This window comes from Emys orbicularis, chromosome 4 (assembly GCF_028017835.1).
Source record: "Emys orbicularis isolate rEmyOrb1 chromosome 4, rEmyOrb1.hap1, whole genome shotgun sequence".
In the NCBI taxonomy this organism is placed as follows: Eukaryota; Metazoa; Chordata; order Testudines; family Emydidae; genus Emys; species Emys orbicularis.
The window spans coordinates 97,784,006-97,839,198 of NC_088686.1; the positions used below are offsets into that span (position 1 = coordinate 97,784,006).

Genomic DNA, 55,193 nt, shown 5'->3' on the forward strand with positions numbered 1-55,193 from the left:
AGTCCCAAACCACCCAAAGGTTCAAAGGTTAGATTGCAAACAATTGAGTCAGACTGATAAACTTAGTGATGATCTCTGAAGACAACAGGGATTTTGCCATTCAAATGGCTATAATCACAATTGGGCTCTTTACCTGCATTCTGACTACTTACCCAACTCTTCTCTGACTTGATTATTCTTTAAACTAAATATTGTACCATTATATTTATGATCTTTTCTAAACTGACTTTCAGCCATGCACAAAAATGCATGTGCAATTGTGCGGCTAATTTGCATTGACGGTTGCTGAAATTCCATCTGCAAATCAGGTATTTGTGCATGCAAGTAGCCATGTGGGCATTAGGTAAACAACTCCGGTTTGCATGTGAAAATATCTGATTTGCAAGGACCACCTTGTTACAGTATTTGCATGTGTATCAGTTCTGTGTATAATTCTAGGCTTTTGACTTGGCAGATCTGGCCCTTGAAATGCTTTTAAATTAGTTAAGTAATGCTAAGAACCTCTCTCATTACTTGTTGAGCTGATGTGATCAACTATTCATGTGTTCAAATATTTTGGAATAAAGAAGGGCAAGTGGTTGAAGTTTCAACAGTGAAAACCCTACATCTTACACATCCCTGATGTACCTTGTAATCCACATTCCCAACATGGAGTGGCTGTTATGGGACTCAGTTAGTAAAGAATTAAAGTAGGGTAATGTAATTAATGCAAATCAACTTGGGTTTATGGAAAATAGTTCCTGTCAAAGTACCTCAATTTTTTATGAGATTACAAGTTTGGTTGATAAAGGTAATAGTGTCGATGTAATATACTTCTCTAAGGCGTTTGACTAGGTATCGCATGACATTTTGATTAAAAAGCTGGAATGATATAAAATTAACATGGCACACATTAAATGGATTAAAATCTGGCTAACTGATAGGACTCAAAATATAATCGCAAATGGGGACTCATCACTGAGCGGGTGTTTTCAATGAGGTCCCACAGGATCGATTCTTTGTCCTGTGCTATTTAACATTTTTATCAATGACCTGGACGAAAACATAAAATCATCACTGATGAAATTTGCAGATAACATGAAGATTGGGGGAGTGGTAAATAACAAAGAGGAGAGTTCACTGGTTCAGTGCAATCTGGATCAGTGGGTAAACTAGGTGCAAGTAAACAATATGCATTTTAATACAGCTATCTGTAAAAAGTATGCATCTAGGAAAAAAGAACATAGGCCATACTTACAGGATGGGGGACTCTATCCTGAGAAGCAGTGACTCTGAAAAAGATTTGGGGGTCATGGTGGATAATCAGCTGAACATGAATTCCCAGTGTGACACTGTGGACAAAAGAGCAAATGCGATCCTGGGATACATAAACAGAGGAATCTCATGCACAAGTAGAGAGGTTATTTTACCTTTATATTTGGCACTGGTGTGACTGCTGCTGAAATAGTGTCCAGTTCTGTGCCCACAATTCAAGAAGGATGTTGATAAATTGGAGAGGGTTTAGAGAAGAACCATAAGAATAATTAAAAGATTAGAAAATATGCTTTATAGTGATGAGCTAAATAGATTGATAAACTAAAAGCTCAAAGAGAAGGTTAAGGGGTGACTTGATTACAGGCTACAAGTATCTACAGGGGAATAAATATTTAATAACGGGCTCTTCGGTCTAGAAGAGAAAGGTGTAATGTGATCCAATGGCTGGAAGTTGATGTTTGACACATTCAGACTGGAAATAATGCATAATTTTTTAATGGTGAGCGTAAGTAGCCAGTGGAACAATTTACCAATGACATCAATGGATTCTCCTTCACTGACAATTTTAAAATCACGATTGGATGTTTTTTCTAAAAGATATGATCTAAGAGTTATTTTGGGGAAGTTCCATGGCCTGTGTTGTACAGGAGGTCAGACAAGATGATCACAATGGTCCCTTCTGGCCTTGGAATCTATGAGCCATAATGGAGTCCTAACCCCCCAAGCAGTTAGACTCTACAAAAGTTCATGCAGCCATTTTCAGTGCATAACAATTTTTATTATACGGTCAGATATTACATATAAAAATATTGAGCCAAATCCTACAGTCCTTTCTCAGTCCTTCCAGTCAACATGTCCATTTCTGACTGAGTCACTACTAAAGAGGGCAGCCTAACAGAAACTAATAGATGAATAAGACTGGTTTCAAGCCCTCTATCAACAATTCATAAAGTGTAGTTTCAAAGCCAGACACAATGGACCTGATTCTCCTTTCACTTAAACTGATGAGAATCATTGCAATCAGTGGAGTTAAACTGCTGTAAATGAGTTAAAGGCAAATCAGACCCAGTAAAATGTACCAAAAAACAAAACAAAACAAAACAAAACTCTGCTAAATTTACAGGATGTTGATATTATTAAAAAGATGCAAGGGATTAAAATGAATATGTGCCCATGAAACGCATCCCTTATCTTACAGATCCACTGAGTTTTCTAAATACAAAATGAGGAGCTTAATGTCCAAAAGCCACATTCAAAAGAATTTTAATCTTTACTTGGAAAACTGTAAGCCACCCAGAAGCCACAGAAGTAAGGTCGCTAGAGGTCATGGCGAATTTCATTGTGAAGGCAGAACTGCTGGTGCAGATGATGCGAGGTACCAGATCTTCACTGAATTTAGATGTTGTCTTGAAAGTTTGAGTAGTTTGGAAATCCTTGTGCCTTGCCTGCATATGGTAGCAATGCATTCATATTAGTGAACAGAACAGAGAGCAAAGCTGTTGCATCAGCTCTATACTGATTATATTTTATATAAACAAGCCCTCAGCAAGAATTTCTGTAGTTAAATATGTTAGCAAGACTGGCAATTAATGTTAAATGATCTTAACTAGCAGAAATGTTGCAAAGTTTAAAAATTGCTGCTAAAGGGGCAGAGAAGTAGATTATTCTGCATTCTAACTCAGCTTCCTTGCTGTAGTGGCTATCACTACAAGTTTAGACACCTGCAGCCAGATCCTCAGCTGGTACAAATCATCACTCCTAGGCTGAAGTCAACAAACCTGCTCCAATTTATACCAGCTGACCATCTGGCCCATAAAGGCGGCCACAGTATGTTTTAAAGAGATATCGTCCCACTCAATTCATGTTACTGAATAAAAAGCAAAACCACCAGTACTGTAACAATTTTGTCTTCTGTATCTGAAAAACAGATTTCAAATTGAAAAAGCTGGAGCCTGATTCTATTCCCATTGAAGTTGATGGTAAAATTCTCATTGACCTCTGCAAGAGCTCCTGAAAACTAGACTTTTTTTTTTTAGTCAATACAGGTTCTTACATGACCCTCATCACTGTCATATTTGAGCACCTTCCAATAGTTCACTGAGTGACGTGACTCACAAGTGTCACGTTCATTTCATTCCCTCCTCTCCTATCTTCCTTCTAATACCTGCAGATTTCTGAAATTATGTTAACCTGTAATGTGTGACTGCTCCAAAAATACACATGTAACAATGGGTAACAACTGAAATTAGATTCAGACGACCATCAATGAGTTTGGAATTTGGCCTTTACTGTATGGAAACGTGTTCAGACAGATTAACACACTATAGGTCAAATTCTGCCAACAGTTACACTGCTGGAACCCTACCAAGAGAGGAGAAATCTGCTTTCCTTGCCAGACTTATATGCCAAGTTTGTATTTGTTATTTGGGGATGCACTACAACAAGGCCTGTTAGAACTGGTTCTTTTGAGCTGTATAGCATGAAATTGAGTAGATCTAGAAAAATGACAACTGGAAAAACTTTTAAAAGATTCCCTGGTGAAAACTTCCAAGGGTTCTCAACTAACCAGTCAAGACTACACGTTTATACACTGGAATAAATGGAGATGCCACTGAAATTGTTTTGTCATCTAGTGTCATTACATTTCAAAAAATTGGAAAAGCAAAGCAGATTAAGGAAACACACTACTGACTTGAAGAAATAGAATCAAAGGTAGGAATAATAATATATGACGGGGTAGCCAAACTTACTGATCCTCCAAGCTGCATAAAATAATCTTCAGAAGTTCGAGAGCTAGGCTCAGGGCGCGCCTGTCGGGGCTCGGGGCTTCAGCCCTGCAGGGCGTGCTTGCCTGGACTAAACGTAGGGTGACCAGATGTCCCGATTTTATAGGGACAGTCCCGATTTTTGGGTCTTTTTCTTATATAGGCTCCTATTACCCCTCTCCCCCTGTCCTGATTTTTCACATTTGCGGTCTGGTCACCCTAACTAAAGGGGAGGGTCTTGGACATCAGAGCTTCAGCAGGAGTGGGGCTGAAGCCCCGAGCCCTGGCAGGCATGGCCCGCAGGGCAGAGGCCCCGAGAGCCCCCCTCCCACTGAGCAGATGCTCAGAGCTCTCTCCCCCAACCCCAAGTCTGGTAGGTGGAGAATAGGGGTTGGGGTGTGGAGGGCTCCGTGAGCCGCACTTTAACTGTAAAAGAGCCACATGTTGCTCACGAGCTGTGGTTTGGCCACCCCGATATATGATGAAGAATCAAGGCTGAGATTTTCAAAAGTGACTACTGATTTTGGGTGCCTTCATTCCCGGGTGCCCAACTTGAGACATGTTAAAGGGGCCTGCCATTCAGAAAGTGCTAAGGACCTGCCCTCTGAAAAGGACTAGGCCCTTTTAATGTGCCTCAGGCTGGGCACCTAAAGCAAACTCAGTGGCCTTCCCTTCCCCCCACATACCAGTATTGTTAATATAGTGATTGATCCAGTCAATGAAAACAGCAACGTTTGTATATACTCCTGGGTAGTTTTTTCTTCCACAACCGAAGCCCCAGCTTATTAGTCCACTCAGAGTGTAAAATCCTGAATCTTCTGAAGGACAAACTAACGGTCCACCTGAGTCACCCTACATGGTAAGAGAAAATAGTTTATGTTACAAATTAACATTGCCTTTTCAATGTGCTGCCATGACAAACCTTGACTCATATGTTTGATTCATACTTAACTCATTTCTTTTCATCCTTCTTTTTTATCAAAGGCTCAAGATGTGCCATTTTTGGGGGGTGTGGGTGGGTATGTAATATGAATAGCTGATGGCACTGTTGGAATGACAAATTGTTTCACAATGTACCATATAAGTAATTTTTGTTCACAGTGAAACAGTCCCTTCCACTCACATCTCAGCACTCCCTATTTCAGAATCAAAGATCTTTCCAGTTCCCTGATAAGTACAATAGTGGTACTTTGTGTTAACTTACTGTGCACGAGTCCTTTCCCTCCTCCAGAGGGAATCCAGCACAGAGCATCTGCTGAGTCACCTTGCCAGGATAGTTTACATAGTAGTTCTGACATGTCTCAGAGACTAGGATTGGGACTTCCAGCTGCTGAAGTTTATTGGATTTTTCTCTGTCTTGAAATGAAAAGTATCTTAAAATCAGCAAAAACACAGACCCGTGATAAACACTGATATATACCTACCTCCTTCCATTGACACGAGAGCTGAAAAATACCCCTGGGATCACCACGCCCTTCCTCCTGACAACGCAGGATTGCTCTCTACTAGACATTTTCTCATGCTTTGTCCTATCTTTAAAAGTTTCAAGTGACGATGTTTCCAGTACTCCCCTTCTGCAGACTGTACCACATTTTAATATATCTGATTCTTACCATGCCCCATGCACACCTCACCATCTATGTAATCAAGAACAGATCCCAATTAACACATTACTTTTCTAGGAGCCAAATAAAGATATGATTCGCTTTCTCATGTGCCCTCTAGTGTTTTTTAAAATATATCTGCAGTATGCACAGCCCCATGAAGTGAAAAGACTTGCATACCTTCATTATGAGTACCCCACCCTGTGGTGGTGCACACCCTAGAAGGCTGAACCACCTCATCCTTCTCAGGCAGGCACACTGGACGCACGTAGTGATTAAACTCCAGGGGCTCAGTCAATTGCAATAATGCAATATCGGAATCCATAGTGATCTCGTTAAAATCTTGATGAATAATGTACTGCTTCACTGATCTTCTCTAGAAAAGGAAAGACACAGCAATTCATTGAATGAGCTGGGAGCCTGGTGCTTTAAAGCATTCCAGTTTTATGAATGTGCCTGGAGCTCTGGTGATGGTGTATGAAGAACCACCAAGATTATTAATGATTAAGGCTGCATGTCTGTCACAGAGGTCATGGAAAACATGGATTCTGTGACTTTCCATGACCTCCGTGACTTCTGCAGTGGCTGGTGCTGGCTCAGGGCCAGCAGCAGCAGTTTGGGTGTGGGAGGGGGCTCAGGGCTGGGGCAGGGGCTTGGGGTGAGGGGTGGCGCTTACCTGGGGGGGGGGGGGGCTCTCTGGCTCCCACTGGCATGGCCCTGCGGCTCCTAGGCAGCGTGGCCAGGGGGGCACTGCCCCTGCAGCTCCCATTGGCTGAAGTTTCCAGCCGATGGGAGCTGCGGAGCCGGCGCTTGTGGCAGGAGCAGCGCACGGAGCCCCCCTGGTCACCCTTCTCCCTGGGTAGAGAGCCTGTCAGCCCCGCTGCCCGGCCCCCTCTCCCAGCACCAATGGGGGTCCCAGACCACCACCACCCAGCACCCCAGCCTGCCCCCCCGAGCACCCACAGTCCCCTGGCCCAAGTTTTAGTTAGGGGGTATATAGTAAAAGTCATGGACAGGTCACGGACCGTGAATTTTTGTTTACTGCCCATGACCTGTCCATGACTTTTACTAAAAATACCCGTGACTAAAATGTAGCCTTATTACTGATTAACCGCTTGAAAGCAGCTGTCTTGTCATGATAGGTAAGGGACACACATGTAGGACATTCAGGAACTAAAGTCAGCCGAATGGGATGCGGAAGGGCTGCACATAGACTGAACTGCCACTGTTCTGTGACAACGGACAGCATCCGTATTGGCAACGATCACCAGGTCTTACAGAATGTAGAGCTAAGATACTGGAGCAGTTGTGGCTGAGCCATTCCTCCACCATGCGCTTCCCCCTTTGCACCCTGCACACTTGTGAGTTGGGAGCAGTGCTCAGAGTTTGGGGCTCACTACTGCTCACTTCCAAGTTCTGTGCTGGCACCTAAACTTCCTCATGCGCATGTGTAGCCTCCATTTATATTTGCACAGCAGCTCAACAATCTGCTGCATCCTCCATGCTACCAGTTAGTGAGAAATATTTAATGTACAAACCAGGTTTAATTAATAATACCTGACTGTGCTCTTGCTCTGTCATATCATGGAGTCCAGCAACCACCATCCATAAATCTCTGTACTGTTCCCTAAAAAAGAAGAAGAAAGCAGGAACATTCTCAGGGCTGTTCTCACCATGAAGTTTATCTAACAATCTCTGGCATGATTAATCCTTAAAAATCTAAGATTTAAGTTCAGGGGCCCAATCCTATCCCATAAATCAACGGGAATAACTTCAATAGCAGTACGACCAAGTCCTGTAACTTGGCATTGTGATTAGGCGCCGCAATAGAATAATTTGGGCCGGGAGGAAAGAGCTCGCGGGGTCTGATTCTTATGCAAAGCATCTAGAGAAACAGTAGGACATAGACATGCTAGGGACAAAACCAACACTTAACACTATTTTTTAGTTTCACGTCAGTTTTTCATTAAAAAAAATTAAAAATGATTAACAGAATCACAGATCAAAAAACACAACAGAAAAACTCTGTCATACCCTTTACAGTTGTTTCTCTTTTTGTTGAGACAACAAAAACACTGAAGGATTGACTAAATCAATTAATGCAGAACTACTAGAGGCCATATAAAGACTCTGATGGGATGAGATCATGCAAAGTAGAATTTTCCTCTGACCACAGGTCTCATAGGGTTGTTTTCTTTTCTTTTGTTTTTTTTAAATACAGCAAATCAGGACACGTGGGGTAAAATTTCCAAAGCCACCTAAGTCCCATTTTCAGAAGTGACTTAGGCAGTTCAGAGCTTAAGTTCCATTTAAAAAAATCAGTGGGGTTTAGGACCCTAAATGCCTGAGTCGCTTCTGAAAATGGGACTTAAGACTTCTGAAAATTTGACCTCTGATCTTTAAAGACAATCTCAAAATTATTTGAAAATGGACCAGAATTTCTAGGGTCAACCCTGGGAGAAGAAGCTCTGGCAGAAAGAGAGCCCCCGCTGTGGAAAGAAAACCTGATGGTAAGAACAGGAGGATCTTTGTATGTGCTTTTCATTAAATTAGAAAATGAAAACAGTCGTATAATATTCATTACAAATGATCTAGAAAATACTCGAGAGTTACAGTACTTTTTGGAAAATATATTTTTAGAGGGAGCTGCTGCTGCCAAGGTCCATGATTAACTCCTTCCATAAAAGTGTCCTCCCCAACACCGGTAACAAGGAGTAGGATCTGTGGGTTTATGAGCTTCTTAATAATGACAAGCCTATCACAACCCTCTGGGCAGATAGACCAGGCCTCCTGTTGATCTCCCAGGGTCTAAACAGATTCTCAGGGATCTTCTGGATTTGTGGATGGGCCCTGGCAGTTCATGCTATGGAGGGGCACAGGACAATCAGGGAGGAATTCCCCAGGGCTGGCAGATAGATTTGGGTACTATAAATCTTGTCAGTATCCCCTTTAGTGTCAAATTAATTGTTTGAGAAGATATTAGCTGCCCATGCTTTACACCAATCTAATAGAACAAAATCCAAACACATACATCACATTGTACATGACATCTTGTGATAAAGAACTCCCCCCAGAAATCTTATAGTATCTTCTTCCCCCGTGTACCTACTTATAATTAAAGCAGTGAGCAGCTGTGACAACCCACTCTTTGGTAAGGGCTGCTCCTCCACAGATGTGCTCGGCTGAAATCTGTATGCTGACCTGCCAAGGCCATGAGTAGGGGACAGCTTCCTCACCACCCATTATCCTACTGAAGAGAAACCTGGGCTGATTTGAAGGCACTCCACAGATGTCATCTGTTATATGGAACAGAAAGGGTTTATATACTCAAGGAGAGTTCAGTTTTCAGTTGGGGAAAGAGTTTACATTTGCTTGACTGCATTTACTGTGAGGGTAGCCTACCTCAACAACCTTTTTCCTAACCCTAAACCTCCCCCACTGCAATGCATCAAAATGTGTAGGGACACCACTGCCAAGAGAAGATGCTCGTTGCAGAAACAGAGCCTATTCATAAGAGTAAGATCATCGACAGTACAATGAATTAGCCTTAGGTCTGTAGTAAATTGAGGACTCATCCCAGTCTATAAGCCTTTAGGGGTGAAAAGACAATTTCTAAAAGTACAGGCATGTTTCTCCAGTGCCTGGTGTTATCATTTACACTAGTACAAAGTGGGTTTTTGCAAAATGTTACCAAATCAAAATAGTGGCATTTTAAACCCACATTTTACTGGTGTAAGTGAGTGCACAAGGTGCAGGCACCAGAGAATCGGGCTCTACTACTCTAAAGCCAACTCTATTTCTTTACACCTTTATTTCTTTAGTTCTTCTTAACTGGAGCATCTTAACAAGGTACAATCCTAAGCCATTCTTCTCCCCTCCTCCCCGCCCGGATTGTACCACATTCCCACTGAAGAAGGCGTATCACAGGCTGACTTACCTGGAATTTCTGTGGTGGTATTTAGACCCTCAGGAAGTGCTGCTTCATTGTTCAAATCTGATATATTTAAATCTAGCAAGTGAAAATAGCATATTAGTGTATCTCAAATGAAGTTACTCCTGGTTTTGTCACAGAGACACACTAGTAATTTCTTGTGATTTTAGAAACCTATCTACAGAGGGACAACATCTGATGATGGAAATCTTCAGTTACATTTTACCGGGAGACTTACCCAGAGCAAAACCAGGTGAAATACCAAGCTTCACTGCAGAGCCCCCATGCTGCCCCCAAGGCAAAGCAGGCTGTCACATATACACTATGCTTCAATTCTTTTACCTGCTACATGAATGAAGGAGAATGTGGCTCGGAATCCCCCAAAGGTCTCGGTTTCATCTGAATGAAAGATGATCAGCATCATGCTAGAAGTGCTCAAAACAGGCGCTGGGACAGCAAACCCACAAGACCTAGCTAAAGACAGACCCAAGATTTACAAATGATTAAATATAACGCTTTTATCATATATTTTACTGGCAACAGAAGAAAAAGGGAAGGAGGAAAGAAGAAGCACACTTTTTCCAAAACACAGATATGATTGGAAAGAAACCTAGTTTTGTATATGTTAGAATGATCTCTCATGGAACTCAGCAACAATATTTAGATCCAAATTCCAAACTTCCCAAAAATCCAAGGAGTTTGAATCCAGGACTTTGGTTCATAAATATAGAAGCCATTTGCAAAATTCAATTTTGGGTTTAGGTTTTCAGATCCCTCCCAGGTCTCAGGATAATTAGATCTTGGTCCATGTCTAACCTCAGCTATCAAGATGAGGATTTGTGGAGCATTTGTTCATAGATTTATATCTGCCAGCTCTGTTGTGGGTATTTTGTGTCCTTTTCATCATGTTTCACAACTGTGGGAGGAATACATTGGGGATTTGGCTTTCCTTGCATCCAAGCATCCCACTGTCATTAACTGACCAAGTTATTACAAAAAATTAATACAATTTAGTTTACAAATAGTACCACACCGTTAGACATTCAATGTCCCTTTTCCCTCACACCTTCTCATCTCAAAAAAACTACTGTTACCTTCCAAAGACACAAAGCTGCCCCCAATAGTACAACAACATTCTCCAGCTGCTTTCAGATTCCTCCAAACAAAGCCAATTTTGGTCAGTAAAGAGCAATCAAAGCCTACAGGTGAATTCAGCCTTGCTATGCTGCCACAAAGGGGCTGAAAGTAACCATAGGACTCCCCTGGGAAATATCCCCAGTGCAGGAATCCCACTCCACCCAATCCCATGCATGAGACGGGCTGGAGTGGCAAGGCATTGGCCATGGCAGTCCTGTACTCCTGCACAAGCCTATGGGAGCCATTGCAGGAGGTGCAAGTTAAGGTAATCCTGAGGGCTTCCTTAGACCACCAAGAACCCAACTGGTCCCCAGCAGTCCCTGAATAAAGGGAGGCACAAGCTACCTCCCGTGTCTTTGCTTCAACACTAGCACCAGCACAGGGATGAATTGGGCCGATTATGTATTCCAAGCCCTAGACAAACCAAAGAACAAGTCCTTGGGCCCAATTCTCCTCTAACTTATTGGTACACTGCCATAAACCAGGAGCAATTCCAGTGAAGTTAATGAGAGTTACACCAATGTTCAACAGGGATAGTGAAGAAGAACAAGCCCCTGAAAAGCAAACTGAACTCAGGTCACCTCAGGTGTTTTGTATAATCAATGTCTCAAACACCAGTGCTGCAAAACAAGTATCTGGCAGTATTTCCTAAGCACTGCATTTAGGATACAATTTAAATATCTACATCATTAAAATCTTGGATATGTTTCTCTATCTAAGAGAATGGATAGTAGATAATATTCCTCTGAAAAGGATCAGTGGCGAAAAATGTCAGTGTGTACTGTACTGAGAATAGTATTTGGTTCAGCATCTAGTGGCAGTAGAGGGGAATTGCTCTTTTTTGATTTGTTACTTGGCTTTACAGGCTGTCAAGTTTTTACTTGCTAAATTATAGTGTTTGGAGATACAAAATGAGAACAACAGAAGCTAGGTCTGAATTAATGACCTGGATGAAAATCAAAAAACAAACCTATTTCTTCCTCTTTTGTTACATCCTCATACGCTGTTACAGAGTCATAGGAGCAGTCTTCATTTTCCTCTATTTCAAAATACTCATATGTAAGCTTAAAAAGAAAAAGGAAAGAATTAGATTATAGAGCTAGTAGTAAGAGATAGGAAGACCTATTACTGATCTTTAATACCCTCTAAGGTCCTCTTGCTCCTCTAAGGGCAGGATACAGTCCCCTGATAGAAGATCTATGTGATATTAAACTGATGCTCTGTTTTGTCTTCAACAAAAGGCTAATAGGAGGAAAATCATTATGTTCATAGCTAATAAGAGAAATATACTTTTAATTTACGTTAGTAATGAACCAAAACACCCAATTCAAACATCCCCAAAACTCTGGAGAAATCTGAGTTTAGACAGATCCACAATTTGCAACTAGTGCAAGCAGGCCAAGCCAAAAGCCCAAGTCTAAATGATTCCAAACTTTGTTACAGTTCTAACAGATCTGAAATATCATGAGAATACAGCTGCTTTTGGGGTAGCATGTAACAGCCATGCACTGGACCCAGCAGCACTACACAAGAATTGAAGGTGCAACTAAAGTAAGCTTTCGTTGCCAGCACTTAGTGTATGACTTATTTCTTTCCAAAAGAAATTATCTGCACAGAATGAAAGGTGTAAGACCTTCCTGCATTGTACCTTGATTACATGGTTCTCTGGAGCATGAATAATCCAGTGACAGTCTGCCAGATTGTTGTAGGGCTCAGGATAGTTCATACTTTGTATCACTCCTCCTTCAAAGAGGACAGCTAAGGACCCGCAGCCAGAATCTAGAAACACATAGGGAAAAAAATCAAAGGGAATCAAGTGTTTTCCTATTAATTGTCCATCCATTAACTTCAAATCCTGACCAGCTCCCAAGCAGCGCTCTCACAGGTGAACTGTGAAAAGGGAGGGAGAATGATTTGGCCCATTACTGTGATCCATGCACAGAGGGGAGCCTCTCCCCTCAGATCATCCCCCTCCCACATGGAAAAGAGAGCCAGCCCACTGCAGTAACGTACTTCTCCCAACCCTTCAGAGAGCACTCTGCAGGTACTGGGATCCATGCAGAGCCACAGCAGAATGAGTGTGACAAGAAAAGGCCAGGGAGCTGCACTTCACCTCCCCCTATGCCCCTCAGAGATCAGGATGGAAAGGTAACATGGCCAATGGATGTGCTTCCTCCAGATGGCAATCTCCTTTAAGAGGAGTGCTGGGGGCAGTTGCCACACAGTTGCAGAAGCCTTTAAAAAGGAATCACTCTGCCAAGGAATGAAGCAAACAGAGTCACAGAGGCCTCTCTCTGCTTGATCAATGGATCTTCCAGATTTGGAGGCTGGCCCTGCGACCTGTTCCATGGGGAAAACAAACTACCCAAAAACATTTCCTCCTACTTTGCAGTCTCCCTTGGACTCCCTCCTAGGAAGGACTCAGGATCCTTTATAGCATCTTTTGCCTGAGGATCTCTGTCACTTTACAAACAAACATTAATTAAATAAGCCTTAGAACACCCCTGTGCTGTAGGGAACTGGATGTGATCCCATTTGGTTGGTGGGGAGGAAATTACAGAGGGGCCTCTCACTGAGACAATCTCTCTCCTGAGTCCTCATAGCAATAGGGTTTTTCAGGACAGTCCCCTGGTAGTCCCATTTGCAGTTAGTTCCCTTGTCCTCTCCATCCCATCATCTGCTTAGAAAGAGAACTCACACACCATCATCCTTTATGCTAGTGCTTTTTCAGCCTCAAACCAAGCCTCAGTCTGAACTTAATCAAGATCCATCCCCACTTCCTCAGGCCATGTGCCTGACAATGCAACTATATAGGCCTCAGAACAGCTAACTTCAAGAATGCATTGGATTTTATACAATGAATTGACAGGGAGGATATAATACAGCACTAACACTTACCAGGAAGAGCATCTGGTGAAAGAGCTCTGTACACCATTGAAAATCCAGTTCCAGATGCCTTGTTATCAGACACAAATTTCAGCTTTATACCATTGGAGCCGACCAAAATGGGTAGTGGAGAGTTAACCCCACAGAATCTCCCTGCAAATTACATATTTATTATTAGAGAACGATCATCTTTAAAAAAACATAGTAAAGTTAGTTGAGAAAATGTATACACATCAAAATAATAAAACCTCAGCTACAGTATTTGGTCATAAAAGAAATCAAAAGTACAGATATAACTAGAATTCTTACACCCCCTCAGTTTGGGCTTTTCAAAAGTCCAAAAGCTTTTACAGCTGTAAAAGCTAGAAAAAGCCCAAAAGCTAGAAACTAACATCCTCTGTGCTGGCCCATTACACTGGTCTACAATTTTTGAGAAGTCGTCTGCTTCAGAGATAAAATGTGCTATTTATTATGTATTTTGATGTGCTGAATTCAAATATGACAATTAAAACAAGTGATTGGCTAGTGTTTCTAAGATATTTAAGTTTTTACATTTTATGTCTATGTATATTGTGTAGATAGTAGAGTTTTAATCATAAATTGTAAACCTAGGTCTTTTCATGTGTTTATGGTTGCTTTACATAATAATATTTCACCTGTCCTGTTTATGTAACACTTTAAAAATCAGCAAAAGGGTTATATAAATAAAATGTATTATGAAACAAAAGGCAAAAAACTATTATGAACATAGTTTAGTCCTATTCAGTGTCTACTCGGCGCTTCTTGGCTTGTCTCTTGTATTCATTAAATGGAGCATCTCTTGTCACTGTCCAGCAATAGTCTGCAAGCATTGATGGGCTCCATTTGCCCTGATAGCGTTTCTCCATTGTTGCAATGTCCTGATGAAATCGCTCCCCGTGCTCGTTGCTCACTGCTCCGCAGTTCGGTGGAAAAAATCTAGATGAGAGTGCAAAAAATGTATCTTTAGTGACATGTTGCAACCAAGGCTTTTGTATGCCTTGAGGAGGTTTTCCACCAAAACCTGTAGTTGTCTGCCTTGTTGTTTCCGAGAAAATTTATTGCCACTAACTGGAAGGCTTTCCATGCCGTCTTTTCCTTGCCACGCAGTGCATGGTCAAATGCATCATCTCGAAGAAGTTCACGAATCTGAGGACCAACAAAGACACCTTCCTTTATCTTAGCTTCACTTAACCTTGGAAATTTTCCACGGAGGTACTTGAAAGCTGCTTGTGTTTTGTCAATGGCCTTGACAAAGTTCTTCATCAGACCCAGCTTGATGTGTAAGGGTGGTAACAAAATCTTCCTTGATTCAACAAGTGGTGGATGCTGAACACTTTTCCTCCCAGGCTCCAATGACTGTCGGAGTGGCCAATCTTTCTTGATGTAGTGGGAATCTCTTGCACGACTATCCCATTCGCAGAGAAAACAGCAGTACTTTGTGTATCCAGTCTGCAGACCAAGCAAGAGAGCAACAACCTTCAAATCGCCACAAAGCTGCCACTGATGTTGGTCATAGTTTATGCACCTCAAAAGTTGTTTCATGTTGTCATAGGTTTCCTTCATATCGACTGCATGACCAACTGGAATTGATGGCAAAACATTGCCATTATGCAGTAAAACAGCTTTAAGACTCGTCTTCGATAAATCAATGAACAGTCTCCACTCATCTGGATCGTGAACCATGTTGAGGGCTGCCATCACACCATCGATGTTGTTGCAGGCTACAAGATCACCTTCCATGAAGAAGAATGGGACAAGATCCTTTTGATGGTCACGGAACATGGAAACCCTAACATCACCTGCCAGGAGATTCCACTGCTGTAGTCTGGAGCCCAACAGCTCTGCCTTACTCTTGGGTAGTTCCAAATCCCTGACAAGGTCATTCAGTTCACCTTGTGTTATGAGGTCTGGTTCAGAGGAGGAGGATGGGAGAAAATGTGGGTCCTGTGACATTGATGGTTAAGGACCAGAAGTTTCATCCTCTTCCTCCTCTGACTCAAGTGAGAATGATTCTGGTGCATCAGGAACCGGCAGTCCTTCTCCGTGGGGTACTGGGCGTATAGCTGATGGAATGTTTGGATAATGCACAGTCCACTTTTTCTTCTTTGACACACCTTTCCCAACTGGAAGCACCATGCAGAAGTAACAATTGCTGGTATGATCTGTTGGCTCTCTCCAAATCATTGGCACTGCAAAAGGCATAGATTTCCTTTTCCTGTTCAACCACTGGCGAAGATTTGTTGCATAAGTGTTGCAGCATATGTGTGGGGCCCACCTCTTGTCCTGATCTCCAATTTTGCAGCCAAAATAAAGGTGATAGGCTTTCTTAACCATAGTGGTTATACTGCGCTTTTGTGATGCAAAAGTCACTTCACCACAAACCTAGCAGAAGTTATCTGCACTGTTCACACAAGTATGAGGCATCTCTGCTCACTTTGGCTAAACAGAAATGTGTCCCTTTGCAAAATCAAACACTGACAAATAAGAGAGCACGACACTGTATGATTTCTAGAGCTGATATAGGGCAATTTGTTCAGCAGAGTGATGTAAGCTTCGTTATGATTGCATCATCCATGACTTCTAGGAATAACATGATGCAATTCATATCATGTATGACGCAATACCAGCTTCAGATTGCATCATTAATTGTTTTGCCTAAAAAGCAAGTACTGTCCAAACCCAGTCATAGATTTATTCATAGATCCAGTCAAAGATGTATTTTAGTCATTTCTGGTTTAAATTGAGATCCCTTCCCTTTATAACTCACTTATCCTCCACCATTCCCAAGTCAAGGGTCGTATATACTGACCCAATAGCATATCTTGAAAACTAGAGCCAATCAACAATTTTAAGCATCATTTTCGTTCTCAGTGACCCAGAATTAGTAAAGTTTGACTACATTTATTTCAGAAGCATTTTGGCTGTAGAGCAGTGTTATCATTTCACTGAACCTCCAGTTCCTCCTGCAAACACTTTCCCCCAATAAATTGTAATAACTGGGTAATACCACTCACTCCTGCATGAGTTGTCAGCAGGCTTTCAAGCAAGGACCTTTCTTTCTTTTTTTCTCTCTTTTTTTTTTTTTTTAAAAGGCTAACAGGCTTTATTTTCTGGAATTTATAAAATGGCTCCAGGCAGCTCCCGCTTTAATATTTACAATGCAAAAAATATCAGTAAATGCACAAGGTGCTGTACAGCATGGCCACTGCCCTGGCGGAGGGCTAGGAACACTCCAGTAGCCGTGCTCGAGGCCAGGAGGGGCTCTGTCTTTTACCGAGCAGACAGACAGCTGCCCGGCACTCCGGAAAGACAGGGTGGGAGCGCAGAGTGAGCAGGGCAGCATAAGCCAGATCACTAAGAGCACACACTGAGGCAGCACAGCCTCCCGGAGCTCACAGCAGCAAGCACATCACACTGCTGCTCTGTACATTTCAGCTCCCTTTCTCAGACGGTGGTCAGGCTCAGGTCCCACTGCTCTGGACCTTGCACTAGTGCAGCAGAAGGAATGGACCCCGATGGGGCTGCAGTGGACCGAGCTGCTCTCAGGCAAGCCTCTACCACTTGAGGTTAAAGGGTAACTCCATTAGCTAGCGGAAGTAATAAACTGCAATCATCTAGTGGCCAAGCTCCTAGAGGGAGACATGACATACAACTTGCAAGCATGAGTTCAGTGTGATCAGTGACATCACATACACGGTCTGAAACCAGTGGATCCAGTTTCTATTATAACTTTAAATTTCATTGAAGGACTCTATGAAAATATTTCATAAAATCACTGAAAAACAACTCACCAACAAGTCTGTCATCTTTCGAATACACTGACAAAGAATCATAGCCACAGAACGTGTCTGACTCCACATCAAAGTGGGAGAAATTAAGTAGTATATGCATTCCTTCTGGGACCAGCAGAGTCCACACACACAACCTGCAATGACATAAACTGGATGAGTTCCTGTCTGCAATCAAACAACAAACTACAGCTGCAAGATCATTGCATGTAGCTTCTGAAAAAGGAATGCTTGCATCTACTTACTGGTTGTTTTGATAGAAATGTTTGGGACTTTCTGGGAAACGTAATTCACCTTCATTGCTGGGGAGTTTACCATCCTGGGTGCTACATGATGCTGCATTGTGGGGGTTTGAAATGAAACAACAGAAAATCAGGTTTGACATACAGTCATCTGCTACTCTCAAAAGCTCATCTAGCATGTAAGGAGGATTACGAGATTACAGTTTTAAAATTTCTCAGATACATTTTTGTCACAAGATTAGATTTGTATTGTGTCTCCCTCCTGCTTACCCCTTTATTCACAGGTATGTGAACAGACAGCAAAGCTTTGATGCACAGTGAGGCCCAGAAAAAAAACAACAATCTAAATCCCTTTATAAGAGCATTAGTGCAACATTTTTATTATAAGGACTGTCAAACAATTAAAAAATAATGGCAATTAATTGCAAGATTAAAAAAAATAGTCACAATTAATCGCAGTTTTAATTGCACTGTTAAACAATAATAGAATACCAATTTAAATGTATTTAAATATTTTGGATGATTTCAACTACAACACAGAATACAAAGTGTACAGTCTTCATTTTATATTTGTGATTAAATATTTGCACTGTAAAAAAAACCAAAAAACTGTATTTTTCAATTCACCTCATACAAGTACTGTAGAGCAATCTCTTTATAGTGAAAGTGCAACTTACAAATGTTGAATTATTATTATTATTATTTTTAACATAACAAAACAATGTAAAACTTAAGATCCTAGAAGTGGAAGCATGAAGGGGCATACGAATATTTAGCGTATCTGGCACGTAAATACCTTGCAATGCCGACTACAATAGTGCCATGCAAATGCTTGTTTTCACTTTCATGTGACATTGAAAATAAGAAGCAGGCAGCATTATCTCCCATAAATGTAAAACTTGTTTGTCTTAGTGATTGGCTGAACAAGTAGAACTGAGTGGACTTGTAGGAGGTGAATTGAAAAATATACTATTTCTTTTGTTTATCTTTTTTACAGTGCAAATATTTATAAGAAAAAATAATAATATACAGTGAGCACGGTACACTTTGTATTCTCTGTTGTAATTTAAATCAATATATTTGAAAATGTAGTAAAACAACCAAAATATTTATAATACATTTAAATTGGTAGTCTATTATTGTTTAACAGTGTGATTAAAACGGTGATTAATAGTGATTATATTTTTTAATCTAGTTAATTTGTTTTGCATTAATCACATGCATTGACTGTGATTGACAGCCCTATAAATAAACCTACTTGTTTACTGAAGAGTTGAGTACAACTACATAGTGGAAAGGAAGAATGCAAACCACAAACTCTATTTTTTACATATAACACTTTAAAATATGCTCACTCGGTTTCTGGTTCTCATGTACTATTTGAGTTTTCATTCCTACACTGCTGGGGAATATTTAACTATTTTTTAGAATATCTGTTTACAAGGAATGCAAATAAAAATGAATGAAAACATTTATTTTCTTATATTAGGTGCTCTAAAGGATTTTTTTTCCGAATCCCATCGACCTTTCTGAGGTCAACCATATTTAAGCACACTCTTAGGTGCTTTCCTGAGTAGAGACGTAAGCATGAACTTAAACTTTAAACACATGCTCAAATGCTTTGCTGAATCAGAGTTTAATTGTTTACAAGATCAGACCATAAATATGTATTTTCCCCCATCATAGCTGATGTAACAATTATAGAGTTTTTATATCATTTGCTTAATATCTCTAACACAGGTAGAAGTTTAAAGAACTCACCTGTAGAACTTTTCATTTTCAAATCTAATTTGGGGAAGGAAAAAAAGGGACTTTAGAGAAGCACTTTCAGCGTCATGACAAATCTTCTGTACACTTTGCCTTTATCGGAATGAATAAGTTTGTAAAAACTACAGTGAATTTTAATCAGACTTCTTTTTTCAATCAGCAATTGCTAACTCTGGGCCAGACTCTTCCACCTGTAGGGCTTGTCTGCACATGAAAGTAATTCTGGAATAAGGTGGGGGTGTGAATTTTAAAATAGGTGTTCCAGAATAACTCCATATGTGGACACACTTATTCTGGAATAACAGCACTTTTTATCCGTTTAGTTTAATCTATTTTCAAGTGGATTAAGCTAGTTCAGAAAAAGGCACTCATTCTGGAATAAGAAAGTGTGTCCACACACAGAGTTATTCTGGAATAGCAATTCCAGAATAACTCATATGCAGACAAGTCCTTAATCAAGTAGAGTAGCATCCTATTCTGAGTAGTCCCATTGAGTTGAATGTGATTACTTGTGGAGTAAGGTACTGCTTAGCAGAACCTGGGGGCAGAATCTGGCTGGTAATGTCATAAAAATGACATTCTGGGCCGGATGCTCAGTTGTACTATCTGACATTGTGAAGGGGCCGTAAGGTGGGTGCAAATGGAATTTATGATATTTTATGGGCTGCTTCTAAAGCACCCCTTTTTATGTCGAGCTAGGTTATTTCCAAATAATTTAAGCAAAATAACCAAAATAAGTAATAAAGAAAAATAGTATATGAATAGGGCTGATAAAAAAATTTCCACTCAAACCTTTTCTTGATGGAAAATTGGAATTTCAATTAAATGAAAATCTGCATGGAAAGCAGGTGCTTTCCTCAAGACATTTCAATTTTTCATTGGAAACCAAAACCCTGAAAACAAAATGTTTGTTTTTTTATTTTATTTCAGTTTTTTATATTTCAGTTTTTCAATCAGAAGTTGAAACTTTCCAGTGACATTTTCACTAAAAACTTTTTTTTTTTAATTTTTGTTTAAATATTCTGTGAAAAAAAACATTTTCCCGCCAGTACATGTGAATCTCAGCTATTGCATATTTGTCTCCACTCATACTCCCACAATCCTTGATCCCATTTAAAGAAAATAGCCCAAATTTGAAGAAAACATTAGCTCAACTTATAACTGCTCTTTGAGTAAAATTCACCCTTTGTGTAGAGTGACAGCAAAAAGCCTATGCACCATTTAAGTCATCATCCCCATTAATTTAGAAGTGGTGAATAATCCTCATGCTGACCCTCTGCAAAAGAGTGAATTTCACCCTCTGTGCACAGCGAGGGAACATGTGTGAGGTGGAGAACTTATGCGAGTATGGACGTCTCCATACAGTTACAACGCCTGACCCAGCACAGCTCTCTCAGAAAAAGCTCCCATTGACTTCAAGAAGTGCAGGTTTGGGCCCAAGAGATCACCAATATTCTGCTGTGAATGAATGAAAATGTAAATGAATTAAAGTTCCATTTTAACACACTAACTGAATTCAATCCTTGAAACTCAATGGTTGTCCAGGGCGAAGATAAAATAGTCACCATTTGCAACAGTTCTAAACAATGACCTTTCTATTCGATCAGCAATCGGAGTGCTGTCCAGCTAGACACATAATGAAATCCATAATAGTTATTTGCTATGAAGCAAAGCTTAAAAAAGAAAAGAAAAATTTGGAGCCATGAAGCACACACCAGGAAGTCATTACTCCTACATATTATTAAAGTATTTGTGGAGGTTTTATTACCAGTATTGACGTTTTCTTGAATCCAGGAGAGCACCTTACGGAGATCTGTGAAAACCCCTGGCGATCCTCTCTGATCATACTTTTTCCTCATGTTATCATTCCAGCTCCGAGCACATCCCATACCCCAGGAGGTCACCCCAGCTAGAGTCCAGGCACCATGCTTACGCCTACACAAAAGAGGGCCTCCAGAATCACCCTATAATAAAGGTAACCCATCTTAATATAAAGCATGTATGTGACTAAGCAAGTATGAACTCCCACTGGATGATTCCAGAAAAAATCCAGCTGTATTTTGTACAGGAGTAATCCCCCTGCTATTTTAGGGCATGTCCCTTTAAGACAACCAAGGAAATAAGACTGTGCCTCCACAGCTGGGCTTGCTGAATTTAGTCAGGATCATTGTGGGAGGGAGGAAAAAACAGATAGACAAACATGTTCCCTGCCTCCAAGATGCATGTCCACATTTTTAGTGCCAGAGTGGGTTGAGTTATGGCCTTAGCACAGGACTGAAGCGAGGAACTCTTGAATTCTAGTTCTGGTTCTGACACTGACTCCCTCTGTGGCCAGGAGTGTGTCATTTAACTTCCACGTCTCAGTTTTTCCTTCTTGATAGTCAGAGCACCACTTTGTTACTTACCTCCCTGGGGTATTATGACGCTTCATTAGTTAATGCTTATGAAGTGTTCTGAATATGAGAAGTTCCAAGTGTTATTGCACTGGGACATGTTCCAAAAGGCTAACCTGAAAGGTTCTCCAAACCCTAAGTAATTTCGAGGAACCCATACCACAAGGGATGTGAGAATAAAATGGAGTGAAGTCATAAGTGGATTATATTGGCCATCCTTGAAGAGTTAAAAATATCAAATGGATTACACCGCCTATCGTATTATAGAGTATGTCTATTCACTCAAACACAGACACACACAAATGTGAGCTACAGCATGGTCTGCAAGGCTATCTGTTTCACCAACCTGGCATGCATCCTTTCCTCCATCTGGAAATCCAGCACACATTAAAGTGTCTCCTCGGATCGGATTCCGTAAGGTTGACAAAGCTCTAGAACATTCCTTGTGGTCTAAGATTGGCAAGTCTACTTCATGCAAGACCTGAGGGAGGATTCCATCTAAAAAAGAAGATTAAAGAAAAAATAAGGAAACTAGTTTGCTAGACATACTGAAAGGTGAACTGAAAGTTCAGTGGATAATGATAGTTGTTTGTTTGTTTTTTTGGTGAAGTTTCATCTTCTAAACGTTGTATTTTGAGAAACAGCCATTGTGTATATGAACATGTGAAGTTTTATGTGTGTGTATATATTTCAATTCAAATATTGATCTTTGGCTGCATAAAATTTCAACGGTCTTGATTTGAAAATGTAGGCCCCTATCCAGTAGTGACATCTGTGCAGGCACTGGGATCTGCCCATGCAGAGGCCATTGCAGGATAGGAGCCTTAGAAAACATGTTTTCATTAAAAAGAGACCACTTAAAACAAAAATTAGCTTGTTTCCCCCCCCAAAAGTCCTGTTTTCATGCAAAACCTCCCCCAGACTTTTTCACCCTATGAAATTGGATCATTTTTGTAACTATGAAATACAACTCCTGATGTCAAGATTTTCATATATACCACAGATGTATTTTAAGTTTGTTATAAAACCCTTATTGATACATATAGAAAGAAACTCAGTTCACCTTTACAGAAAAAGCAAAACTATTCCACCCTCAGACAGTTGAACTAAAAGAAAAGTCCAAATGTTCAAAATAAACTACTTGGATATGTAGTAGGACTTGAGTTTATACCGCCTGCTTCCACAACCTCCTTTGGCAAACTACCGGTTCTTCAGATTTCTGTAATACATTCAGGGTGAAATTTACTCTTGTGCATAGTGTAGAGGGGCCACATAAAGCCATTGTACCACTTAAGCCCTGTTTTGAGGTTCCAATTCTGATTCATAGCTGCTGTTTTCTTCCTGGCCCACTTGTGGCCTAGATGCCTAAATTGTCTGTGTTCTGACTTTCAGATACAAGCTGACCCAACCTAATATGTTAGGAAACTGAAGAGTCAGAAAAATGTATAAGGCTTTGCATTAGAATACCAGTTAAAAGAACTCTCTCTCTCTCTCTCTCTCTCTCTCACACACACACACACACACACACACACACACACACACACACACACAGAGTTTACACCATTTGTCTGGTCTGTAGATCTGATGGGCTGCACAAACCGCTAAACATCTAAATAGAAAATAAAATAAAGGAGCTTATAAGCAGTACTAAGAAAATTAAAAAGTTACTTCAGTGGCTTACTCTCTTTTAGACGGCCCCAACCACAAGTGGTACAAACATCTCCCGGATCAAACTTTTCACCCACATCAGGAAGGCAGGCTGGCAAAACTGATGAACCTACCATGAATATACATGGAATTTCTTATTAAACATTTGAAAGAAGAGCTTAAGAACATAAACTTTGTTTTACTTCTCAACTAATCCTTTAAATAAAATAGCACTGTAGTTTATTATGACATCTATCAGAGGGTTAATCTGAAAAAGACACCTGTTACAAGCTGCTGGAAATTCATTCATGCCCTCAGAATATGATAACCAATGCCTGTTTTTCAAAGCAGCTCTGAGGAGGTTACCTTCTTTCCTGGTGCTTTATTGGATGAATGTATTCTTTTAACCTGAGAATTCATTGGTTCATTGTGTTGCCATTTGTTAGACCAGATTAAATCATAGGTATTATAGACCCAGGCCCTCAGATCCTCTGTCTATAACAGAATCTAAATTTTCCTATTAAAAAAATAATCTGGTCCTCATGGTTGCAAAGGAAACCATGCAAATGTGAACCAAGTGTAAACAACACAGTAATGCGTGCCTGAGTCTGCAGAGAACCTGAAACAATAGATCTGAGAGAGAGAACTGGCTCATGCATTTCAATGTGGTGTTAACACCAAGACACACTGCTCCAGAGGGCACTGTCAACACTACTCCAGGAGACATCCCTGTGTAAGATGAGAGAGTGCAGTGGGCCCAGCTCGCCAACCCTGACTGCTGGAGTAAGTACTGAAAGAACAAATGCAAGCTGCTGTCCCTGCCTCTGTTTCCTACTCCCAAATGGAGGTGGGTCCATGCTGTCACTACTGGGATTACAAAGAACTCCATGTCCTTCCTCTGCCTCTATGGGAAGGAGAGGGGAACTCCAATCACCTCTACTGAAAGTGGTTAGTGGGGTGATGACATGGTAGCAGGGCCATAGAAATGGCCCATGTTATGTTATGTCTAGGGCCATAGGTGCTGGAATTAGGGGTGCTGGGGTGCTACCGCACCCCCGGCTTGACATGGTTTTCATTATATACAGGGTTTACAGTTTCAGCACCCCCTCTATACAAATTGTTCCAGCACCACTGTCTAGGGTCCTGAATTGCCTTAATCTGGCCCTGCTGGAACATACTGGGAGTGCCACTCTGTGGACACACAAACCTAATTTCTTTTCAACACAAGCATTTCAGTTAAATACTTAGGGCCAAATTCTAACACCTGTACTCCCAATGAGTAATACCCTATTCTTCAAGGTTCTGCTCCATGTGAATAAGTCTATTCAACTCAGTTATTTTTCTGACTTGCCTCCAGACCTTTAATTACTCTTTCTCCAAAACACAAAGGCCATGCACATTGATGTGTTCTTTTTTCTCTGTCTCCATTATGCTGCATATATTATGGTACAATTATTGTTTCTGTGAAGAAATGCATTTAAAATTATGCATAAACTATTTCTTCTTAGGAGTTATGCTTTAACAAGAATGTTTAACAGGGAGGTCTGTGAGCTTCAACTTATAATTGAAAACTATTGTATAGAATTGTGGCCTTACTAAAGTTGAAAGCACCATCCAGCTTCACAAGGGCAATATCATAATTCATTGGTCTTTTGGGGTTGAAATTTGGGTGTTTAATGATGGCTTTAACTGGTAGTGTCTGCTCTCCTTCGTCCATGAGACTTAAATCATGTTCTCCGGCAGTGATGTTCAGGTAATCGCGTAAGTGTCTGTAGGGTAGAAAGTAAACGTTTAAAGAGTAAACGTAGAAAAATACGACAATGAAAAATACAGGCATTCTTAGGTATGTCTGTACTGCAATCAGAGGTGGGATTGCAGCATGTGCAGACACTTCCAAGCTAGCTTTACTTTAGGTAGCAGTAAAGCATGGACTTCAGCATGGGCTAGCTGTCTGAGTAAATACCCAGCATCCTGAGTGGGCTTGTACAGCCCATGCTGAGGCCCGTGCTGTTGCAGATTGACTGCTGCTGGTATTGAAAATACCTGAGCTAGCTTTAATCCAACTATGTCTACACATGCTGCAGTCACACCTCCAATTGCAGTGTAGACATCCCCTCAGTCTTTATAACATACAACTTTGATAAGGACTGCCATTATGTAGCACTTCCCATCCACAGATCTTAAAGCACTTTACAAACATTAATAGATTATCCTCACAACACCCATGTGAAGTAAGCAAAGATGGGGAAACTGAGGCACACAGTAATGACTTGCTCAAGCAAAACAGCAAGTCAGTGGCAGACCCAGGAACTTCCTTATTCCTAGCCCTGTGCTCTCAACATTAGATCATGATTTTTTTCAGATGGGAAAACTAAGGCACAGAGAAATTAACCTGTGACTTCCCCAAGATCATCCAGTGAGTCAGTGGCAGAATCAGGACTAGAACCCAGATCACAATATTCCCAGTTCTGTGTCCTAACAGTAAGGGTGAAATTCACCACTGTGCAGAGGAAAGCACTGCCTACACACTATTTAATTCCCATTTGGGCTCTATTGTGAGGACATAAATGCCATTAAGTGGTATATTATCCCAGTGCTGGCTCTCTGCAAAGAAGTGGATTCCATCCTAGATAACAATGAAATTAGCAATGCAGTACAGTAGTTACACAAAACTACTGCATACTTCAGTAGTTAGGAAGTGCTGGTTTTCTATAGAGAAATTCAGTTTTCATCTCCTTATGCTGGGATGTACAAAGGCACCTACAGGAGTTAGGTGCCAATTCTGTGGAAAGTTAGCACCTAACTCCCTTAGATGCCTCTGAAAATCCCAGCCTAATTTGTTAAAATTATTTACAGGTAGTAACCAGACAAGGCATTTTCTTATTAACGTTCAAAACTGAACCCCCATCCCTTTGATGAATCTGCTCAGTAATATGAGTCATTCCTAAATTTTTAAAAGTAACTGTTATACATTGATAAGCATCGTTAGCTTTCTGATTTCTTAATGAAAGTGCTACTTCATAGGGCTCAAGCCAAGGGACAGAAACTGAGGCTAATTCAGCTCCTACCTCTCCCCTCAGCTCCGCTCCCTATTGTGGGATCTTTAATTACTATGTGTGACCCAGGGGCCCCTTGATGCCAACTGGCAGAGGACACAGGGAGCATATACATTTTTACAGGGATCCCTTGATTCGGATAGATTCATAATAGTTCACCGAAAGGTAGTATGTAAGGTCTCTACCGAGAGCCAGTAGCTCATAATCATCATTGTGACATGTATGGATAGATAATTAAGGAGTTATGTATTTATACTGAAAATTATGTTCTTAAGGTCTTGGAGGCAGGTCACCAGGAGGTGACATACCTCAGAAATGTTCCTTTCAGGCAGGAGGTAACAGACATTTATCTCCCTGTTTGGCCATTTGGGTAGTGTGTATTGTATGCCTCACAATGTATGCCTATTTGCATACTCAGCTAAGAGCTAAGTAAGGCTGTGAAAAAACACCCCCCTGAGCGACAAAAGTTTTAGCCCTGAAAAGCGCCAGTATAGACAGCGCTTTATCACCGGGAGCATGGCTCCCGGCAATAAAGCTACCACCCCTTGCTCGGGGTGGTTATTTTTTATTGCCAGGAGAGCTCTGACCCAGCGATAAAGCGTGACTACACTGCCCATGTCACAGCGCTGCCACGGCCACGCTGTAACGAGGTCAGTGTAGACATACCCTAAGACTGCAAAAATCAACAAGAGAGGAAACAAACAGCAGAGGAATTCCCTACTTATGAATAAAAGACTAAGGGTTGTTCTGGTACATCTTGGAGTGCAAAGGAACATACTAGGTCTGTCACCTAGGAGACAAGCTGACAGCGTGCTTGTCTCAGAGAAGGCCACAGCCAAGCTGGGCTGTAAAGTGCTGCAAGGATTTTGGGTGCTCAATACTTTACAAGACATAATTATGTGTAGGCTCTAGAATGTGTGTTATTTTATATAACCATTTGTTTCCAATACTTCTCTTTGGTACTACCCGAATCTCTGTGCTTTGTTAAATAACCTCATCCTTGATTTCATAATACACATATCTAAGCGCTGTGTGTTAGGTGGAGTGGTGATCTGAGGAGGAACTGGCAAGCTGGAGCATGCTGCTTCTTTGGAAGCAGCGAATCTGTGACTACTGCAAGTATGCAGTCAGTGGACCAGAGCTAGACACTCCAGAGAGATGCTTGGTGGGCTCAAGGGTTGGAGTGTGCCAGTCGCTAATCTATAGAGTGACAATGGAGCCTGCAAGGCTTAAAGAGGAGAAAGTGCTTGTGTTGCCCATGGAAATGGGGAACTGACCTACAACAGGCATAGACAAGGCTTCCTCATGCTAAGGGCAGGTTGTAGCGAGGAGCCTCATAACCCTGGGCTCCCCCAGGATGTGTCATACCATGGGAGGCTAGGTCAAGGGTATCAATCATTGCTAATTGCAAAGAGACTCTCCAGCAGCAGTGCACTCCCTGGTGCTATAATGGGACCCAGTTTGTACTCAGAGGTAAGAGTGCCACCCACTGAGTCTCTAGCTCTCTTCCATTAGCACCCTGGATTTTATTGGACATCTTTCATCCAGCAAGATTCCAGTTTTTGTTAAGGTCTGTTTCTTTTGAAGAGCCTGATCCTGCATTTCAAAATTCCCGGTTATTTCACTGGAAGTTTGTGGCATGCAATGAGGCAGGATTGAGCCCTTAGTGTCTTGCATTATGCTGCTTCTAAGTAACCTTTACAGAAGTATTACACTCCATTGGTATTACTGGATGTACATTCCAACCCCTGAACAACATAGCTGCTCATTATTACTCTTTGGGTCTATTTTCCTCTTTTAAATTGCTTGTGAACTGTTATGAGGTCTTTTCCACACACACACACACCCCACCCGCCCAATAAAAATTCAATTTGCAACCAGTATTTTTCAGATGGAAAGGTTATTGGGGTCTGTAAACAATTTCCACAAACAAATGTCATAGCGCAAGCACTTTTACTAGCAATACTTTTCTTCACTTGCAGCCCTGTAGTGAAATTTCTCATCCATACCTGTCTAAAACACAGTGAGCTGCCGTGACCACCCATTGAGCAGAAACAATGGTGCCTCCACAGAAATGCCTTTGCCATCGTTTCAAGGAAACCTGCATCATAAAGAATGCCTGTCATGTAAAAATCTGTACATCTGATCTAATCTAGGAGAGAGAGCATTCTCAAAGCCTTCAGCACATTACAGTTAACACTGCTTAAGAAAATTCAACAATACTACTTGGCATTTGGGTGGGGTTTGGTGTCTTCAGCTCTTAGAACTCCCATTGAGCCCCAGTAGGTGTCTAGTTTTATCTCCAAACAATTTTGTGACATGAATACAAATTATATATATTTCACAGAGGCAAAAAGACGGACATATTCAGCAGGGGATTGGGTTGTTTAGACTCTATATATTACTGATCCTAATTCAGACAGGTTGCCAGAAGCCTTCACAGCTGTTTGGTGTCCTGTGTGAAATGAGTTTGCAGTCTCAGACCACCAAACAGTACAAGGCACCACCCTCTTCCCAATCACTACGTTCTCCGGAGGTATGTGATGGTTCTTTTATTTTCCAAACAAATTCACCCATCCCTATTTATAACAGACCAGCTACAGACTCCCTTTAAGATCCAATAATAAACATAACAAAAGTTTCTAGGCACTTGGAGAGAGTGGAAATTATTCCTGCCTTCTGTCTGCTTCACTGCTCTTGCTAAAAGCAGCAGCATGGAACTCAACAATAGAGCACCAGATGTGCCAATGAGCACAAAGTACCCCTGCCTTGCTGCTTTTGTTACATCTATGAAAAGTTGGGCCTTTGTTCCCAAAGTGGCACAGGATAAAACCGCATTCCCTTGTGCTAACCTGCCACGGATGCGAGCCTTGTTTCACCTGGTTCCCACCAACAATGCGAGTGAGGTGGTTGAAATTATTCCATGGCTTCATTTCATGTGGCTTCTGTCCACACCTAGAATCTGAACGGTACCAAAACCAAATCAAATAAAAGAAAAGAAAGAAAGAAAATGAGCTTGTGTGCATCATTCTGTTCTTGACTCTCTAGCATTAAAGATTTCAACACCAACAAGCATGCAGACATTCAGGGGTAGAATCAAGTAGGAGACATATAAGGGCCCAATCCTGTAGTCCTCTCATACAATCAACTCCCACTGAACACTCATTAATGTGCTTGGTCTCTATAGGATCAGGAATAATTCTGTGTTTCCTCATTGCCTTTTTATTCTGGATCTAAAATACTGCAGCTGCACCACTGTAGTGCTTCAGTGAAGTCGCTACCTATGCCGACAGGAGAGGCTCTCCTGTCGGCGTAGGTAACCCACCTCTCCTAGAAGCGGTACCTAGGTTGATGGGAGAATTCTCCTGTTGACCTAGTGCTGTCTACACCAGGAGTTAGATCGGTTTAACTGCATCGCTCAGGAGTGTGGATTTCCCCCCTAATGTCCTAGTGTAGACCAGGCCTCAGGTTCTCCATTTTTTGTACCTGCACAGTCAGAAAGAAACTTCAGCTTTCAAGGTGATAAAAGCTGCTCCAGTGCTGCATTTCTCCAGCCCTGCGTTGAAGCACTCACAAATCCAGGGAACAAGTTTGATATGTTCTAATGTGTCATGGGACACTGATATTGTGAGATATCTGTTTGCTCTGCTCTGTGTTTCTGAGTAGTGTCATCAGCTTCCTTCACTTTGGGAGGGGAGGGCGGATCTGTATTTTCTTTTTTACACTATGAAGCCATTTTTAGGCTTTCCCATCTTTTCCTCCAATAGCTGCACTCCCTGTTTTTCAGATTATAAGCATTTTATGGGGTCATTCATGATAGAGGGAAGATGGGGACCCATTTCTACACCCCGTGAGACAAAGTGAACCCATCTTCAAGCCTGATCCTGCAATCAGTTTCACACCGGTGGACTACTTCACCTGTCCAGAGCCTTATTGACTTCAGTGGGACTCGGCTGAAATGCAGGAGTGCAGCTCAGGCTGCAGGACTAGAGTCTCAGTATTTGTCTTGCATTCTTGTATTTGCCACCAGCAAAGTGCACTTTATTAGCTAATTAATGGAGGGAAGCAGTGGAGCAAAAGTCTGACAGAATTGGTTTAACCTGCAATTGGTGTCATAGCTTATAGAATCATAGAAATGTGGGGCTGGAAGGGACCCCGAGAAGTCATCTAGTTCAGCCACCCCTGTGCTGAAGCAGGACCATGTAAACCTAGTGCATCCCTGACAGGTGTGTGCCCCCTCATGTAAAACCAGCTCTATCTCTAAGTACTTCATGCAACAGACCAGTGACTCACCCCACTGCTATATGTTCTGAGATCTGAAGGCAATCACTAATGTAGAGAACCTGTTTTAGACCAGCCAAGAGCAACTGTTTACATACTTCAGGAGCTCTCCATTTGGGTGTTCTCATGTTTTATTTTTACTAATATGACTTTTTTTCTACCATGAACAAATATTAGGAGGCAAACAAGGAAAAATATATTTAGGAACACTTAAAACCCCTTTAATCTGAAATTCCCTTTTATACAAATTTTGGGAATGAATCACTGTTCCACTAACTCCCTCAATTATTGGACCATGTATTTAGCCAAACTTTTTTGCATCCTTCAAAACATTTTGGACAAATGGGGTTGACCTACCCACTACATAGGCTTTGATAATCAACAATTTATGGGTGGACTTTTCAAAAGCATTCAGCACTGGCCTAACTAACTCTGCTCCCACTGAAGTCAATACCAGTGCTACTCAGCTCGGCTCTCTGAGGCAGAGATATATTTATATTTTTTAAAAGTGTGGTACAAAAAAACATTTACAGCAATAATACTGAGTTTATAGAGGTTTATTGCAAAGCTAAATGCAATCCTTCCAACTTCAGTAACTACTTGCAATCTGTATTAATGAAAAGGGCATTGTTTTGATGCATTTTCCAAACCCAGCATATTACCCATAATTCCCATTTTTGCTTTTCTATTTGAAACTGTGTGAAAATTTTCAGTGAAGTCAAAAAAGTCTCCAAAGCACTTAACAGACCATGTATATTGGGTTCTCTCACCTATCTCTGTAATGCAACCACTTGTGTGGCAGAATGCTGCAGTAATAAAATGTGCCATTATTTAGGATACCAAGAGTAGCTGGCCGTGTTTGTAATAAAATGCTCCAGGGACACTTTTGACTTCAATGTGCGTGAAAACATTAAAATAAAAAAGCAACAACAGTGGAACTATGGGTAATTTGCTGGGTTTGAGCAATGCAACTCCAAAATTTCCCTTTTCACTAGTTCAGCTTTGCAAGCATCTGCCAGAACTGGATGGTTTGCTACGAGCTTTGGCACTCCGCCACCAATAAAACTTAGTCCCATTGCTATCAGAATATTTTGTCTACACACACACACACACACATTTTACAAAACAACAATTATATTGCTGCCTCAGTGAGTCAAGCCTGAAATTTAATTTACCCTTTTGCACAAGTGAAGTTGAGATCACAAAAAAATACAATTGGCCTGATTCTGATCTCAGATGGATTTACTGCATTGGAGTTGCTCTGGATTCTCAGACTGTAATTGAAATCAGACCCAGCTGACCACAGGCATATTTTTGCATTATACAATAAGAGACTGATGGAAATCCACAACATGACTGTTAACACTTCTAATAATGATTGCCATATTCCTAAACCAAACAGCAATTAAAAAATCATGAAGTGTGATTAAATTGGACACAGTTGTGAAAACAATCCAGATTAGTCATTATATTTCTACTCGGTGTGGCTGGAGAGACATTTCCAACAGTGGCTTGTGTCTTGACACCCATATAAAAAGTGAAACAAATAATCTACATAAATGAAATAATTAGGAATATTCAGGATTTTTTTTTTTCAAAATTGGTCCAAATGGACTAGACTCTGGGATTTTAAAATACAAGACAATTTAAAAGAGGAGCTAGTCCAAGTCATTTCATTTCAACTGAAGTAAAGACTTTGGGTTGGTAACATACAATTGGCATCGAAATAACGACATCGGTTTTAATCCACAGCTTTTGTTATTTTGGTGCAAAGCTGTGAAGGTCTTATTTTGATTTAGTTCAGCTTGTTAAGGGAAGAATTAAGCTAAACTGAAAAAAAAAACTTTTATTCTCACGTGTCCACTCATAGACATGCAGTTACACAACAAAAGGGGTGGATTAAACCTCATACTGTAGACCAGCGGTTTTCAAACTTTTTGAGCTGAGCCCCCACCTTTGAGTTACAATTTTTGGTTGCGTTCCCCCCTCAACCACACAAAAAGAGATTAGTCACAGGGTGGAGGTGGCGTTCCCTCTCCGAGCCCTGCCACGCCGGGTTGAAGCCTGAGCTGAAGCCCAAGCCACCTGGCATTGCCGCTTGTCACCCCAATGTCCCTCTGTGTCCCTTTAGGGGGGCACACCCAACAGTTTGAAAACCTCTGCTGTGGACAGACATGACCTAGGGTCAGATTCTCAACTGGTATAAATTAGTGCAACTCCTTTACTTCCATGGAGCTAGATGGTGTAAAACAATCTGAGAAGCTGGGCTTTTGCCTTTAGAAAATGATTAAATTTTGATCCTACCTTTTTGTAGACGCAGTGGCACGGAGTTTCCTTCTCTAAGACAAACTATCCCAATCATGAATAAAAGCACCTCGCCTAGGGCTACTGGCATTTTGAGGCTGTAAGTGACCAAGTAAAGATAGGAAGAGTTTTTATAGGGGGAAAGAAGAAAATAACGCTGTGGGAGACCAGCAATTGACTAATTAAAGTGGAGGTTACTCATTAATCCAGCCATAAAGCGTTTACTGGGCACAACTAAATTTTCCAAATTTAACCAAGCATAAACCTAAAGTTACTGAGGTCTTTGTTGCTAAATATTTTCTGAATTCTCACAGAAAAAATAAATAGCCAATTCAAGACAAATGGCAGAACCGTAAATTATTGCATGCTCCCCTAGCTGATATCTAGCTAATACAGTACACATATAATAGCATCACACCAGAGAAAACCAATTGGTTGTAATTCTAGGTCACTACAGTTTTCACAGTTCTTATTGCTGGTGTACGTGAAGTTCACTTACTGTATTTTACATGTTAGCCAACACAGCAGACCTGAGAAATATATTGACTATGTGTGCAAGCTGTACAAGACACAAAATAAAGACTGTCCCTGACTCAAAGAGCCTATGTATAAAATTTTCAAAAGTGCAGAATCAAAGTCCTATTTTCCAAGAGACATAGGCACCTAAGGGCCAGATTTTTAAAGGTATTTTGGTGTTGTTCAACTCAGCGTTGCCAGGTCTAATTGATATAGATGACAAGGTCCCATTTTCAAAAGTGACCTTGACACTTAGGAGAGAGAGAAGGTGGGTGAGATAATCTCTAATATACTGGAAACAACAAGGCTCCAGCACCGCAAAACAAACTTGACACTTAAGAGACTTTTTGATAGCCAATGGGACTTAGGCTCCTAATTCTTGAAGTACTTTTGACTCACAATGACACTCAAGTTCCTAAATGTTGATCACATTTTCAAAAGTGACTTCAGTACTTAGGAACCTAAGTCCCACTGACTTTCAAGGGGACTCCTAAGTGCCAAGGTCAATTTTGAAAATAGGACTTAGGGCATTGCAACACTTGCAATGCTGAGTGAAGCAACACCTAAATACCCTTAAAAACCGGGACCTATGGACCTGAAGTCTCACAGGAACCTAAGTCTCATTGTGAGTCAAAGTGTCTAAGTCATTCTTGAAAATGGGATTTAGGCTCCTAAACCATTTTGCTGCTTTTGAAAATTTTGTACTAAGGAGCCTAAACAAGACAGACAGAGTAGACAGGTTGTACTGGGAAGCCTAGAAAAGAGAATGCATCACCATTTATTCTTTTTTTTTTTTTTTTTTTTTTTTGCTCATTAAATTAGTAAGCAACTATAGTCTGGTTTGAAATATTTGGAACAAAATAACAGATTTGACCAAAATATCAGTATAGCGAAAGTGAATGCGTATGAAATACATAAGGGCCAAAATTAGGTATCATCACAGTTTGTGTTATCACTGAAGAAGATAAATAATCCTAGGAAATCTGAAAGACACAAATAAAGCTACAAATCTTATCTAAACTGGGAAAAAAGATGTATTCTTACAATGATCACTAACAGATTGTAAAATCTTATTGCAGTCAGGGCAAGTTGTAGTTTTACCTCAGTTTAGCTCATCAACGTAAATCCTAGGCTCCCTCAGCTGTCATGTTGCAAAGGATGCCATTTTTCCTAGTGTAACCATACCCACAAAAACCAAAAGGCAATAGCACAGGGTGTACATTAAAGTCTGAGACAAGATATGAGATGAACAATACGTATGTATTTCTATATATCTAGCTATCTAAAATCTTGAGCAAATTCAGAGTCCACCGAAATACACATATCCACACAGGCTCTAAAAAATGACATAACTCCACACTGCAAACAGATAATGTGCTAATTTTTTTCCTTTACAAGAAACAAAAAGGACATTTCATTACTAAGATTATGATTACCATTTTGATAGGGGCACATATATTTTCTTTCATTCATTCATGCTCTGAAAAAAAATAATTCCCCACTGATCACAGAAATATGATTTTGCCTGTTAGCCTCTAAATCTCTTCTGAACATATTCTCATGTGTAGTGCACATGCCACTTTCTAATCAGCCATTAATTTCACAGTAGCACACTCCAAACTTCACCGCTTCAGCATTGACCACTCGATCCATTATTCTCGATCCATTATTCTGTTAAAGATTCTTGCCATTTGCTTCCTTTCATCAGTCGCAAGGTGATAGCAGATGACACCCTGTTCTGAATGCCTGATTTTCAACCAAACTCAACTGTATATAGATCTTATCCTAGAAACACCCTTGAGCAGCTGCTCTTCTGCTGAAAACAGACCCCGTTTCCTTGCTGGTCCTGAGGGCTGCCTTTTTCTAACTGCTCGTACCTGCTTTGCGCAGTAAAGAATAAAAATCAACTGCATATAATGAAGAGGTCACTGATTAGTCCATCACAGTGACATCTGTCAGGATCACAAAGTCTAACAACTACAGTGTAACTACTTATTTTTCCATACGTCACTGAGCCTGACATATCTATTTCTCATTGGTAATATGACAACGTATTCACACAGTGTCACTTACAATAAGAATAAGCAGCCAGCTCGTTTGGAATTTAGAATACAGAGAGGAAACACTTACTGTGCAGTGACCTGGGAGATCCAAGGGGAAAGGCACAGAACAGCATGTACTATACACTCTGTCTCTTGTCTAGGACCACAAAAGAGGAGCATAGGCTCTCGCCTTCGCTAACTGCTCTTTGTTCTCTTCCTCCACCGCCTATTTATCTTTACCCTGCTGCACATTGGATAAGATGCAATAGCAGCTCCAAGCAAAGGCACTGATAATCCCATCCTCATTCTCCATTGCTTGGCTGCTGTCGCTCCCATACCTTGCAACCTTGGCAATCAGCACCACATGTCTCATTCCATACAGACTAGACGTGGGCCAGAACAGAAACCCTGAATTTGAGCATCCTCTTCTAGGTGTTCAGAATCCAAACCCAGATCTAGATCTGTATTTTCCAAATGGTCACTATATTTATAATAGGTCAAACCAAACCCTTGAACCCAAAAGCCCAGGAACTATGGGATGTTTGAAATCCAGGTCTGGATTTAACAGCTTGAGCCCACCTCTAATCCCAGTATTGCAGTGCTGGCCAATGCCTGACTGCCCGTCCTGTCACTTTTCCAGCTGTATATTTAATTTTCAGGTATTATAAACAACTTTGCATTCCATTGTACTTCAAATGCACCAGGGCCTTGCTTCCTCCCTCTCAGATTATCACACAAAGAACACACTTACCAGTAAGAATAGGCAAAGAAGATGGAAAATCCCTGTCTTTAGAACTGAATCTTATTCAGTTGAAGCCTAAACACTTTAATATTACAAAATTTGAAACAACTCTGGTTGTTTTGCAGAAGAACAAAGAAATACTCGAAACTTTCATTACATAGCCGCTAAAGTCAAACGGCAATGGGCAATTGTCTTTATTTGATCACTGCTTGAGCAAGCGGTTATTTGTTTCAGTGGCATAAAGATTCGGACCCAAGCAAAGGCAGGGCCCCAATTTGCGGACATCAGAGCAGCAGAAAGATCAGAGGCTGTGATTTGCCTCCCATTTTATCCCACTACCAGAAAAGGGGGAATGGGTATGGAGTTCGCCTCACTTCCTATCCAACACAAATGATTAGGTGGTGACTATGCTCACCCTTTGGTCTTACTACCACAGGACAAAAAACAAAACAAAGACACCCCAAGCAGTTAATTTACAATCAGTTCCAATGCTGGAGGGTATTTAGGCTGCTAGATGTCTCACGGGAAAGACTTTTAAATGAGCAAAACATTTTTACAATGAGTTAAAGCTTTTAAAAGGTCACCTAGTCACACTTGTTAAATTGCTCATGAGAGAGCATTGGCAAGAATTGCAAGTTTTAATGGTTAGACAAAATTAACAATTGAATGTAGTCTATACAACATATGGTTTCATGACTTGAAAGGTTCATAAAACGTGGAACTCCACTAAGTCACTCATCCATAGATATTACAATTTCATTACACTTGTAAATCCAACTCTTCTTATTTGAAAGGAATTCGATTTAGGATGATTTAGACAGAGCTGCCCCTGGAATTTAATTTGCTAGGGCCTGATTTTCCTATCATTCCAGTTTCACCCCAGTGTAACTCTACTGATTTCAAACTGAGGGCTTGTCTACACTGGCACTTTACAGCACTGCAACTTTCTCACTCAAGGGTGTGAAAAAACACCCCCGAGCGCTGCAAGTTTCAGCGCTGTAAAGCATCAGTGTAGACAGTGCATCAGTGCTGGGAGCGCGGTGGAGGTGGGTGTTTTTTTTTTTTTTTTTTTTAAATAAAGAGTGCTGGGAGAGCTCTCTCCCAGTGCTCTGCTGTGAGTACATAAGCCATGTTAAAGTGTTGCTGCGGCAGCGCTTTAACGCTGCCAGTGTAGACTAGCCCTGAGTTACTCCTGATTTGCACCTGTATAATTTAGAGGGGACTCAAGTTTGTCCAAAAGAAATAGCTGCAACTATTACATAATATTTACCAAAGAATATAAAAAAGGTTGGTTTTACAGCTTCGGTCATTGATTACACACAACGAAAGAGGCCCTTAATAAAATAAAAGCACATCTACAATTTCAATAGGCTAGTTTCCTCTTTTAGAGAATATGTACTGTACAACATGAGAGAAATGTTGATCTTTCATCCACTTACATAACCAGACAGTCCTTACCATATTTCAGTGATTTATTTATAGGAGGGGGAGTCAAGGAAATTCCCCTCTTAAAAGTATCCAATCTTTGGCCGTAAATGTTCAATAACTTTCCAGCCAAGAAATGTACTTTTCCCCTACCTTCCTTATATATTTAGTCGTGGGTTGTGTTATCATTTGCTAAGTATATTAAGACATGCAATTTAACTCCATCCATGGCTTGGAGATATTTATATAACTTAGTCCCCACCTCTAGGAAATTCACAAATAAATCACTGGTGTAGTTATGCTGTTTCAGGCAAGAATATAGGGCCTGATCCAAAGTCAATTGAAGTCAGTGGGAGTCGCTCCATTTGGATCTGACCCATAGTTGTGTTCTACATTTTCTCTTTACTTTTTTGGGGAGGTTTAGTTTTAATTTATTATACATAACAGTCAACTTCAGCCCTCAGCAAGTGGGTGCAATTCTCACGGACTTCAGTGGCAATTGCATCCACTTATGCCAGGGCTGAATTTTGTCCACCTGGATTTTATATTATATCACTTCTAGCGTCACAGAGAGTGGAGGAGACACAGAAATGATAACAGCTGCAGACTCCGTGACACACTTTATGAGGGACCAGGACTGGGATCCTAAGGTGTTGATTGACACTACTAATGATTAAAACAATCATAACAACTGTGACATATTGAAACTATGCTCCACATAGCGTATATGGCAGGACTACTGAAGTACCCTTTACTAGTTGGTTGAATAATCCACCAGATAGTGTGCAGTTTGAACTGACTCCAAAGTATGTACAGTAAGTAGCAGAGAGGCTGGTGACAAAAAAAAGGGAGTGGGTGAAAATGACCATAAATGTATGATCAGTGGTAATTTATAGCAGTGGGTCAAGATCACAGTATATAGGATTAAAATGGAACAGGCTCAAGCCTACCTACTCTAAGTACTCTCCAGAGATTAATTGTAACCTGGAATATCCTCCTACCACGTGAGGACAAGAATTGCATAACATCAGAGCAGAATCCATAATGTTCAAGATTTTCAGATTGTAAGGCCAGCAGGGGCCCTTGTGATTATGTAGTATGATCTGTATAATACAGGTGATAGACTTTCACCCAGCAATTCCTGTGTCAAGCCTGTGACTTCTGGTTAAGTTAGAGAAGTTTGATAGTTTAGGTTCATAGATAGAACTGGGTACATATTGCCAAAAGGATTTGTGGACAGTTTTTCAGATGGGAACTGGGAATTTGAACTGAGTATTTGCAATCCTTTTAATTAGTTTTCCACAAACATTCATACCCATGACTTTTAAACTGCAAAGATGTTTCTGGAAAGTGAAAGTCTTGCTGATGCTCAGGCAACTACATATTTGGGCAAAACCTGGTGTCAGAAGTGTTTGTCAAGTGCCACTTTGAAATCTCTTTGATTTCCCTTTGTCTGTTAGTAAGAATTTTAATCATCCAATTAAGAAGAACCACCAATGACTTAAATGACCAATAACATGCCATGAATAACAAACGGCAATAGTTGAAAACTCACTTCAGGCAAATAGTTTCCAAACAACCTTTGAGATGTATATTCACACAGAGCATCCATTTAACTATTTGAAATCCCCCGCCTTTTGTTTTGGTGGGGTCCACTTGTTTCTTGTGATGGAATTGGTAACTGCTTTCAAAGGAGGCTGAAAGTCTTTATTTGCTTTAATTAGAACCCTTTGGAATGTACTAGGCATGCTACAGCTTAAATTTCTTAGTTCGGTCAATAACTCATACACACTTACTAAAGGGATCCATAACTTTTAACAGTGTCTTTCATCTTTAACCTTTACTACTGTTTGCTATTGTTCCCCCCCAGTTACTACATGTGGCATTCAGAATGGGCATAGATGTGTTAAGTGAGTGCTTCTGCAAAGAACCATCAAAAAACCCTAAGAACCGAACATCTCAGGAACCAAAAGGAAAAAGGTCATAGTGCATTTTTCTCTTCCTGATTGTTCATATACTAGCACATATTTTCAGTCTATTGTGTATTAACAAAAATTGAGAAGCCCTATGTTAAACCATGGAGACCACATCTTCACAGCTTGTCCTACTGGCCCCCTCTCCTCCCACCCAAGATCCCACATCTGATTGCAAAATATCTCTGCTCCAATTACCATCGCTTACAAAGAAAAGTAAGGGAGTGAAATACTGGCCTCACTAAAGTCAACAGGAATTTTGCCATTGACTTTAGTGAGGCCAGGATTTCACCCAAAGTGTTTAGACATTTTAACTTTAACATAATAACCACTTTGTCCTTCTTGAAAATAATTGATGACTCGTACGGCCTCCTTTGGTTCTTCATTTAATCTCTCCCTCCCATCTTCTTTGTTCCTGTCCTCCCTTATTCCTCTATACAGGCTTCCTGTTCCCCTTCTTTCCCACTCCTCTGTACCTGCTGTCCGGTGCATGGTTTACCTGGCATGTATTACCTTGCCATCTGCTCCTCCTCCATATGCAATCTATCTGGCTCCTTTCTCCCATGCTCCCCCTGCACATGCTGTCAGAAGCCTGGTCCCATTCACCACTGGACACTGCCTCTCCTACAAGGAGTTTGCTCACTAGCAGTTGCTGGCTCCCCTTCCTCTCCCACTAGCAGTGGTGGTGCTTCTGCTCCCTGAGGCCATGTCTATGCCAGAAATATCTGGATACTAACACCAGGCTAGGGGCCAAGAGGGGCTCCTTGAAGTGTCTTTTGCTTTGTACACAACAATAATATGAAGGAACCACACACAAGTGGGGTCCAAATTGGTATGTTTACTGAATATACACAATGTGAGGTTCAGCTACATATGCACACTGCTATTCTGACAGGGCTCTGGAGACTCCTAAAATATAGAACACGGTGAGCGTCACTAGGGCTCACAAACTATATTAAGGGATAATACCATATTCCTATTCACCAACTCCTCTTTCTGACCATAGCAACAGGCCCTAATACAGGCAGTAGGCCGGCTCCTTCTGGTTTATCCTCAGATCGATTGCTTACTCACTATGAAGAGCTTAGAGCCTTTAGAAGAACCTGGAAACAAGAAGCAGGTACCAGCATCGTGTGAGCTGCCTGCTCTCTGCAGATTCCCAGGCAAGTGCTCTTCAGTTTGAGAATCACTGCATGAGAGCATTTAGCTATTGAAATGTGTGTTTAGCACTTTATCTTTGATCTGAAATAGTTCACTCTACCTTATCTAATGTGGGGTACATGAAGTGGAATGCAGAACAAGATCTGAGAGTACTGCATTGTGGTGCAATGACGGAACATTTCCATTCATCTGTTCCTATTTATAACAATAATGTGCTTTTCACCTGGGTCTATTGTACCAAATTTCTTAAAGAAACTCATACTGTAGGAAATAAGTTTCTTATGGAGGGAGTGTTGCCTAGTGATCAGAAAGGGTAACTGGGAGCTAAGTGTTATGGGTTCTATTCCCTCTCTGCCAATTATTTATTGTGTGGTTCTGGGCAAATTGCAGCATTCGTATGCCTCAATTTAATCCTCTGGAATATGGGAATAATAACACTTACCAGCCTGACAGGAGTTGCAAGGTTTACTTTGTTAATGCTTACAATGGTACTTGGAAATCCCTGGATGAAAACCAGGAAGGGTCTTTTTTTTTTTTTTTTTTTTTTTAAGTAAGGCCCCTTTGGCAGCATTAAAGGAGCCTTAAAATGGGAGTAAATGTAAATTAAAGTTAGTCATAAGTCTCTTTTTACACTGCCAGAAAAGACTAAAGTGGCCTTAGTGTAATTGAGAATCTGCACCCATACACAATTTTATATATATATATATATATATGCACATACACACACACACATCAAGTATTATTTAAGCCCAAAGGCAAATTCTCTTGGACTGAGACTGCTTGCTAAAGACTTGGTTCATTCACCAGTTCCTCCCCCACTACCATTGTGCTCCCACTATCGCCTTCTATGTAAACTGAAAGGGCTAATGTTCTTGCTTCACATGGCAACATTTAGTTATGCTTTATTGCTTCCAATTAATTAAAGGAAGGAGGCAGACGGAGATAAAATTAGAAAGGCTGGTGTCTAACAGTGTTTTCTCTTGGTTTGCTGTACCCTTTAAGTTCTTATGCTGACCCTTCAGAGCACAGAAACAGTACCGTGGCAAGACAACCGACTCCGTATTCAAAGGGGTGTGCGCTTGCAATAAACACACACCGAAATTCCATGGGCACCACTTAGGACTTTTGTCCCAAGGCTTTCAACTTTCAAAGCTAGCTTCCAAAATTGCAACAAGATCAATTTGCTTGCACAAACGGTGGTGCAATTTTCGAAGCCAGCTTTGAAAATTCCACTACCCGTGAATAGAGGGCTAGCAGGGATAATACTCCTTCCCAACTTCACTCTTTTGGGACCACTTTGATTTTTCCTGGTCTCCAGTGAATTTCTGATACTGCTGAGCTAGCATGACTTATTCTATTAGGACAGATATGTGCTTCTCTATGACAAATATCAGAGTGAGCTATACTTTGAAATAGTTTATATTTGAAGCTGTTTTTCTTACCAGTACTGATTTTACCCTTAAGGTTAAAAAACAACAACTACCCACACACACATCCTTCTATCACAGAAAGGTGACCAGTGTCAACAAATGCAGAGTAGTTGCAAACGCTATGAACAGTACAAGCGTTTTGAGACTGACAAAGACCAAAGACTTCCTTTGGGTTAGAAACTGCCCTTAGATTTTCCGCACAACTGAATAATGAAACAGGTAATAACTTGCACTTATCTACTTCCTTCCTTTCATTTGAACATCTCAAAGTGCTTCACAGCCAGGCAGTGCCCCAGCATGGAGATCCAGGGGCCTGAGCGTGCCGGGCAGCTCCCACCTGCTTCATGTCTGCTAGCTCTCGGCAGGAGGTGACGGTTTTCAAACTATGGGGCACATGACTCCACATGTCCCCCACGCCACCCCATTTTTCCACCCCCATGGCTTTACACCCTGGGTGGCTGCCCCACTCACTCCGCCCTGGTTACAGCCCTGACACCCATGTTACACCGGTGTCGTTGACTATACAAGGTAGCACAGAATCAGGCCTCATGTTTCCAGTTAGCTTCTCTGCTGTTTTGCATTAAGTTAATTGCTGTCCCATATTTCACACATTTATCATTCTCTGAGCTCTGCAATGCTCATTATCCTACACATACAGAAGACTCTGAAACTGCTTTGCCAGTTAGAAGCTGAATAACATTTTTTTTTAAACTTATTTTACACCATACTCGTGACAGGGAAAAATCACCGCTATAATTTCACTGGTTTAGCAGAACAGACATCTATCAGCTAAGCTTAGTAGAAAAAATGTTAGCTTCATGGACAGTGTGTACCAGAATAGCTCTGAATGTGAGAATCACAGAGCTATGACATTTCCATTATAAACACATAAAGAGGGCAGTTTTCTAAGGCAACTGGACAGTGAACTCTCCCTGCCAAGAACATCCTTTACTCAGTTTTCTAGACATATGTTTCTCCTCTTACCCTCTTGATGGCTCTCATGAGAAGGATTCTGAGGAAGTGATATTGCTGCTTTCTATAAATGTTTCATCCAGATCATGCACAGCTGTGGACATCTCTGGGCCTAATCCTGTCAGAGGCCAAGTGCACTCAGGGATTCAAAGGTTCTCAGCACCTTGCATGATCAAACCCTTCTCTGACAACTGGGAAGATCAAAATGAATGTCTTTTCGAAATACTGACTTGAGAAGAAATATTACATGCTCTCAATTACTTGTTTCTTCTCCTGGTTTTGTAACATCAACGGAGAATCAGCAAGTCATTCTTATGCGCAGTTTTACGAGAGACAGGCAAAGGAGGACCATGGAACATGTTCTCTTCTTGAGCACTTCCTCCTAGGACTGTTCTAAGAGGATATTCTACCCGTGATTTCACAGCTCACAAGTTTGGATTGTGCCAGCACATTTATTTCTACTGAAGCTCAAAACAATTCCAAAGAGGAGCAATTTCTGCTGTCGCACAAGTCTACTTAGATATTATACACAAATTTATACACATTTATATTATACACATAAATTGCACATGCCTCCATCTAGCCAAATCAATGGGCGACACATTCATGGTTCTACATAAAAATCTAACAATGTGATTATTTTGATTGCCATGATTTTTCATACTCCATGCTGAATGTGTTTAGAATTTAGTTTAATGTATGACTAGACTGGGGGAAGGAATCTACAATCCTAAACTGCTGAGTAATATACCCATAATAGCAGATGTTCTCTATACTCTGCCTTAGGCAGACACAGCAGCCAGTTAAATTATTGCATTTTTGCTTGGAAAGGTACTGAAACTGTCTATGCTAACAACTATGCTGCTGCTCCAGTGCAAATGATACGTGTGCCCAGTAGCATACCACCAGCCTCCAGGCCCATACATGAGCAAGCTGATATGCATGGACTGTACTCCAGGTGCACATCAAGATCTTGGTATCAATTATTTTGTTTTTGCACAACCCATTTATAAATATGTCACTGCTGGCAGCCTCATACAGAGATCCAGGTAGGACAGAGTCCAGCCAGCCCTATCACAGCTACTGGACCTATCAAACTGGCTCAGGATTCCAGAGTGAGGAAGTGTTAAACCAATCAGTGCATTCTCTCCTAGGCAGTCAACAGTGAATCATTTTAGCTATGGCAGGAAGCTGGCATGCAACCAGGGACTATTTGCTCTTGGCTATGCTTGGTCTCCATGGCCAAATAACTCTTACTACCTAGGACCACTGCTAAAAGGCAATCAGTAGATGGAAGAATCAGACCACAGCCACAATGGACAGAGATTAGCATCATCTTTTGGGATTAATGCAGGTTTGCAGCCATCAGTTGAGGTAAGGTTTTGTAGAGGCTAAAAGGGATGATGCAAGATAGTTACAATGTCCACATGGAAAAGAGATACAGAGAATAGTTCAGTGCAATATTAAAAACTGAGTATTATGATCATAGTGTTGCCCCTTTTCAACTCTAATGGCTACTCAACGTTCAGGGCCTGAGGATGTTCCAGTTGGAAGTGTAAATTGATGGAGTCTGGTATTTGCTTTGATGCAATCTTGTTTATTTACAAGAAATACACAAATTTCTGCTTCACTGAATGCAGGAGAAATGAAGAACAAAGGGAGCCTCTTTAGCCAACAAGCCCAGAAGCTTTCTCTAGCTTTTTTCAGGGTCATATTGTGCTCACAGGCTACTGCTTGCTTGGCCTTCTTGTCTTTTGTCTCTGCTTCTCTCTCTGTTCCAGTTTCTGAGAGTGCTGCCCCCTCTCTCTTATATCCTTATATCCACCTTATATCCACCCAGTCCAAACCCCCTGGGTGTTTTTTCAAAGCCAGCTTTGAAAAGTCCACTACCTGTGAATAGAGAGCTAACAGGGATAATACTCCTTCCGAACTTCAGTCTTTTGGGACCACTCCGATTTTTCCTGGTCTCCAGTGAATTTCTGTTACTGCTGAGCTAGCATGACTTATTCTTTTAGGACAGACGTGCTTCTCTATGACAAATATCATAGTGAGCTATACTTTGAAATAGTTTATATTTGAAGCTGTTTTTCTTACCAGTACTGATTTTACCCTTAAGGTTTAAAAAACCAACAACCCCCCCACACATCCTTCTATCACAGAAAGGTGACCAACGTCAACAAATGCAGAGTGCCCATGCCTGTGGGGGGATGGGCGGGGGTGGGGGGGAAGACTTCTTATTGACTCATCCTGAAAGTTATGTTAATTAAAGAGTCTGTCCTCACCCAGTCTCAAAATGTAGTCACCCATATCTCTCAAGCATGACAGAACTCCAAATAGTCACTTAAATCTTACATAGCACTTTTCAACCATAAATCTCAAAGCACTTTACGAAGGTCAGTAGCGTTATCCCCATTTTACAGACAGGGAAATTGAGGCACAGAGTGGTGATGTGAATTGTCCAAGGTCACCCAGCAGGTCAGTGGCAAAGCAAGGAACAGAATCCAAGGTCTCAGCTCCCAGTCAAGAACATTATCTACTGAATCACACCACTAGGTGTTTTCCAAACACAGAGGTAGACACTCCCACCACCAAAGAGCACACAGTCTAAGGGTATCTCTACACTACGGGATTACTCCGAATTTACAGAATTCGATTTTTGGCAAGTGATTGTATAAAGTCGAGTGCATGCAGCCACATTAATTCGGCGGTGTGCATCCATGTACTGAGGCTAGCGTCGACTTCCGGAGTGTTGCACTGTGGGTAGCTATCCCATAGCTATCCCATAGTTCCTGCAGTCTCCCCCGCCCATTGGAATTCTGGGTTGAGATCCCAATGCCTGATGGGGCAAAAAACCTTGTCGCTGGTGGTTCTGAGTACAGCCTCACCCCTCCCTCCATGAAAGCAATGGCAGACAACCGTTTCGCGCCTTTTTTCCTGGGTGAAGACTGCAGACGCCATACCACGGCAAGCATAGAGCCCCCTCAGCTCAAGACAGCAGTCATGAACATTGTAAACACCTTGCGCATTATCGTGCAGTTTATGCTGAACCAGGACGTGAAAAACCAGGCGAGGAGGAGGGGGCGATGGCAGCGCAGCGACGAGAGTGATGAGGACATGGACACAGGATTCTCTCAAACCGCGGGCCCCGGCGCTTTGGAGATCATGTTGTTAATGGGGCAGGTTCTAGCTGTGGAACGCCGATTCTGGGCCCGGGAAACAAGCACAGACTGGTGGGACCGCATAGTATTGCGGGTGTGGGACGATTCCCAGTGGCTGTGAAACTTTCGCATGCGTAAGGGCACTTTCATGGAACTTTGTGACTTGCTTTCCCCTGCCCTAAAGCGCCAGAATACCAAGATGAGAGCAGCCCTCACAGTTGAGAAGCGAGTGGCGATAGCCCTGTGGAAGCTTGCAACGCCAGACAGCTACCGGTCAGTCGGGAATCAATTTGGAGTGGGCAAATCTACTGTGGGGGCTGCTGTGATGCAAGTAGCCAAAGCAATCACTGAGCTGCTGCTACCAAAGGTAGTGACTTTGACAAATGTGCAGGTCATAGTGGATGGCTTTGCTGCAATGGGATTCCCTAACTGTGGTGGGGTGATAGATGGAACCCATATCCTTATCTTGGCACCAGGGCAGCCAGTACATAAACCACAAGGGGTACTTTTCAATGGTGCTGCAATGGTGGATCACAAGGGACGTTTCACCAACATCAACGTGGGATGGCCGGGTAGGGTTCATGACACTCGCGTCTTCAGGAACACTAATCTGTTTAAATGGCTGCAGCAAGGAATTTACCTCCCAGACCAGAAAATAACCGTTGGGGATGTTGAAATGCCAATAGTTATCCTTGGGGACCCAGCCTACCCCTTAATGCCATGGCTCATGAAGCCATACACAGGCAGCCTGGACAGGAGTCAGGAGCTGTTCAACTACAGGCTGAGCAAGTGCAGAATGGTGGTAGAATGTGCATTTGGATGTTTAAAGGGTCGCTGGCGCATGTTACTGACTCGCTCAGACCTCAGCCAAACCAATATTCCCATTGTTATTGCTTCTTGCTGTGTGCTCCACAATCTCTGTGAGAGTAAGGGGGGGGAACTTTATGGCGGGGTGGGAGGCTGAGGCAAATCGCATGGCCGCTGATTACATGCAGCCAGACACCAGGAAGCGCTGCGCATCAGAGAAGCTTTGAAAACCAGTTTCATGACTGACCAGGCTACGGTGTGAAAGTTCTGTTTGTTTCTCCTTGATGAAAACCCGCCCCCTTGATTGACTCATTCTCTGTAAGCAACCCACCCTCCCCCTTCGATCACAGCTTGCTTTCAAAGGAAATAAAGTCACTATCATTTAAAAATCATGTATTCTTTATTAAATTGATTATAAAAAGAGGGAGAGAACTGACAAGGTAGCCCGGGTGGGGTTTGAGAGGAGGATAGGAGGGAAGGAAGGAAAAGGCCACTAAAAAAGTTCAAAATAATGACAGCCTCTTGCTTGGGCTGTCCACTGGGGTGGAGTGGGAGGGTGAATGGAGCCTCCCCCCCTGCGTTCTTACACGTCTGGGTGAGGAGGCTATGGAACATGGTGAGGGGGGAGGGCGGTTATACAGGGGCTGCAGTGGCACTCTGTGATCCTGCTGCTGTACCTGAAGCTCCACCAGACACTGGAGCATGTCAGTTTGCTCATGCAGCAGCCCCAGCGTTGCATCCCGCCACCTCTCATCTCGAGCGTCTCTCCTCTCCTCACGTTGGTCCCTCCTGTCCTCACGTTCACTGGCATCTTTCCTGTACTTTGATACCGTGTCCTTCCACTCATTCAGATGAGCTCTTTCATCGCGGGTCGATTCCATGATTTCAGAGAACATTTCGTCTCACGTCCATTTTTTTCGCTGCCTTATCTGAGATAGCCTTCGGGACGGAGGAGGGAGGCTTGAAAAATTTGCAGCTGCGGGAGGGAGGGGAAAAAAGGGAGAGAAGTATTTAAAATGATACATTTTACAGAACAATGCTTATACTCTTTCACGGTGAACAACACTATTCACATTACATAGCACATGTGATTTCGGTACAAGGTCACATTTTGCATCTTAATATTGAGTGCCTGTGGCTTTGGTGTTAGAGATCACAGATGCAGGTCCGGGCAACAGAATTCGGCTTGCATGCGGCCATAGTAAGCCATTGTCTTTCGGCTTCTGCAACCTTTCTAAAAGCAGCACCCTCTTTTCCCACATAACAAGCAAAGCCCATTGAGTGCTGCAGTTTTCCTGTTAACGTGCAGCAGCAGAAACCAAACTAACCCCCCTCCCATCCAATTCTCTGGGATGATCGCTTTACCCCTCCCCCCACCGGGTGGCTGGTATCAGGGAAGATCCCTGCTAGCCAAACGCGAAAAGCTCAGCGCCAATGATCCCTCCCCCCACCACGCTTGGCTAACTGCAGGGAAGGATTTCTTTTCAGCCACAGGCAAACAGCCCGGTAGGAACGGCCACATCTGTCCCCTTAATTAAATTCCCGTATTTCAACCAGGTTACCATGAACAATATCACTCTCCTGAGAATAACACAGCAAGATAAAGAACAGATGTTGCTTGAATGCCAGCAAACACCGGGACCATACACTGCCAGGCTTTGTCATGCAATGATACCAGATTACTTGCTGCAAGCATGGCGTGGTCAAGTGTCCTACCATGGAGGACAGAAAAAGGCTGCACTGCCCAGAAATCTTCTGCAAAGGCTTTTGGAGTACCTCCAGGAGAGCTTCATGGAGATGTCCCTGGAGGATTTCCGCTCCATCCCCAGACACGTTAACAGACTTTTCCAGTAGCTGTACTGGCCGCGAATGCATCCCAAGTCCTCAGGGCAAACTAATCATTAAAAAACGCTTGCTTTTAAACCATGTTTTATATTTACAAAGGTACACTCACCAGAGGTCCCTTCCATGGCCTCATTGTCTGGGATACTGCCTTGGGAGGGTACTTCAGTCAGGCTGAGAAAAAGATCCTGGCTGTTGGGGAGAACGGAGTGCTGTGTGCTCTCCGCAAGCTCGTCCTCCTCCTCCTCATCTTCCCCGTTCGCAGAATCCTCAGGCATGGCTGAGATTACCCCCGCCTCGTAATCCACGATCAGAGGTGGGGTAGTGGTGGCGGCCCCCCCTAGAATTGCATGCAGCTCAGCGTAGAAGCAGCATGTCTGCAGCTCTGCCCCGGACCTTCCGTTTGCTTCTTTGGTTTTCTGGTAGGCTTGTCTGAGCTCCTTAACTTTCACGCGGCACTGTAGTGAGTCCCTATTGTGGCCTCTCTCCATCATGCCCTTGGAGATTTTTTCAAATGTTTTGGCATTTCGTCTTTTGGAACATAGTTCTGCTAGCACGGAATCCTCTCCCCATATAGCAATCAAATCCAGTACCTCCCGAACGGTCCATGCTGGTGCTCTTTTTTGTTTCTCGGACTGCATGGTTACCTGTGCTGATGAGCTCTGCGTGGTCACATGTGCTCTCCACGCTGGGCAAACAGGAAATGAAATTCAAAAGTTTGCGGGCTTTTCCTGTCTACCTGGCCAGTGCATCTGACTTCAGATTGCTGTCCAGAGCGATCACAATGGTGCACTGTGGGATAGCTCCCGGAGGCCAATACCGTCAAATTGCGGCCACACTAACCCTAATTCGAAATGGCAATGTCAATTTCGGCGCTACTCCCCTCGTCGGGAAGGAGTACAGAAATCGATATTAAGAGCCCTTTATGTCGAAGTAAATGGCTTCGTTGTGTGGATGGGTGCAGGGTTAATTCGATTTAACGCTGCTAAATTCGACCTAAACTCATAGTGTAGACCAGGCCTCAGAAACAAACAGGAGAGGACTAAGACAGACAAGCAGGAGGAGCAGGGTGAAGGTGCAGACAGTATTTGTTAGCTCCAGGCTGGGACCTTTCAGAGACTGCCATGTTGCAGGCAGGGGAAGGTGGAAGCCTGTTGGAGGACTGGTGCAATCTCTGGTGCCAGGAGAATGGGAATGGCAGAGGCTGTGATGGTGGCTGCTGCCTGTCTAGATGCCCATGGAACTTGGAGGAGGTGGGTGTCCAGGAGGAGGAGGAGAAGTCTGGAAAAGCTCTGTACTCCTGCCTACACACTGCTCCTGTAGCTGCCATGATTTCTCTAGCCACCAGGGAAAATAGGAGCAATAACTTACCTTGCAGCCACCTCCCTGCTTCTAGGTGCATGTAACTGGGTAAAAGTATTCAGAGCCTTGACACAGCACAGTACTATTAGTACCAGTTTTTGAGTAAACTGCATAACTGTGACACTACAACAGACTGTCCCCTCTCACTCACAATAACTGGCCTTCCTGGCTACTGAAAATGTGGTGCAGGATTTGGAGATCATTAGAGAACACAAACTCTAAATCAGAGAGGCCCTCCCATAAGAATGCCTTGCTGCCTCTCCCTGTCCCCCAGGAACAGTCCACCAGTGCAGTCCAATGGATTGCAGCTGCCACCAGGGGGCATAGTGAGGTGTGTTTTCAAAGGTTACTAGACCCTAAATCATTTAGGTCAGTGGTTCTCACTTTTTTTTTTTTTTTTGCAGACCGTTTGAAAATTGCTGAGGGTCTCGGCAGACCATTGAATGATCTTTCCAAATGTTGTTTGGACTGTTAGCTAACTATTGTAAAGGGCTTTGGATAAAAGTGCTATATTAAAAAAAAAACTTTTTTTCCTTCTATAAATAAAAGCACACAACTCGTATTTTAATATCAGTAGTCTTACCTTTCTAATGCGATGGATGTGCCCTCTCTCCCCCGATGCGGTAGCCCCCGAGCTAGGGCTGGGAAGGAGGGGGTGTCTGTTCCCCACCACGGCAGCTACAGAGCTGGGGCTGGGAAGAAGGGCCGTCTCTCCCCGGCAGCCGCAGCCCTGGAGCTGGGGAAAGTTGCCTCTATCTCTGGCTGCCGCAGCCCTTCATGTCCCAAATCTCCCCCATCCCCCTCTTCTCACCCCACTGCCCCCTATTCCCCCTCAAGGCCACCACCTCACCGTACATGTGCGTCTTCTCCAGGGTCCAGGCACCTAATTAGTGGAGCCATGCCTGCGCCGCTCCACTAATTAGGTGGGTGGCCCTTCATTCTCTCGTGTGCTGCCACCCCGACACGCACTTTAGAGGGAACTATCTGTGGACCACCTGAATGGAACTCACAGACCACAGTTTGATAACCCCTGATTTAGGTCTTCATAGATAATTATCAGCATCCTGAATTGCACCTGGAAGTGAACTGGAAACAAATGAAAGGCAGCAGAGCATGAAGCATCAATGTGATGTGCTCATGCCACCCTGCTCCACTTAGAGGCTGCCAGCCATGATCTTCACTCACTAAACCTTCTGACTGGTATCCAATGGTTGTGGCAAGCAGAATGCCTTGCGATAGTCTAGCATGAAAGTGACAAAGCCATGCAGAACTGTGGCAAAGTCTTCATCGGGGGAGAAAGGGTTACACATTCCAGGCCAGCTGAAGATGATTAAATCCCTTCAGACACTCCCCTCCCCCTCCCCCAGCCCAATAATTAAGAGTCCAGGAGCACGGAGGGCTCTCATAAGAGCTCAAGACTGTACCTCCCCAAGAAAAAACACGTGACCACGGATCCTAGCGCTCTCCTCCCAACACAAGCAGAGCAGAGCTGCCTGCTGCTACTAGAGGCACAGCAGCTATGACTATGGCGCTATGCTGCAGAGTTGCCTCCTATTAGCCCAGGCACAGCCAAGCTGTTTGCAGCTGCAAACGCTGAGATATGGCAGTCTGGGAATTAAGTTAAGGGTATTATGATCTGGGAGTTGTGATGGGTCACAACGTCAACATGAATCAACAATGCAATTTGCAAAAAAAGCAAATGCAGTTTTGGGTTGCATTAACAGAGGCATAGCATGCAAGTCACTGTGGGAGAGGTGATAGTACCACTCTACTTGGTGCTGGTTAGGCCTCAGCTAGAGTACTGCATCCAGTTTTGGTCACCAATATATAGAAAGAATGTAGAGAAACTGGAAAGGATCCAGAGGTGAGCGACAAAGATGATCAAAAGGGCTGGAATGCAAGCCATATGAGCAAAGGCTGAAGGAACTGGGTATATTTGGTTTTGAAAAGAGATTAAGGGGGAAACATGATAGTGGTCTTCAAATACTTGAAAGGCTGCCATAAAAAAGACGGAGAAAAATTGTTCTTTCTTGACACACAGGGCAGGACAAGAGACAATGGGTTCAAAACTACAGCATAGCAGATTTAGAATAGATCTCAGAAAACCTTCCTAACTGTCCATTGTCCTGCTGTTCTTACAGACTGCCTAGGCAAGTCATGGAATTTCCTTCACTGGAAGTTTTCAAGAAGAGGCTGGATAGCCATCTGTCTTGGATGGTTTAGACACAACAAATCCTGCATCTTGGCAGGGGGTTAGAGTAGATGACCCTTGCGGTCCCTTCTAAGCCTGTGCTTCTATGATCTAACTGGGACAAGAGCAAAATCCACTTCCAGGATGCGATTGAGCATTATTATATTTATGCAAATTAGTCTCTTGACCTACAACATCATTGATATTCTGTTCCTAGGCAGTTATAGAGCAAAAATGGACTACCAAGCCAAATTGTAACTGGAGATCTTCAGACTCCAATCCAGTTGTGACCCAAGCTTGAACAGGAATCTCCATCTCCAGTTGTGAAAGAAAATTTCATTGTTTCAGCTGCCACCAAGACCCTACTGCATTCCTGCATTCCTTGTGCACCTACATACCCACTAACTTCAGTGGGCATTTTTGGTACTCATGGAATAGAGGATCAGACTCTGTATGGGCATGTGACCCAATGGGAATTGTGGGTTCTGCCTATTTCAAAAGGGAGTGGGGTTCAACAAATTCAGAGACTCCAACAGAGCTGTGTCACTTCCAACTACGCTGAGGTGTACCTGAGAGCACAATTTAGCTTGACATACTTATTCATCCAGCTGCCCCGTTAATATAATTAGACTTAGTCATTTTCATTACATCGGAGTTAAGAGGTAACTAAAGTGTCTTCATCCTTCTACATGTTTGCTTTGTTTTAAGTTCTGCCAGGAGATGGCAGTGCATGGTGATTGCTGTGATCTATATCTGACATCTTCAGACTGCCAAAGACAGGGAAGTGAACTAGTTAAAATAAATGTTTGCAGCACAACACTCCTCTCTCTCTCCCCCATATTTAATAAGTTCTTTAAAATACCCCCTGAACTTCCTTACTCTACTGACTTTGATTAAGCTAGTTGGGAGACACCATTCAAACCAGACGAGATATCTGAAATCATTGCAGGCAGAGTATGAAAATCTAGTTCATAATTCTCTTAATAGATTCTTCAAATTATTCCATTTTTCACAATCTCATGTCCTATTAAAGGGCTATTACCTTCAAATTTCCCCCTCATTTAAATTGCCCACTGTGTGGGTACAATGTTTTAAATAGATTTTTAGGAGAAATTTTAAACTGTTTTCATAACTGCAGAGAGACCAAGCAATTTGTGATGATACAATGTAACCATAAAGCACGTTAACATTTCATAATGAATAACAGTAGCAACAGTTTATTATACATTTCTTACTGTATGAACCCATGTTAATATATAGACTGATTGATTCAGATCCCTGGGCACAAGGGAGTGCAATTTACAAACCCCTTCACTCACATAGGGAAACTGAGCTGGAGGAAGGAATTGAGCTGGGTTTTCCTGCAGCTTAACGTTCTACAGTATTCCATAGACCCATGGAGGCTACCATGGAGATGTATTCTGCCCACTGCCTGGCTTTGCCAGCCAGCTCTCAACCTCCTGGAGAAAAGGGGTTTGTAGTCAGCTTGCACAAATGCAACGCACTCCAGGAGCACATTGCCTGCCAGCAGAACTTAAGCAATGGATCAAGCTCTGTACAGTTTCCCCCATCAGTGAAATGCAGCCCCTGCTGGGGAGGAACATGTCAGGCCTTAAGCCTCAGGATATACTACACGACAGGTTTCAAGACAGGAAGGGAAGAACAGCTTTCCAATTGAAATGGAGAGGTATTTAAGAAAAAGTGGAATACAATTACTGGGGCTGGCCAGAAAACAAAAATTCGGTTTTGCAAAAAAAAATTGAGGTTTCACAATTTATTTTTCACTTTTCTTTTTCTTTTGTTCTAACGGCTTTTGAATTATTATTTCTTTTTGGCAAAACACATGGAGAGAGACAGACAGTCGTAGACACACTCCACAACAGCCAATAGCCCAATGGTTAGAGCATTTGCCTGGGATGTGGGAGACCCAGGTTGAAGTCCCTGCTCTCAGTCAGGCAGAGCAGGGACTTGGCAGACCCAAACACTAGGCAATTGGCTATGCTAGGGTTTCTGGGTCCAATAAAAGATTAAGTCAAACCCATACATTTCTGCAAAAAGTTTCATTTTTGACAAATCGGCATTTTCCATTTTAAAAAATTCCCAACCAGCTCTAGTAGTTATCCAGACTGGAACTCAGACAGGACTCCCACATTAACTTGCAAGTAGACCTTCCCATAGGATCCTTCATGACTGTAAATGGCCAGGACTGTGGTTTTATGGCTCCTCCAGCAGCCTAATGGCTCCCAGGCACTGTGGTCAGCATTGGTTTAGTACTGAATCAGAGGAATGATTAGCATCTAATGAATTGCCAGCACCACCTCTTGTAACAACTGGATTTTACTGGGAGGTCCCCCATTCAAGTTCTGAATAGGCCTGTGCCTGCTTAGCACATATCTTATTCATGTTTGTATGGATCCAGATTTGAAACAAAATGCAAAGACATCTAAAAGAAATCTGTATAGGTGAAAGATCTTGCAGTAAGAGGAGCATAGATTA

General features: G+C 42.1%; 1 protein-coding gene across 1 annotated transcript; it reads right to left on the reverse strand.

The window, feature by feature from the left end:
• Positions 1-2,649: 2,649 nt before the first annotated feature.
• Positions 2,650-33,167, reverse strand: OVCH2 (ovochymase 2). Its single transcript, XM_065404231.1, has 21 exons — positions 33,077-33,167; positions 29,344-29,453; positions 28,501-28,592; positions 25,032-25,204; positions 23,470-23,565; positions 22,135-22,286; positions 21,164-21,359; positions 19,390-19,413; positions 17,632-17,722; positions 17,390-17,523; positions 13,590-13,730; positions 12,340-12,470; positions 11,662-11,755; positions 9,897-10,028; positions 9,561-9,632; positions 8,733-8,919; positions 7,181-7,250; positions 5,804-5,999; positions 5,224-5,375; positions 4,706-4,871; positions 2,650-2,699 (listed from the first exon to the last, which is right to left on the reverse strand). Exons 1-21 carry the CDS (start codon positions 33,165-33,167, stop codon positions 2,650-2,652), a joined length of 2,550 nt encoding a protein of 849 aa, XP_065260303.1.
• Between the last annotated feature and the right edge of the window lie 22,026 nt (positions 33,168-55,193).

Excerpts from the sequence above, each read along its gene's own strand:
- OVCH2 (XM_065404231.1), bottom strand. The coding sequence starts at position 33,167 with ATGCCAGTAGCCCTAGGCGAGGTGCTTTTATTCATGATTGGGATAGTT. Across the intron at positions 13,731-17,389 it reads GAAAGATGACAGACTTGTTG|GGAGATTCTGTGGGGTTAAC; the intron begins GTGAGTTGTTTT and ends TGTAATTTGCAG. Across the intron at positions 2,700-4,705 it reads TCACTATATTAACAATACTG|GCAAGGCACAAGGATTTCCA; the intron begins GTATGTGGGGGG and ends TACCATATGCAG.